The sequence below is a fragment of the Dipodomys spectabilis genome, unplaced genomic scaffold, assembly GCF_019054845.1.
Source record: "Dipodomys spectabilis isolate Male_0828 unplaced genomic scaffold, ASM1905484v1 ptg000438l, whole genome shotgun sequence".
Lineage (NCBI taxonomy): Eukaryota > Metazoa > Chordata > Mammalia > Rodentia > Heteromyidae > Dipodomys > Dipodomys spectabilis.
The window spans coordinates 583694-655782 of NW_024871115.1; the positions used below are offsets into that span (position 1 = coordinate 583694).

At 43.8% G+C, this 72089-nt stretch overlaps 1 protein-coding gene and 1 long non-coding RNA gene across 3 annotated transcripts in view; both read right to left on the bottom strand.

The window, feature by feature from the left end:
- Positions 1–21067: 21067 nt before the first annotated feature.
- Positions 21068–43652, bottom strand: LOC122097909. 2 transcript variants are annotated; one of them, XR_006145610.1, is made up of 4 exons: positions 43533–43652; positions 41766–41944; positions 37454–37693; positions 21068–21176 (listed from the first exon to the last, which is right to left on the bottom strand). It is a non-coding gene; the product is annotated as an uncharacterized LOC122097909 (long non-coding RNA). The 2 variants fall into 2 exon arrangements; XR_006145611.1 differs by lacking the exon at positions 43533–43652 and having other exon boundaries at positions 41766–42012.
- A 23433-nt stretch (positions 43653–67085) lies between these two features.
- Il9r (interleukin 9 receptor) overlaps positions 67086–72089 on the bottom strand; it is a 12954-nt gene continuing 7950 nt past the window's right edge. The window contains exons 8-9 of the mRNA XM_042668478.1: positions 70527–70611; positions 67086–68087 (exon numbers count right to left, since the gene is read on the bottom strand). Coding sequence (XP_042524412.1) covers positions 67572–68087; positions 70527–70611 — 601 coding nt within the window. The 3' untranslated portion in view covers positions 67086–67571. The remainder of the gene's footprint in view (positions 68088–70526; positions 70612–72089) is intronic.

Consider the following 72089-nt stretch of genomic DNA (forward strand, 5'->3'; position numbering starts at 1 on the left):
GTGGAAAGAGAACCCCTATCCTAAAATTAACCACTGATATGATGACAGCCTAGCAAGAACAATACCCCAAGTTGAAATCCCCACAATTTCCCACAACCAGAATAAGTATATACATTAACATCCAAAAACATAGTGCAATATGTTGTTTGCTTTAATATTATCTTTATCTGATTATTATATGATGTGACAGAATAGTTTCTTCATTAAATTTATGATATATTTAAAAAGACCTAGAAAATTCTTTCTCGCTTATGTTCAAATGAATGGCAAATTGCCTCATTTTTACATATTTGACTACCACTAAAAATTCATCCAATGATTATTATAGTAATATATTCTGGTTTATTACTTTACTATGTAACAGTTTTTAAACTTTTTGCTTCTATGAAGTTTAAGTATTTAAATGTCTCATTGAAATATATTCCTTGGATACTTGGGGCAGATTTTTATAAAGATTTTAAAAAATGGCTTCTAAGAACGCTTAATTGGTATACTATTTTATTTATCTTTAATTTCAATTTAATTTTATTGTAATGGTAATGTACAGAAGGGTTACAGTTACTTAAGTAAGTTAATGAGTACATTTCTTATGGAACATTGTAATCTGCGACATTGATTTTTTTTTTTTTGTATACTCAAAAACAGCTTTTGCAGTTGCTATTGATCAGTGGGTCCTTTTGCTTTCTTTATTCATGCATTTTTATTATAAAATTGATATACAGAGGGTTTACAGTTACTTCAGTTAACTACAGAGTAAACTTCATTTTATATTTGAAATTTCAAAATTTGAACCTAATTACTTATTTTCTTTTCTTTCGTTAAGGCAATTGTTTTTTGAGAGTTATAGGAGTAGTTAATTTAATTTTGCATGATTTCTACACATGTAATTTATTCAGACCCATAATTTTGCTTTAATATGTGAATATTTAAAATTATTTTCTTAATTTTTATATGGTTGGTGAATTTAAATAAATTTATTTTCTTAAATTTCTAAACATATTTTTCCAGGTAACAAATAACTACTGTATTTTCAAGAAGCACACACTTTATTAAGAAAGGATTCATTACCTGGTCACTTTATTGTAAATATTTGAACTTGAATTAAAAAAAAAAGTTTGAACTGGGCATGGCGATTTGTGGCTTCCATTTTCTAGCTATGGTAGGAACTGCAAATAGGGTTTGTAATTTGGGAGAGCCTGAGAAACTATGAGACCTTATTATAAAAATATCCAGGGTGAAATAATTAGAGATATAGAGCACCTAGTTATCATATTCTAAATCTTGAGTTTAAACACCAGTAACATCAATATTTTGTCAAAATAAAAGGATAAATGTTTCAAAATGTTTATTTAAAACTTGTTTGCAAAGGTTCTCCTGTCTTCTATTTCTTAATTTTCAATTTACTTAATTTATAGAAATCGAAGTATATGGTGACTATTTTATTTCTATGAAACTTTTAAATAGTACGAGCCATATTATTTTAGATATTAACCTATTTTTACTATTTGTGATAATTTCCTCTGTTTAATATGATAATATCAAGATTCCAAATGTGTGTATGTGGGGGGGGGGTGTCTGTGTGTGTTTATGTGGTTTGTGTGTGTATGTGCTTTGTGTGTACTTTGCAATGCTTGGGAGATCACACCATTGTTTCACTTATGCTAGGCCAAGGTTTTACCACTGAACTGTACTGTCTAGCTATAATTTAAGTAGTGTTTTAAATTATAACTTTTAAATTTTCATTCCTAGTATGTTTTTTTAAATTATATATGATAAAATGTGATCCATATTCTATCCACATCAGCAATTTTCATTATTATTTTATTGTTATTTAGAATATTTCCACTGCCTTTCTACTTTCAAACTCTTGTGTTTGTTATTGATAAAGGTTTTACATTCCTTTTTTTCTCTCTTCATTCTTTTTGCCTTTATAGTTTAGATTCTTTCCCTTATTTCTTGGGAAATTAATTATCATATTCCTATTACAATTTCTTTACATTGTAAGTGGTCTATACAATGTTTTATTTTTTCCCACCTTCTCTGACTCAGTCCACACTGTTAGGTGGATTAAAAAGAAACTTGATTCAGGACAGTTTGATTATTTTCTTCCTTTTCTTCTCTTAAGTCTTTAGGTTTGTTGAAACACAATAACAATGACATACTGCTCCTATGTGGTCCATCATTCTATCCCCTCCAACTCTCGTCTGTGGTACAGCTCAAGTCGTTATTATTAAGCTTTATTATGCTACAATGTTATCTAAATCTTAATTCATTCCTAAATTAATTTTAGTTGCTTCAAACATTCTCTAAAGACATTTTTCTATATAAAATATCTGGGCCTTGTGTTTTCACAAGGTGCAGAATATGGGTGACTATCAAACATCTAGATATCTCTGTATAATATTGGTCCTCCTGCTCAATAAACTTGTGTGTAAATTCAGGGAATACAGGTCAGTCAGAACAATCTTGTAAAAATTTTGAAAAAACACACTATCAAGGATGTATGCTGGACCAATTCCTGTAACTTAATTTTATATCTATTTTAATGTCTGTTCTAAAATTTACAGCATTTCTATTTGAAGAAATGTTAAATTTGTGTAAATTAGGCTTGGAAAACCTATGATTGTACCATTCACTTCCAAAGCACTAAAATGTATACAATAAAAGGAGATAATATATTGCATGTGAATTTCATGTCAGAAAAAAACTATCGTTTAATATACTTCACACAAATTGCAGAATACCTAAAAGGATGTTTTTCGGTGTTGGGTAAAAACTTTTCGTAAACTATAGCTTTTAAAACAAAGATGTGATTTCTGTTTATTTTTAAGTTTTTTATGTTTTCTTTTTTAGTTTATGCAGAGATAACTCAATCAAAAAGTGATAACTGGAATAACTAGGAATTATGCATCACTTATAAGTAATTGATAACATTTTCTGGAAGAAACTTTTAGCAAATGAGAGGAGACCCAAATCTATGCATCTGCATTTTATGAAAGCCATATGTTACTTGCTCAATCCAATTGCTTTTCTCTACTTTGCTAAGAAAAAAAGTATTCTCAAGATAAGAGCCAAAAGCAGTGAATATATACAAAATAAACAATCATCTTGATTTATTTGTGAAAATAACAAATGAAATAAAACAATTCCACTTAAGGGACTCCAATATTAGTATCTATGAAGATGTTCCTGAATGCCAACATCCATTGAAATTTTGGAATTTTAATTTCTACCAACATATGAACACTTGAACAACAAAACAAATGTAGTCTTAAAGCAAACAGGCCTTGGAATAATTTTCTTAATTGTTTTGAAATTACAAAAGAATTGATACCATTAAGAAAATGATCCTTTCCTATGGAAATCATTTAAAAATGTTTATCACTTATTATAATTCAAATACCAAACAAGAGTATTTTTATATAATCATTACAAATATAATTTAATTGCTATTGTAAAATAGAATAAAACACCAGTCTCAATATATTATCATTATTCTTAATTTGTAATTATTACCTAAATATCTTAAAATATCTAAATAGTCATGTCTTTAACATAGTCGTAAATATTCTATACATTTTACTTAAACATTTTCCAGGGGCATGTATTCATGTCTCTAAAAAAATGTTTGCATAGGGCCTGGGAAGGTGGCTCAGTGGTAGAGCGCTTGCCTTGCATGCATGAGGCCCTGGATTCGATTTCTCAGCACCACATAAGCAAAAAGAAAAAAGCCGGAAGTGGCACTGTGGCCCAAGTGGTAGAGTGCTAGCCTTGAGCTGAAGAGCTGAGGGACAGTGCCCAGGCCCAGAGTTCAGGCCCCATGATCAGACCAAAAAAATAGTTCACAGCAGTTAAAAGATGCTTTTGTGAAATTAATGTGATATATTTTGTTGTTGTAGTTTGCAAAGTCTGGGTATTGTCCCTAAGCATTTTTATCCTCAAAGTCAACACTCTATATCTTGAGGCACAGTGCCACTTCTGGCTTTTTTCTTTTTGCTTATGTGGTGCTGAGAAATCGAACCCAGGACCTCAGGCTAGTAAGGCAAGTGCTCTACCACTGAGCCACCTTCCCAGCCCCTAACAAGTACTTTTCTCTCTGGGCTATTTTTGAACACAATTCTAAGATCTCATTACCCAGAATAGCTGGAATAATAGGCGTGAGTCACTGGCACTTTGTTTGATGTATTTTGTAAATTTTAATTATGTTTTAAGATTTTTGTTTCACTATAATGTACAATGTTCTACACATATATTTTGATATATGTATATATTTCTGATGACAAATAATCTCTAAAAATGTATATCTTTCTATACATAATATATATATATATATTATATAATATATAAAATATATACATATTTCTGAAGACAGACTTCTTTATAACTTTTATGCTACTATTTTTGACTTTATCTTTCCAAAGATATAGTCTACTTTTCCAAAATTTTCCTAGCAATAAATCACTAATATTTCAATAGAATGTAGTTTATTACTTTCAAGGAAATTTAAAATATACACATGATATTGTAGTAACATTTATATTATATTACATGAAATAATTCTGTTCAAACTTAAAAATTTGTGTGAAGTGGAGGGGAGAGCGGAAGTTATATCATACTGGTTAGGAATTTGCAATACTTCAAAATTCTATTCCATAATTTGTCTTATGCACATAGTCAAACTACTACTTATGGTTTCGTTTTTTGTTTCTTTATTTGCTCAAAATTTTAATATGGATTCAACCACAGTGGTAACATTAAAATTATTAACCAAAAACATAGATTCATAGATTCATAATGAAAAATCATAGATACATATCAGACTTTCAAAAGTTAGCACTTATGATGCTAATAATAATTTTGGTGAAGATGATGATGACCACAGTGTACCCTGATAATGACAATGTTGTGATTGAAAAGGAAAACACTTTACTGAGAAAATTTTGATAATTCATCTTATCTAATGGGCAGAGGCAGAGTGGTAAGAAGAAATCTAAAGTGCTTCCACAATATACACATATATATATATGTATATATATATATATTTATATATATTTATATATCTCACTAATATAGCTGGCAGCTATATTAGTGATATTTTTAGCCATAAGGACCACAGGTGGAAATAATTGATTTAGGGGAAAAAACTCTCTGATATTTCTAAAATTTATATTAAACAGATACAAAATAGGTCTGTTTAGACATCATCAAAATGTCTACAGCCAGGAATATGAAAAACAATAATAAAATTGGGGGTATTATTGAAGGCAAGAGAAAAAGGAAATTCGGACACAGTGTGAGCAATGTGAGCAACAGTGTGGACAAGATTGGAAGAAAGCAATAAATAAGGAAACAAAAAAGTAATAAAAGATTTTCAGAAGTAAAGGAAGGAAAGAATTTGCAGGAAGATATTCAAGGAAATATGCCACCTGGATTTGAAAAGTAAGAGGACATAGACAAGTTCAATAAGAACAGTGTTTTGGTGATGTCATATTGATAAAAGTTTTGAAATATGAATGTGAAGCCATAAAATTCTGGATCCATGAGTTCAACATATCCTGTTGATTTTAAATGTTGGGAACAAACACTTTCATCCTGACCTTAGAAGAATTGTACAGGGGGCATGATAGGATGGGAAGCAGAAACAAAGGAGTAGGCTACAATTCTTGATAAGAAATGTACTCATTATCTTGCCCGTGTAATTGTAAGCCCTCTGTACAGTATTTTCACAATAAAAAAGAAATGTACTCATTATCTTGCTCATGTAATTGTAACCCCTCTGTACAGTATTTTCACAATAAAAAAGAATGAAAAAGAAAAAAAAAGAAGCATCCCTCATGTCAATTATGGTGCCTTTTTGGTAGCTTATAGAATGTGAAAGACACTGTTTAGGCCTGTTCTTTTCCAACGAATACACCCAACACTACCAAAAAAGAACAACAACAAAAAAGAATTATACAGATACAATTGTTCTGAACTTTACTTAGAGGTATTCTGTATAAATTTTTAATTGTGAAAATGCTGTACAGAGGGGTTACAATTGCATGGGAAAGATAAGGAGTACATTTCTTATCAAGCAATGTTGCCTCCTCCTTTGTTTCCCCTTGCCATCCCTTCTCAAATCCCCCCCCTAAAGTTTGTAAAGTTCGTTTTTGAATATTTTGGGGGGGAGGTCTGGTCATGGGGCCTGAACTCTGGGCCTGGGCGCTGTCCTTCACCTCTTCAGCTCAAGGCTAGTGCTCTACCACTTGGGCCATAACACCACTTCTGGCTTTTTTTCTTTTTGCATATGTGGTGCTGGGGAATTGAACCCAGGGCCTCATGCATGCAAGGTAAGGACTCTACCACTGAGCCACCTTCCCAGCCCCATTGTTTTTGAATATTTTTGAAGGTTTAGCCAGGAGTTTATACATTGAACTATAACTCAGACAAACCTAACTTGTCCTACAGTTCCAATTCTTGGCCCATGTATCCACATCAGTTTGGGATATTATTGAATATCTTTAGATATGTTTGGATATCTTATCAGCCTATTCATAATAAATGTCGGACAAGTAACACTAAGTATTAGGTTGAACATACAGCTTTACTGATGTGATTGAAGATTCTCTGAATTGATTCTTCTTTAGAATAGAAAATTCCTCAATAGCCATTGAAACATCATAACTGCCATATAGCCTATTTTAAACTATAGTTCTTATTAGGGATTTTTCTATGTTGAAATAACCCTATCAATCAACCTACCACAAATTCAGGTGCTCTTATAAACTTCAAGCTTTTATTGAATGGAAGAGTTCAGATATTACCCTCACCACTAGGATTAAATGCCTTAAAAGATAAGACATTTTGCTTTAGTGCCTTTCTTTCATTTTCTCATACCCATTTTCAAATAGGGAAGGATGATGATATAACAATAATACAATGGTAACTTGTATTAACACAACATCTAGGATCTAGTGTAAATTCGGATGCTTACTAATTAGCTCCAGATTTTGTGGATATTTATATTTCTCCTGGGAAAACTAATGAGCTCCAAGAAAATGTCCCTAAGGAGCCTTTCAATTCTAATATCACTGTTCGTCTCAAAATGCTTTAAATTCTATATCCTCTAATGTGGGCGTAGCGTTATACTGTGCAACTTTTCTCCTCAGAGAGTGAGTACTGCCCTATTGCTTAACATGGACAAAGTACCTTCATACATAGACTGGGCGTGTGCAAACAAGTAGTGGTAATTAAACAATGTTCTTAGCAGTTTGTAAAGATGAAATGGAAATAGAGCAACTATGAACTCAAAAGGAATGTGGTTTTTTCATGTTTTTTATTGTAAAAATGGTGTACAGAGGGGTTAGAGTTGCATAAGTAAGTTAATGAGTACATAAATTATCAAACATTGTTACCTGCCCTTTTGTTTTTCCCTTGCCATCCCTTTTCTCCCCGCCACCCTAAATCCCTCCTCCACTCCCCAAGTTGTAAAGTTCTTGTGTCTTGTACATCTCATCGTTACGGTGGGTCACACTGTATCCTTGTTTTCAGCATTTTGTTATTTTTTTTCCGCTCCTCACATTAGAAAAATGTATATGCAAGATTCAAGTCACCAACATCAACTATAGAAAAAACAGGGGTTATACCATGGAGGAAGAAAATAGAAGAGAAAAAACAAAAAAATCACATAGTACATGTTAGGTACATTAAAAACAATAGTAAGAAAGAAAAAAACAAGTTGTGTCTTATGTTGGGGTCCATTTCACTTAACATCATCTTATATGGCCATATGTACATGGATAATGTTTTATAAGCCATGTAAATTCCATATTTTCTCATTATTAAGTTGTCTCTGAAACATGTGGTACCTCATGTTCAAAGATGTACTTGTGCTATTTCAATGAAGACACAAAATGTTCATTTTACATGGAGCAGCACCATAGATTATTACTGGAAGTAAATGGAAGGAACTGTGACTGGAAGTGGAAACTGATTTCGAGAAAGGAATAGAACATACTGACATGACAAAGTTCAAGTTAATTTGAGCTCTCATTTTTACTGTAAAAGAAAAGAATCCAAGGCTTGAAGGAAACTCTGTCACTGACTTTATCGAGTGTGTTCTTTTTTTTGTTTTTTGTTTTTTTTTTTTATTGTGAATATACTGTACGCGGGGGGAAGCTGGGAATGGATGTGAAGGGTAAACAAAGGAGTGTGTTCTTTACTAATATAAAACTTGTTTGTAAACTTCTAGTTGAGAGTATAACAAAAGGAAAAAATATGCCATTTGGAGGCCAGCATAGAAAAAAAGGAAAGAACGTTGTTTTAAAAGTGTTCTACTGCAAAGAAACAAAGACATGGAGGTTTAAAAGTGTTGTATGCAAAAATATTTCACTCCTGACATGATTCTCTTGTTGAAGGAGACAGATATCCATTCCTTTAATCTGGTTCTGAGTTCTCCATACCAATAAGGATTCCAAAAAGCAGGATCCAGTGAGTATGTTCAGCAAAAGGAGCCTCTTTTCAAACCAATGTTTTAAGGATGGTCCCAAATAAATATGTGAGTATTTTTTTGTTTGCTTGTTTGTTTGTTTTGTTTGTGCTGGTTCTGAGGCTTGAACTGAAAGGCTGGACTCTGTCCCTGTACAGTTGCCTTTCCTGCCCACCTGCCCCCAAAGCTAGTACTCTATTCTTTGAGCCAAATCTCCACTTCTGGCTTTTTTGGTGTTTAATTAGAGATAAGAGATTGACAAACTCTCCTGCTTGGGTTGGCTTTGAGATAGTAATAAATCCAAGTAACATCAACCATATGGACTTCTCTTTTGAACCAAGAAATATTAGATGAAGTTTATTATAAAACTAATATTTGGCAGTTTTTAAAACAAGAGAATATGTCCAGCAAAGAAGCCATAACTTAACTCAGCAAAAGTAGGTGCACTGAATTATTTTGGAATTATTTTCTCTGCTTGGGAATATTACTATTGACTTCGTCGTTCCTTTGGGGGAAACTTAAAGTCATATTTGCACTTTTTCTAAAGCCCCATTTCTGGGATTCTGGTGGTAATTGAAGATAAGATTCTCATGGATTTTCCTGACCAGCATGGCTTTGAACCACAATCCTCCGGTCTCAACCTCTTGAGTAGCTAGGATTACAGGTGTGAGACACCACAGCCGACTCATACGTGCAGTTTTGTGCACATAATGACACTATGTAGACCAAAAATGGAAATTTGAATCAAATGATATGACAATGCAGCTTTTCAGAAAAATTGAGGTAGCAATAAATATGTCCTCCTTTTCCATGTTCTTACATTAATGACTCATGAGCATTGGCACTCTTACATTAGCATCCTCTGCTGTCTGCGTATGTGGACTTAGTATCAGAAATTTTTCATAGAGAAATAGAGAAAGTCTGAGATTTTTACAAAGCAAAGGAGATCAGGTATAAAAGAGCAGCATAGAAGGATATACAACTTATCACACAGAGATTAAGAACTAGCCTAAGTGATTAGAATGCTAAAGGCAATGAGGAATAAGCCTAGTTGATATCTACTTCTTCAATAACCAAAATGGTGCCCTAGAACAGTTTATGGTATAACTTTGTTATTATTATCATTTATTCCTTCCATCTGGAGTTATTCCTTCTCTTCTGTCAAAACTATTAATTAACCTCTGTCTTCTTGGTGCCATGACTTGCCAAAAAGGTTTCCAAATCTCACTTATACTACCCTTCTCATTGTGATTAGCAGTGACCACTCAAAATCCTGGAATATTTGAATTTCCAGGATTAATCTTCAGCTGATATCTAAACACATTCCTGGTATTAATTGCCATGACCTATTAACAAAACGTTTTATTTTTGCTCAACACAGTATTCTAATATAGATAAAGTACATGAATTAGGACTATTGTTAGGTATCAGTAGGAAGGAGCAATTATATATTCCATGTATGGTTTCTTTATTTTGCATTTACTAGCTAAATGACTCTTTTGCCAGTCCTGGGGATTGAACTCAGGACCAGGGAACTGTTCCTGAACTACTTCTTATTTTTTTTTTTTTTTGATCAAGGCTAGCATTCTACCACTTGAGGCAAAGTACCAGTTCCACTGTTTCTTTTTCTGTTTATGTGGTACTGAGGAATTGAACCTACGGTTTCATGCTTGCTAAGCAATAACTGTTCCATGAAGCCACATTCCCAAAGCCCTAAATGACTTTCTTTTTTATATTAATAAGTTTTTTGTGAAAATAGAGTACAGTGGGGTTACAATTACATGAGCAATGTAATGAGTACATTTCTAATCAAGCATTGTCTCCTCCAGGTTTCTCCTTACCATCCTTGCCCACCAATTCGCCCCCCCCCCCACCAAAGTTGTAAAGTTAGTTTTTCGACATAATGACTTGTTATATTGGGACTTTCTTAAGATGGCATTAATTTTTCACTTGATTAACATGTATTATAATTTAGGGCAGGAGGAAGAAAAGGAAATGGAAAACAATAGTAAGTCCAGTAAGGCTGACATTCCTATCACATCACTAAGGAAGTAGTGTTAAGACCTGCAGGACTCATAGAGCTTTCGCATGTGACATTATTATGTAAAATTTATAACCCATCATCTCCAACATCCATAACATTCTGCTTCCACTTTCCACATAAAAAACCAAATATCTAAGCCTTCTTATTGATTAGGAATGTTACCTAGGAAGGAAGAAGGAGGATGTGGTAGGTGATGGTGGAAAAATCTGTATATTGGCTCCCTGTCCACATTTTTTGTATTTTTGAAAAGTGCTACTGATGAACTCCCACTTACATCTATTTCACTTGCTGTCTGTACAAGATGCAGATAAATGAGGACATTTATTCTGGTGGATAGACACATATGTTTACAATATCCACTTCCGGACAAAAAGATACTAGGTAAGAAAGTATAAATTATTGTCTATAAAATGGTTTCTTTTCTTGGAGAACAAAAGGTAGTATTGAAATGATTACTCCAGCTTTCTTTGAGATTTTATGCTGTCTCAGTATCAAAAGGTTCTCTAATTCCTGTAACAGCCAAGCAAAAAAGGCCTGATATGAAGATCTCAGTATTTTATTTATTTTTATTTTTTATTGTGAAAATACTTTACAGAGGGGTTACAATTACATGGGCAAGATCAGTATTTTTAGAAACAAAGGTACATAGTAGCTTCCTTCCTGCAGAGACATGTGATGGCAAGTATTATAGTTCTCTTTTTTCCTCTTTATCTCAAGTGTTGCATATCTTGGTATATTACTCTATGTCCTGCATCAGCTTCCTGTAGGTGAGATTTACCTCTACTCTGCAATGTCAAGATAGGTCATGTGACTTACTTCAGCTTACAAAAGTGAACCAGAGGTGGTGAAAGGGTATTTCTAGGGGAAGATTTCTATCTCATTGTCTGTGTCTTGTTTTCCCTTAGCTATAAAAATAGCATATTTCCAGAGGAAGTCTTCTTTCAACTTATATACTGGAAGAATATAGCATGTGAAATTGAGGCAAAACTCAAATGCAGCCTCGTACATATAACACAGGCAGAACTAAAATAATATTAAACATGATATTAAGATGTTAGTTTCTTACCATTCTTGTATACCTTTATGATAGTTGACTATAGCACACCAGAATTTAACAAATCCTAAACAAGAACTAAACAAATAAGTAACATTTCCTATTGGAAGCTATTACAATTTTTTATAAATAAGCATTCTCCATGTGATCACTTGTGGGAATTTCTATTTCTATAGATGTGTTTAATCACTCTAGAGCACTGTTTCTAATATTCACAATCATTATCCAGACCTTGTGCTAGAGATGATTAAGAAAAAAAATCTAGATTTCTCCTTCTCTTTTGCTCTTCTCCTTTTTCTAACATGAATTCTCATCCTCTCTCCAAACTTTCCTATTAATAAAGGAAGATTGACACATTGTGGATATCAAGAAAAATGGTTCAAATCAAGAATTTTATTTTTTCAGAAATAGATGAAGTAAATCTAAGTGGCTCAAGGAAGAATAAAAACATGATATTTTTCCCTTTATGGCTTTCACCATAGAGTCTGAACATGACTCTAAATATCTAATAAACCATTTGCCTTGGCTAAATTTTTAAAAATATAGTTTTTTAAGTAAATGATAATTTAAAAATTAAATAATTTTAAAATAAATAGTAATTTGTTATTTGCTTTTGTGAGGCATGAAATAAGACTGTATTAACATTGTGTGAGTTGACAGGCTAAATTATATCAGAATCTAAACATAATAAAAAATAGACGATTTTAAGATAAATAGCTTGTAGATTCATTTTTAACGTGACATACCCACAGAGGCATCTTTTGTCTTCTTTTCCTCTCCATGCTGATTCAACTTCAATAAGCAGTTCATGTAATTTAAATGTCTGTGATTCTTTCAGAAATAGATTAGACCCAAAAAAGTTACACAAAGAGAACCAGTACTGGATGGTGCATTCTTCAAAAATAGTAGTCAAATAAATATTAACTATAATTCCAAAATAATAACAATCAAATGCTCTTGGAAAGAAAAGATTGTAAGCAGAATGCATAAAAAGTGATAGTACCAGAACTGCTCTCTGGCATTTAGGATTTCTGGTACATGACAATTTTTAATCAGGCATAATTGCTTTTAGGGACTAATGTTTTTTAGTTATATTTCATTGAAAAAATATGTTGTTCAAAGGCTAACAGGTTATAGTAAAAACAATGGTACACACTCACTGTACATAGCAAAATACCTTCCCAAAATATGTCTTCACCAAATACCTAATCCTCAAACATAAATTTACATTATAGATAGATAGATAGATATAGATATAGATATATGTAAAGTAATCACCTTTCATCACCCAAGGAACACATATTTGAATAATTATCGGATGGGGAAATATACTCAAATTGGTACTTAAAAGTCTCAGGTGTAGTTCGAAAGGACATGATTAGGTAAAAACCATCAGAAAGATGTAAAAATGCTATCTTAGAAGATAAAGGAAAAAAAACAACAACCAAGATTCTGAATTTCTGGAAAGCAGAACAGAAAGTAAATGAATTTTCCAGTAAAATAATTTGAAAAATATTTTAGCTCTATAGGTGGCTGGATTTTAATCTAGTGAGACTTATTTTAGATTTCTGTCCTTTACAACTATAAAATGACAAATATGCTTTATTCAAGTCAATTAACTTGTAGAAATATTTTATAGCAGATTTGTATTAGTAAAGTAATTCAACTACAGCCTTTTCCTGATGCAGCTACAGAGACACCACATTTCCTAGTTTTTGAGAATAAGAAAATGGTGCCACATATATGATATACACATGTATGATGCACATACTACTAAGGGCCTTATATAAAGCAAGTCTTGAAATTCTAAATAATATTTAAATAAGAAGCTCCCTATCTTTATTTTCACATTTGGGGACCACTAAGTACCAAAGTTAAGTAGAAGGCTAGGGTAAGAATATGGGAATGAAATCTGTCTCCTAATATGATAGAGAAAATTTCTGTAATTTTGAGTTACAGTTTCTAAAGTAATAAAAAATAAGGTAAAACAGAAACAGAAACTCAATTTTCTATCCTTCCTAACTTTCCAACAGGAATTAGAGAATCCAGTAAAGATACAGCCATCCCAGGATGGTATAGGATATTATAATATCACTAGATGGTGAAAAAGAAGATAACAAAAATGTGTCCCCTGGAACAATGGGAAACAAAATCTACACCTACAGATTGTGATATAGCTAGAAAATAGTTTCCACTATGCTGTCTTTGATATTTTAGGTTTGTTTGCACAGCAACTTTCCTCTCTTAGGAAATGACCCTTTTTTAATTGCAGCTTATAACCCAGAAACAATCACTGCTTCTAAAAGTAAGCAAGCATGATACTAAGAGTAACCAAGGATACTTCCATCGCTATAGATGATAAATAAGAATGATCTTTTGGAATAGTCAAACAATCTTGAACTTTTTCATACCTTTCCTCTTCTCCAAATCGAGAAGTCCTAGTCAAGATATGATAAGCATTAATAAAGGATTTTTATATTTTTTATTGTTAACACCAAAGCAAATACACTTTATTTTTTGCAAGCTTGACTTTGAAAGAGTCAGACACTCACAATTATTTTATACACAAAAGTTTACTGCTTTGGCTTAGGTTTTTTCCTGCTTTTGGGTGTTGCTCTCAGTTATTTTGGCAACTACATAGAAAAACAAGATAAATCCATTATGCTTATGTTGAATTGTTCAAAGTCAAGCTGCCTTCAAACAAAGTTTTCTGTTCCCTTCATCACTGCTAATTAAATTTTAATTATTGCTCTTTAAATGCAACAAAAACATGATATTTTAACTTGTATTATCATTGAAACCGGTGAAAACAGGAGTGTCTGTGATTGCTTTTTTAATTGTTTCCAAGTATTTTCCTTGGCTATTTTTATTATTGCCTTTGTTCCGGTCTTCTAATCAGGAATAGAGGATTAGTCAAAAAGGTCTTCCTAAGATATAAGATGTTAGGCAGAAAAAACAGATGTATAATTAAAGATTTTCATCTCTTAAGAGACTGAAAATCTCTGAAGATATTTTGCTATTACTGGCATTGTTAAGATGACTTGAATATTTTGGTTCTTAAACTAAGTGAAATACATGTCAAATGTTACAGTTGTTCCAAACAAAGATTATGGCTTAAACTTTTCTGCTCCAATGAGATGAAACCTCTGATAAGGTTGGAGGGCATATAGATTTTAGGGGAGAAGGGTTAATGTTAGAAAGCCAAGGGAGATTCCTAAAACAGCAGTGCCTATCACATATCAGTTATTATACTTAAGGTATATAAGTATATATACATACAAATATGAATTGAGTGAGAAATGTGTGATTTACAAAATTGATTCAATGACAACTAAATCCAGAAAACACTTCTCTATATTTATATAAACTAGTGTATCTAGTGAGGATTTCAAAACTTTTAGAATATATATTTTAAAATTTATGTAAAAATATTTATTTATTTGTAACTGTTCATTTTTAATTTTTGTCGGTCCTGGGGCTTGAAATCTGGGCCTGGACACTGTCCCTCAGCTAACTCAAGACTAGTGCTCTACCACTTGAGCCACTGCCAGTTTTCTGGTGGCTCATTGGAGATAAGAGTCTTACAGACTTTCCTGCCTAGGCTGGCTTTGAACCACGATTCTCAGCTCTCAGACTCCTACTCCTTAGTAGCTAGGGTTACAAGCATGAGCCACTGGTTCCTAGCTACATAATTATTTTTTACCTATTTATGAAGTATTGAGTGGTAATCCCATTCATTTATACGTTGTGGAATGATCAAGCTATATCGTACCCATTAAATTCTGAGTGTAACATTTCTTTTTAGTGAGAATGCTCAAAAACTTATCTTCTGGCTGTGATGAAATATCTATTCTTAACTATAATAACTTTGCATCTTGTGGTATATAATTAATAGATTTACTTTTAGTCATAGAAATCTGCTAATTAACGTTATATAAAACATGATTTGTAAAGTGAAATTCATGGTTCCATTACTTGTTTTAAGAAAACAATTATGCTTTTGTTTTCAATTATATTTCTGTGGGAATATATAATATTCATTGATTTAACTGTTAAAATTGATATCAATACATTATATCAAGTTTATTCAAACTTGTATTTGAAAATTGCACACTTAACACAAATATAATTCTACTTTCCTCTACCACGTAAATAAAATAACAGTAAAGCAAAGTTTGGTGTTAGCCATTCATGTGTACAATCCTACAACTCGGGAGGCTGAGAATTGAATAATTTAGTTCAATGTCAGTTTAAATAGACAAAAATGGGAAAACTTATCTCCAATTATCCAGCAAGAAGCAGAAGGTGAGAATGTGGCTCAAGGATAGAGTGTCATCAGCCATGAGAAAAAAATACAAGGGAGACCATTAAACATTGAGTTCAAGCCCTAAAAATAATACACACTCAAGGCAACAACAAAAAAGTATTATGAACATCAATAATGAAGATAAAATAGTAGAAAAGATCATGAAAAACAGAAACATCTGGAAGACAGAAATCATTTGAGAGAATTTTAATTCATGAGAGGGAAAAGCCGCAGTCTCATTTGTACAGTCTCATTGTATTCATTTTTGTTGAAACCTGGGTATTGGGTAAAGTAAAAGAGTAGATGGGATTACATGACATAGGATAAATTGCCTGTGACTATGCACCATCCCACTCTCCTAAAATCTTAAATCGTGCTTGTTAATTTAAATAAAACATCATGTTAGAGAGTGTTTGCTCCATACAGACTGGGGTCTTTATTTTGAGGCTTCAGACCAGTGTTTTGTTTATAACCATTCCTGCTTTACCTCCCTTCCCTGGTGCAGCTATACCTCACTTAGCTGTTACCAAGCCAAGGCTTGGAATAGATCCACCTGCCTTAATCCCTCCCTTACTCCAGCTACAACTTATTTCACATACTCTCTGTCTTAGCATGTTGTTTTCTGACTAATTCCCACCAGAAAACTCTAATATTGATGTAAACCCAGTATAAATAACTTAGTTAGAAAAGGGAGAAAGGGTTTAGCATTGGCTGAGGCTCTGATCTGTAAGTTTGTTCCTTAATAAATCTGTGCTACACTATCTTTTTTTTTTTTCATGGCTTTTGAGCCTGACAAATGATTGATTTGGTTTGATGTAATCCCATTTATCCAGAATTACTTTGGAAGTTTTGACCTGTGCCAAGGAGACCTCATGTTTCCCCTAACTCTTCCTGTAACTTTCTCAAGGTATCTGGATTTACATTGAGGGTTTCAATCCATTTGGAGTCGATTTTGGTGCTGGAGGATATATAAGGATCTACTTCAGTTTTCTACAGCCAATTCTACCAGGACAGTTTTTTGAAGAGGCTGTTTATCTTCCATACTGTGTTTCTGGCTTCCTTAACAAAAAGTATGTGCCTATAGGAGTGGATTCATTTCTGGATCTTCAATTCTGTTGTATTGATGGAATTCTGTGCTTCCATTGGAAAGAATGGCATTACCCCATTCCTGAAGAAATGGAAAGACTGGGAAAAAATGATATTAAGTAAAATAAGCCAGAACCAATTAAATATATGCTGCAGGGTTTTCCTCATTTCTAATAACTAGATATGTCCATAAATCAACTAGATAATCTAATAGATAATAGACAAATAATTGCACTTGGATGCGATTAACAGCACTCTACGCATTCACATGGCAAGAACAAGACAAGTTATTCTTAGGAGAGGATCACAATGGCTCAATAGCTATGTGCATATGGCCATATAAATGTTGCTAATTGCAATGAACTCTAAGAATTAATCATACATGTGAAATATATATATCTATATACAATTTTTAAAAATGTCATATAAATAGCCGACTTCTCTGTAAAATCAAAAGTAAAATTCTGAATTTAGAAGATAATATTGGAGAAAGTTTTCAACACATAAACTAAAATACAAAGGGGAAAAGGTGGGAGAGAAAAGCTAAGAGGAAAAGTAGAAAAGCTAACTATTGAAGATTTCATGAACAATTCCCAAAACTACACAAGAGAGCTGGGGTTACAGCTCAGTTGTAGAACTAGACTAATATATACAAAGCCATGGGTTCAATCTCCAAGAAGGCCTAATAATAAGTTACTAGATAGTAGTAATACAATAATTACTTGAAATAAATGCTTTCATATTAAAGAGGCCTGACTCCTAAAACAGTAAACAAAATATTCTCAATTCTTTTTTTTTTGGCTTCTTTTTTATTGTGAAAATACTGTACAGAGGGGTTAGAATTACATGGGCAAGCTAATGAGTACATTTCTTATCAAGCATTGTCTCTCAATTCTTGTATCCAATGACATGAAACTACAAGAATGAAGAGGAAATAGTTTCCTTTTTACCCTTTCCTTTCCTTTTCTTTATTGTTCTTTTCTTTTTTCCTTTGACACTACTGGTTTTGAAGTTGCTAAGGTTCTAACCACTTTAGATTATTTTTCAGGCCATGCCTCCATTTAGCAATGATCTCTTACCTATGGATTCCACAAACGTGAGATATCAGGAGAATTACACTATATCTAGCTTTCTTTGTTTTTGTAGTTTCTCACGATTTTTTTTTGTCAGAACTGGCCCTTATATCAGTCTTGTAAATCTCTGCCTTGTAACTAGCAAGTATATTTCATCTCAAGCTTGGACCCAGAATAGTTTTCAATGTAGACATTCAATATTCACTTCTGTTTTCTAGATATCATTAAATTCTACTTAGATTAGTATGGATCTTTATGATGTTATAAGAACAGATATAAATCCCTTGAATTCTTTTTCCAATTTATTTAACTATTTCTAGTATACATCACAAATAGAACATTAATATTTCACAAGTACTTTATGCAGAATTCATTTAATTTATTTTGTACACATATTAAGTCCAATATAATTTTATCAACTCTACTTGAATATACAATATTTACAGATATGTTTCTTTACCAAAAATAAGTCTGTCTCATGCTTCCCTTTTATAATTAAACCCACTACTTCTCTTTGTCCCATACCAGACCTGTTTCATCCTGGCAACCAACATTTTTTTTTCTCCAACTTCTACAACATGCAATAAATAAGGTTTTTGGATTGCCTTCAAATCTATGGTAGATTATTCCCAGTTATTGTATGTCTTAATATTGTATTGTGTTCACCCCAATTGACTTTTGGTTCTGTCATTAGAAAATGTAGCACAATTCATTTCCCATTCACCTGAATAAAGCCTGAGTTGATTTCCATTTCTTTGACTAGAGGAAATAATGCTGCTATAATCCTCTGTGTTTTGGCCTTTGGGTGAATGTTACATTTTATGACTATGAGTTAAAGCCTGAAGAGCACAATTCCTGTGCTATAGTGTGGGTGGTTGCATATTTCACATTCTAGGAACCTGTCAAAATGTTTTCAGAAGTGGCTTTCCCATTTGACATTCCTGCCAGCAACCAGTTTCTCTGTTTCTTGATAGGATTTAGTGTGGTCATTATTGTATTATGTGAAGTAATTCTCATACATGTTTTATGATGTCATTTTAGTTTAATGTGCATTTAGTTGATGATTGATGATGCTTTACTTGTGCTTACTTTTCACAGGATGTATTTTGCTGGTTTCTAGTTGATGTTCTTTTTAACTTTAGGTTTTGAGAATTCTATGTAGAATCTAGATTTGAGGCATTCTTCACGTATAGGATTTGCAAATATTTTATCCTTGCCTATGGGTACCCTTCATCATCATCATAATTATCATCATCATCATCATCATCATCATCATCATCATCATATTAGTATTACTACTATTACTTTTGTACATATATCTATGGCTTGAACTAAGTGTCCCTGAGATTTGTTGCAATTTGTTAATAATTTACCATTCAGTCATGCCTCACTTCTGGCTTCTTTGCTGATTAATCAGAGATAAGATTCTCAGGGACTTTATTTTGTGGGCTGCCTTCAAATAGCAATACTCCAATCACAGCCTCCCAAGTAGCGAGGATGAGATACATGGCCTACCTGCTCCCAAATTCTATTCACTACTTGTATATGAGCTTTCACAGACTAAATTGTTTTATGCTTCTATTGAGTTCAACTATAGCATTTTCCTTTCCTATAATTTTAATGCCAAATTTAAGAATGCTTCATCTCCAAACTTCTCAAGACATCTTCCTTTGCTTTACATTTACATCACTCTTTTTGTTTTATATGCCACGTTTTAATCCTGCTTGAAGTTAACATTTGAATAAACTGTTATGTTTAAGTCAATGTTCACTTTTTAATTCTCTCAAATACTGTCTAACCTATCACCACTTATTAAAGAGAATGTCATTCCACAAATGTTTGTTTTTACCCCTTATTAAATATTCCTTGATAATATTTATGTGGATCTAATCTGGTGCCCTACAGACCCATTAAGATGTATAATCTTTTCTCTACAAATATAACAATTTTACACTAACAGCTTTACTATTGGACAGAGAAATATATTTCAGCTTATTTTTCTTTCTCAATGACTCAAAGAGTGCTAGTCAGATGTTTTTAGAAATTGTCATAAACATAAATAAAACTGTGAACCTGGGCACTGTTGGCTCATGTTTATCAGCCTAGCTGCATAGGAGGCTGACATCTGAGGGTTGCGGTTCAAAGCCAGCTGGAACGGGAATGTCCATAAGACTCTTATATCCAATTAACCACCAGAAAACCAGAAGTGGCACAGTTGCTCAATGAGTAGAGCATTCACTTTGAACTGAAGAGCAGAGGGACAGCACCCAGGACCAGATTTCAAGCCACATAAATGACCAAAAAGAAAAGGGGAGGAGACAATTTGTATCTTTACTCAGTTGTATCCTGCAATCCACAAAAAGTATATGTCTCCATTTATTTAGATGTTTGCTTTTATATTCAACGTTGTATAACTTTCAATAACCGTGGGTAAACAGCACTTTCATACATTTTGATGATGTGTGAAGATAGCACAAAGAAATTCACAGAAAACAGTTGAAAAAATAAAGGGCAATGGGAATGGAGAAAGACAGAACTGGGTTAATCAGGCCCTTCATTAATATGTGAGAATGTAAAATATTTCAATAAGATTTCTTGGTTAATTAATATACACCAATTAAGAAATATCTTCCAAAGGCTTTGGTATTCAAGTATGATATAAAGGACAAATACAGATTCTGTGGTGAAATGAAAGAAAGATAGATGAGAAAATACATACTTATAATGATTGTGTAAATTAAAAAATTCGGTCAACATTCTGAGGCCTATTGGCTCATTGGACTAGAAGGCTGCTGGTATCTAAGATAATACTAAAATGTTAATCTTGGGCCTATCTTTAAGACTGTTTAATACTATTGCTTTTTGAGCCAATATTCTTTCTTGTTTTTGGTGGTGGTATTTGTGCTGGTCGTGGGCCTTGAACTGGGCCTGGTTGCTGTCTCTCAGCTTTTCAGCTCAAGGCTAGAGCTGTACCACGTGAGCCATAGTGCCACTTCCGATTTTCTGGTGATTTATTGGAGATAAGAGTCTGATGGAGTTTTCCTACACAGGCTGGCTTTGAACCACGATCCTCAGATCTCAGCCTCCTGAGTAGCTAGGATATCAGGGGTGAGCTACCGGCGTGTGGCTCTTCTGTACAACATCAACTGTAAAATAAAATAAAGTAAAATCAATAAAGGACATGTTTGGCAAATAAAGTAAAATGATAACTTATACACAAATGAAAATAATAATATACGTATATGTCTGTGTACATGTATGTACACATCTCTATATTCTTATATATGCATACATATATAAGTGTTTGTATATATACACATATAAGTATGAATATGTACACATAGTTTGTATACATATACATTTATTTAAATAGACTTGAATCCACAATATATTAAGAGCATATTAATGCCAATGAAAACTTTAACCATCCTGAATAAGTTATCCAAAAATCCAAATACATATCTCTATAATAATATAACAATAACCAAGGAACATATGGTTAAAGGAAATAGAAACAATAAGATAGTTCTGCACAACCATTATGTAGAAATTGGAATCGTTATACATTGGTGTTTGGCACTTAAAAAGATATAGTCAGTTTGTTAAACATACTGGCAATCTTTGAGATATTACATATAGAGTTGCCTCTATGATCCAGCATTTTGAATCATAATTTTTTATACAAAGTAGACTTCAACATATGTCCAATGAGACACATGTACAAGGATATACATAGAAAAACCTTTACAATAACATATAATAAAATATTGAAATGCCCATTGAGGATGTTATTCCATTATACACATACATTATACACAAGACAATATGCTCTATCCATGATAAAAATTTACATTGATTTACTTTGGAAACAGTTATAGTACCTGGGAGAAATGGATAAAATAGACTATCTTCTGATTATAAGAGGTTTTTAAAATTAGCACATCTGTAGAATTAGAATATGAAATAATATCTGCTCAAGGGGAGGGTAGGTTGAAATGACAGGAAATGACTACTAATAAATATTGGAGTATTTTGAGAGGGTAGTAATGATAAAATATTCTAGAACTGAAGGTGATATTCTTACTCCAACTCTTTAACATTCTAAGAATCATTGTACTTTATTGAAGAATTGCAAATTGCATTTGCATTAAATTTTAGAATAGAAGTGGGTGAATGTGAGTGATTATTTAGATTTTAAAATCAAAAAATTTTATAATGCATTACTTTAGTATATCGATGAATAAGACAATCAAGAAAATATGATCCGTGATGTATCCTCTGAATGACTATAAATGACATTGCAAGTCAGCGAATATTATACAAAATTATGTAAATTGAGGGATATGATAGGATTGAGAAGGATGAGGGATAATGATCATCAAGAGCCATTGTATTGGGCTGGGAATGTGGTTTAGTGGTAGACTGCTTACCTTGCATGTGTGAAGCTCTGAGTTTGATTCCTGAGTACTACATTAACAAGAGAAGCTGCAATTGGTACTATGACACAAGTCGTAGAGTACTAGCATGAGGAAAAGAAGCTCCAGGACATTGTCAAGGCCCTGAGTTCAAGCCCCAGGACTAGTCGAAAAACCAAAATCCTGGGCACTAGACGGGCACTAGCGCCTCAGGCCTGTAATTCTAGATAATCAGGAGGCTGAGGATTGAGTTTGGAAGGCAGCCCAGGCAAGAAAATCTGTGAGATTATCTCCAATTAAATCTAAGAAAAATCTGAAAGTGCTGCTGTGCCTCAAATGATAGAGTTGTAGTGTTCATCCAAGGGTGCTCAGGGACAGCACCCACCCAGAGTTCAAACCTCAGGAGAGAAAAAAGAAAAAAAAAAACTCACTAAACACTATTCATAAACTGCTTTGTCAAACAGCCTCTCTCATACAACTACTTAAAGTTAATTGAAAATATGATAAAATACAAGTCATTTTGGGAACCAGACATAGATAGTATACACGGGACAAAATAAATTTTATATCATGCAGTTTGAGTTGAACTTTGTTCTATAATCTTCTTACATAATTTATGAAATTGACAATACTGCCAATTATAGGTAAATTTGCTTCAGGAACTGAATGTATTCTGCTGTTTTTTCATAGATAACCATAGGGGTGATTTTTGTCTCTTATTGAAGTGTATCTGATATTTTAAAGTAGATTTGTCCTAATATAAGATTAATTTAATCAATCATTTCATTAGGGCGATGTTTGTCAGATTTCTTTCTAGTAAATCTTATCCCTTATAATAAATGAGAACATGCTGTGACAGTCTCCTATTAATACGACAAATACTTTATAATATTAACTTAAAAGGGGGAAAGATTAATCATGGCTTCTGATTTTACACATTACAGTTTCTGCTTCTTATCCTCATTGCGTGGGTTGGTGGTGGCACAGTACCCCATGTCAAGAACATGTGATGGAGTATGTGTATTCATGGAAGCCAGGAAGTAAAGAAGAGGAGGAATAGGAGTGGGGAAAGGGAGAAAGAGGAGGAGGGGAAGAGGGAGAGGGAGAAGGAAAAGAAAAAGGAGACCGAGACAAAGAAGAAAAAGAAGGAAGAGGAGGAAATGGCTTTGATATTAACATCCTCTTTGATCACAAGCTCTCAGTGACCAAATCTCTACAACTATGCCAACATGAGTGGGTTCACCTCTTTATGGCACGTAGTGAAAGTTAATCATTAATCCCAATCATTTATGATTTCATATTTAATTTCTAGAGTGGTGGGCAGATATTTCTATACAACTGTGTTAACTTCTGTTCCTAAATATTTATTGAATTAATCAGAGAATCTATTTGGAATCAAGGTGGTTTGAATATAACATTGCTGGAGAGATGAATGAAATATTTTGAGTGCAAATACATTTTATTTAGCAGATAAGAAAGCTTCAAGACATTTCATTTTGTGACCTTCAAAAATGACTATTTCATGTAATTCACAATGATTTGATTTTTTCATAATTTTATGACATTTCCATTCAAGTTTTTGTCATCTATAGTGGTTCTTCCTTTCTAGTTGAAGGAAAAATAAATGCTATCATGATCATTTATTTCTTAATTATTCTATAGAGTAGGTATAATATGAATTTCCTAGCATCCAAAAATAAATTATATTCAAGTCTATAGGAATAATTGCATAAGTCATGGAATATCTTGCTTTATGTCATATTGAGATTCATTCAATTTCTAAAAGTCACTGTTGATATAAAATACATGAAATTCAGTGTTTCTCTAAAATGTCTTGCTAATCAAACCTCAGAAATACATGACGAGTAACTAAGATTTTTTTTTTTTTGCGTGTCTCCATTTCCCATACTTTTTTTTTTTTTTATTGTAAAGCTACTATACAGAGGGTTACAGTTACATGAGTGAGGTTATGAGTACACTTCCTCTTGAACATTGTTACCCCCTCCATTGTTTTCCCCCTACCATCCCCTCCCTCCCTCCCTTCCCCGAGGTTCTTTTTTTTTTTTGATTGTGATTAAATGATTACATAATTTCAAAGTCACAAGTTAATTCTAACTTCCCTGGAGCAAGTTGTCTACCACAGTCTGTAATATATAACAGTGTTCACATGTTATATACCATATTTGTGATCAGCAGCATGGGGATATTTAGTAGTGGTTCAACCAGATGAGCGGGAGTTCTTTGTTTCTTAAGTCCTGTTAGTTTTGTCGTATCACCTAACCTTTTGGATTTAGCATCCACTTATCAGGGAGACCATGTACCGTTTGTCTCTTCGTTCTTGGCTTACCTCGCTCAACATGATTCCTTCTAGCTCCATCCATTTCCCTGCAAATGCCATTATTTTGTCATTTCTAATGGCTGCATAATATTCCATTGTGTATAGATACCACAATTTTTGGATCCATTCATCTGTTGTGGGGCACCTAGGTTGTTTCCATATCCTAGCTATTGCGAACAGTGCTGCAATAAACATGGAGGTGCACGTGTCCTTGTATATTGGTTCCTGTTGTTCAGGGTAGATGCCTAGAAGTGGTATGACTGGGTCGTAAGGGAGGTCAATCTTTAGCTTTCTAAGGACCCTCCAGACTGCTTTCCAAAGTGGTTGTATAAGTGTACATTCCCACCAGCAGTGTAATAGGGTTCCTCTTTCTCCACATCCCCTCCAGCATTTGTCGTTGGCTGATTTGTGGATGTGGGACATTCTGACTGGGGTAAGGTGGTATCTCAGGGTTGTCTTTATTTGCATTTCCTTCACCACCAGGGATGATGAACATTTCCTCATGTGTTTCTTTGCCATTTTTATTTCTTCATTTGAGAAGTCCCTCTTTAGTTCCCTTGCCCATTTAGTAATTGGTTTGTTAGGTTTGGGAGGGATTCGTTTCTTGAGTTCCCTGTATATACTGAATGTTAACCCCTTGTCTGATATATTGCTGGTAAATATTTTTTCCCAATTAGTTGGTTGTCTTTCTAGCTTGGTTGTGATAGATTTAGCTGTGTAGAAGCTTTTTGTTTTAACGTAGTCCCATTTGTCGAGTCTCTCTCCAATTTGTTGTGACCCCGGGATTCTGTTCAGGAAGTTCCTTCCTGTGCCTATTAGTTCAAGTGTCTCTCCTACTCTGTCCTGCGGTAGTTTCAGAGATTCAGGTTTAATGTTAAGGTCTTTAATCCATTTTGAGTTGATGTTGGTGCATGGTGATAGGCTGGGGTCCTTTTAGTTTTCTGCATTTGGCCACCCAGTTTTCCCAGCACCTGTGGTTGAAGAGGCTGTTTCTTCCATTGTATGTCTTTGGCTCCTTTGTCGAATATCAGCTGGCTGTAGGCCTGTGGATTTATTTTTGGATCTTCTATTCTGTTCCATTGGTCTTTGGGTCTGTTTTTGTGCCAGTACCATGCTGTCTTTGTTATTATAGCTCTGTAGTAGAGTTTGAAGTTTTGCATGGATATCCCTCCCATGTTGTCTTTATTCCCTAGAATTGTTTTGGATATTCTTGGTCTTTTGCTGTTCCATATGAATTTTTGGACTTTTCTGTATTTCAGTGATGTACGTCATTGGGCTTTTAATAGGAATTGCATTGAATTTGTATATTAATTTTGGCAGTATTACCATCTTCACTATATCAAGTTGGCCTATCCAAGAGCATGGGAGGTCTTTCCATTTCCTAGTGTTTTCTGCAATTTCCTTCTTTAAATTTTTATAGTTTTCATTAAATAGTTCTTTTACATCTTTGGTTAGGTTAATTCCTAAATATTTTATTTTGGGGGAGGTTATTGTGAATGGGGTTGCTCCCTTTATTTCCCTCTCTTCTTGTACATTGTCAAGTGTACAGGAAGGCAACTGATTTTTTTGGGTTTATTTTGTATCCTGCTACTTTGCCAAAGCGATTTATGATTTCTAAGAGTTTGGGGATGGAGTTTTTGGGATTGTGAAAGTATAGTATCATGTCGTCTGCAAAAAGAGATAGTTTAACTTCATATTTCCCTATGCGTATCCCTTTAATGTCTTTTTCTTGCTTTATTGCCCTGGCTAAGGGATCCAGGACTATATTGAAGAGGAGTGGAGACAGTGGGCATTCTTGCCTTGTTCCTGATTTTAGGAGAATTGGTTGTAGCTTTTCCCCATTAAGTATAATATTGGCTATTGGTCTGTCATAAATGGCTTTTATTGTTTTAAGAAATGTTCCTTCGATTCCTATTTTCTCCATAGCTTTTAGCATGAATGAATGCTGAATTTTATCAAAGGCCTTTTCTGCATCTGTGGCGATAATCATTTGATTCTTGACCTTGGCTCTATTGATGTGTTGGATTACATTTATTGACTTACATATGTTAAACCATCCCTGCATCTCTGGGATGAAGCCTACCTGATCATAGTGTATGATTTTTTTTATGTGTTTCTGGATTCCGTTAGCTCTTGTTAAGGATCTCTGCATCTGTGTTCATCAAGGAAATTGGCCTGTAATTCTCCTTTTTGGTTGGGTCTTTGCCTGGTTTGGGGATGAGTGTGATGCTGGCTTCGTAGAATGAGTTTGGGATAGCTCCCTCCTTCTCTGTTTCTCTGAAGAGCTTGAGGAGTATGGGTATTAGTTCTTTTTTAAAGGTCTTATAGAATTCTGCTGTGAATCCATCTGGTCCTGGGCTTTTTTTTTTGTTGGAAGACTTTTGATAACTTCCTGTATCTCGTTGTAGGATATTGGCTTATTATTTCTCTAAAAATGCATCCATTTCTGCCCGTTTTTCTTCCTTTTGAGAGTATAACTTTTGAAAGTAGTCAATTAGGATTGTTTGGATATCTTGGGTACATGTTGTGATTTTTCCCGTGGCATCCCTAATCCTGTTAATGTGGGTTTCCTCTCTTCTTTTTTTAATTAATCTTGCCAACGGTCCATCAATTTTGTTTATTTTTTCAAAGAACCAGCTTTTTGTTTGGTTAATTTGGGCTATAATTTTCTGATTTTCTAATTGGTTAATCTCTGCTCTTAATTTGGTTATCTGGCTTTGTCTAGTAACTTTAGGTTCCATTTTTTCTTGTTTTTCTAGCTGTTTTATACAACACAAATCTTAACCACTACCACATACTCTAAACCTCACATGTACCCTAATGAGTACATCGTATGTAACAAACAATACCATTACACGTAGCTTAACCCTAACCTGTGCCCTCACACAAGCCCTAACCCTAACAAATAACCTAACAAATAGCCTCACTATTAACACAAATCCTACTACACACCCTAACATGTACAGCGACAAGTACCTAAACACACACTCTAAACCTTACAAGCACTCTAACATGTCCCTTAACATACTCCAATGCATACCCTAACACATGCCCTAACCTTAACTCAAATCCTAAACCTAACATATTCTATACACATACTCTAACATGTACTCTAAATCCTAAGTTGTTAGGTAAAAAGTATGCTAACACATACTCCAAACCATATGGGTACCCTTACATGCATCTTAACCTAAATCCCAACCCCACCCATACCCTGATACTTACCAGACTTACCTGCATCCTTGGAGGTAGATGGCCTTCTTTCATCAAACCTGCTTAAGCTGGGTCCAATTTCCACAGAGATACATAGCACACAATACCCACCCATATCCTCACATGTGCATGCATGGCAGGTATGTAAACAGAGAGAAAGCAAAGCTGACTGCTCATTCCAGCCTCCAGTCTCCCCCAAGGGCCCACACCACAGAGCAGGATAGGGCAAGAACTCTGAGCAAACCAACCCCACAACTGCTGAGGCCATGGGAGTGGCCTAACATACACTCTAAACCATACCGGTTTGGAATCCTGAACACTGACATTTGCCTCAAACATGCCTTAATTCTAACCCAAATCATAACCCTAAGAGATACCCTAACATGTGTGCTAACCCTTACACGTACCTTAATCCTAACATGTACTAGAACCCTGAACACATACCTGAACATATACTGTAAACCACACAAGTATCCCTACGTATACCCTAACATGTACCCCAAATGCACTCTAACATGTGCCCTAACACATACTCTAACCCTAACTTGAACACTAATCTCTAACACATACAGGAACAATTACCCTAACTCTCAACCTTACAGCCACCCTTACATATACCCAAACATCTACTTCTTTTGTGTATTAACACATACCCTAACCTGTGCCCTTATTATATACCCTAACACATACCTTAACCCTAACACACCCTAAGACTAACACAAACCAGCAGTGTACCATAAACCTTATTCTTATCATAACATACACCATAATATATACTCTAAACACTAACATGTATTGTAACGATTACTCTTACATGGACCCTGCCATGTACCACAAGCATACACTAATGTATGCCCCAACCATAACATAAACCTTAGCAGATACCCTAACATATACTCTAACCATAGCACACATTCTAATCACTATCACATACTCTAAATCTTACACCCATAACAAGTACCCTACACTTATACCAACACACATCCTAATATGTTGCCTAACCCAAACCATAAATGTAACCCTAACATGTCCCTTAAATCTAACACATGCCCTAACAAGTACTCTAACATGTACTTCAAGTCACACATGTATTATATGTACAATAACATGTGTACTACAAATGCCCTAAAATGATTCCTAACATGTACTCAAAACACTAACTCATATCCTAACAAGTACCCAAGCACATACTGTAAACCATACAAGTACCCTTACAAACACTGTAACATGTACCCCCCCAAAGTAATATAAATCCTAATGTGTCTTAACTTTAACACATATCTTAACCCTATCAGATTCTCCAATAGTATTTTCACTCTAACACACTAAACATGCTCCACACACTAACACACATAGTAACAAGTACCTTAACACATACTCTATAACCCACACAGGTAACCCTTACTTGTACCCTGAATGTACACTAACATACTCTAACCAAAACAAAAACCCTGACCTTAACAGATACAATAACATGTACCCTAACCACTTACATACTGTCAAAAGTACCCTAATACATACTCTAAAATGTACAAGTACCCATACATATACCCTTACATGTTCCTCACATATGCAGTAACCCCAAGTTGTACCTTAATCCTAACATGTACTTAACATGCACCGTAATATACATCCTTATATACACCTAACATGTACTCTATCACATAGCCTAATGTGTGCCCAAACCATAACATTTACCTTAACAATTCCCCTATGAAGTATGCTTACCCGTACCATAACTTGTGCCCTAACACATACCTAACAGGTGCCCTAACCCTAATACATACTATTAACACTAACAAATTCCCTGTCAAGTGCCCTAACTGTTACACGTACCCTAACATATGCCCTAACACATACCATCACCCAAACAAAACCTGTTTAAGGTGGACCAAAGTTTCCAGAGAAACATAGCATGCAATCCCCAACCATATCCTCACATGGAAGGTGCGTCAACAGAGTGAAAGCACAGATGGCCATTCATTCGAATCTCCTGTCTCACCCAAAGTTAGGCCTAACATGACCCACGCCTTCAAGCACAACAGGGCAAGGACTCTGAGTAAAACCCCATGACTGCTGAAGGCCATTGGACTGACTGGACACACACTGTAAATCTACAGGTCTGGAATCATGAACACCAACAAGTACTTCAAACATGCCCTAACTCTAACCCAATGGATACCCTAACACATGTGACAATCTAACACATACCTTAACAGTAACATATGCCCTAACATGTACTCAAACCCTAACAACTACCTGAACATGTACTGTAAACCACACAAGTATCCTTACATGCACACTAACATGTACCCCTAAATGGACTCCAACACGAACAGACAGCTTAAACCTAAAACATACCCTAATGTGTACTTTAACATAGAACCCTAACATCTATCCTAGCAAATACCCTAATCACTAAGACATAAAGTAACAATTACCCTACCAATGCTCTAAACCATACAGGTACCCTTACGTGCACCTTAATATGTACAACCAATGTACCTTAATACATACCCTAACACACACCCTCATCCAAAGCCTAACATACATACCCTACCCCACAAACCTTACCACATACTCTAACACGTAACCTAACAAGTACCATAACCCTAATACATACCCTAAACATGTATTCTAAACATTAACAATTATCCCAACTGGTACCCCAACATGAACTTTAACTCTGCAAAGATCCTTACATGTTTCCTAACTTGTGCCCTAATAGAAGTCACTAACATGTACTCTTTTCATACATATACCTTAATATACCCTAACAGGTGTGCTAACCTTAACCAAAACAATAACTCTAACCCACACCCTACCATGTGCCTTAACTCTACCATACAGTCTAACCTGAACCCAAATGCATACTCAAAGTATTAACAGCCTAACAAGAACACTAACAGGTACTCTTAAACATACATGTACCCTAATATGAACCCTAGCATGTACTCTAAACATTAATGCACCCTAGCAAGTACCCTAACAAGTACTCTAAACCATGCAGGTACTCTTACATGTACCCCAAATCCTCATACCCTAATACATCCTACCCTAATGCATATCCTAACATGTTCTAAACACTACAATATACCATAGCAAGTACCCTCATATATACTCTGAACAGGCACATTACCCTAACATATACCTAGCCAAAGCCTAACCATATACCCCCAAACCATAATGTGTGTCCTAATCTGTACCCTAACACTATCATGTGCTCCAAACTTTACATGCACCCTAACAAGTACCCAAACATATACATTAACATATACTCTAACCCTAAGGCAAACTCTAACAAATATCCTAAGACATAGCCTAACCACAACACATATCTTGACCACGACCACGTACTGTACCTCACATGCACCCTAACAAGTACCTCATATTTACAGAACCATACCAAACACACGGCTTAATCCTAAACTGTACCCTCATATGTGCCCTAACCCCAACACGTAACTTAACCCTAACACATAGCCTCACTCTTCACATATTGAACAAGTACTTTAACGTGTCCCCTAATGTACCCCAATGCATATCCGAACACGTGCCTTAACATTAACTCAGATCCTAGCATATTTTCTAACACTAACATATACCCTAACCCTAACACGTATCCTAAACACATATCCTAATATATACTCTAAATCCTAACATATAAGGTAAAAATTATGCTAACACATCCTCTAAACCGTACAGGTACTCTTACATGTACCCTAACACATACCATAACACATTCATGTCCTAACCCTAACATGTACTCTAACCACTAACATGGATGATAACAAGTACTCTAACATAGTCAGTACCCTAACATGAACCCTAAATATACCCATAACATCAAAAACCCTACAATGAAATATAACCTCAATCATACCAACCTTAAAAACAGTAGCCCTAACAACCCTAAACATTAACATCACCCCTGACCACTGACAATCCTATTCCTTTACCCTATTTCTCAACAACCCAAGTGCTTAACCCTATTCCTCCTCTAGCTCTGGGAGATGGGTTAGGGCTGCTGAATATATTAAGTATACCATTATTGTATGCATTTGAGTTGGCAAATGGCTTCGGGTTAGGCCTAAGATTGGTGAGTGGCTTAGTGTATATGTTAAGGGTACAGGTACCCTAAGCAAAACTTGAACCTACCATTAATATAAACAAACAACCCTATACTTGAACCCAAACCCAAACCTGACCAATCCTAACAACAGTAGCCCTAGTAACACTAGCCCCTATTGTCACCACCCCAGACTCCTGGCAACCCAAGTTTCTTAACCTAATCTCAACCCCACCCACACCCTGATATTTAACAGACTTACCTGCATGCTTGGAGGTAGATGGCCTTCTTTCATCAAACCTGCTTAAGCTGGGTCCAATTTTCACAAAGAGATACATAGCACTCAACCCCCACCCATACCCTCATATGTGTATGCATGGCAGGTGTGTGAACAGAGTGAAAGCACAGCTGACTGCTCATTCCAGTCTCCAGTCTCCCCCAAAGTTGGGCATAGCAGGGCTCACACCATTGAGCAGGGTAGGGCAAAGACTCTGAGCAAACCAACCCCACAACGGCTGAGGCCATGGGAGTGGCCTAACATACACTCTAAACCATACAGGTTTGGAATCCTGAACACTAACATGTGCCTCAAACATGCCCTAACTCAAATCATAGCCCTAAGAAATACCCTAACATATGTGCTAACCCTTACATGTACCTGAACCCTAACATGTACCCAAACCCTAACACATACCTGAACACGTGCAGCAAACCACACATGTACCCTAAGATGTACCCCCCAATATACTCTAACATGTTCCCTAACCCATAACTTCACCCTAACATGTATCCTAACACATACTCTAACCCTAACATGTACCCTAATTACTAACGTACAGTAACAATTACCCTAACGCAGTCTAAACCATACACGCACCCTTACATACACCCAAACAACAATGTGTCTTAACAATACCCTAACATGTGGTCTTAATATATACCATAATCCTACCAAACATACCGAAAACCTAAACCATGACATACCTAAACCCTAACACATACCCGACCTCTAACACAAACCTGCTACCTACTAAAATTTTACCCTTACTCTAACACATATTATAACATATACTCAAGATACTAGCATGTATGGTAACAATTATTCTTACATGAATTTTGAACAAAACAGGTACTCTTACATGTACCCTAGCATGTACCCCAAACACTCTAATGTATACCCTAAGATAGAAATTAAAAGATACTCTGACATGTAACCTAAACATAACATGTACCTTAACCACTGTCACGTACTGTAAACCTTACATATACCCTAAGAAGTACCCTAAACTTATGCCAACACACATCCTAACATGTTGCCTAACCCAAACCATAACTGTAACCCCAACACATACTCAAACATGTACTCACACACTCTAAACATGTGCACATATCTTACAACGTAACCTCATGTGTACTTCAAGGCATGTGTACTTCAAGTCATGTGTACTCTAACACGTGCACAACACATACCGTTTCCTAACATACACTCCAAATGATAACTCATATCCTAACAAGCACCCTAACACTTATTCAAAACCATGCAAGTACTCTTAAACTCACTCAAACGTGTACCCCAAAGTAACCTAATATACACCCTAATGTGTGCCCTAACTTTACCAAGTATGTTAACCCTAACAGATTTCACACTAGTACTCTAACACATTAAACATACTCTAGACACTAACATAAATGGTAACAAGTACCCTAACATGTACTCTATAAAGCATACAGGTAAGCTTACATGTACCCTGAAATCACCTAATATACTCTAACCCTGACCCTAACATGTATTCTATCAAGTACCTTGACATGTACTGTAAAATATACAAGTATCCATACATGTACCCTAACATGACTCAAACATAAGCTAGCATGTACCCTAACATGTACCCTAACATACCCTAATAAGTACTGTAAACCACACAAGTATCTTTTTATGCACCCTATCATGTATCCCCAATGGTCCATAACACAGCCTAACATGTGCCCTAAGCCTAAAAGATGCCCTAACACATACCATAGTATCTGCCATAAGATACACTCTAACAAGTGCTCTAACATGTACTGTAACCCTAACAAATCCCCTATCAAGTACCCTAATTCTAAAACATACCCTAACATGGACCCAAACACATAGCCTAATGTGTGCCATTACTTTACCACGTATATTAAACCTAAAAGATTTCCAAATAGCACTGTAATGCACTAAACATGCTCTGGACCCTAACCCATATGGTAACAAGTACTGAAACATGTACTCTATAAACCGCAAGTATACCCTGAATGTACCCTAACAAAATATAATCCATACTCTACTAATAAATATGGTAACAAGGACCCTAACATGTACTCTAACCCAGTTACCCTTACATATACCCTCACACCTTCACACAAAAACTAACCCAAACCTTAATACCCTTACACATACTATAATCCTAACATGTATATTAACATGTGCCCCAACCACTAACACACACAGTAACAAGTACCCTAACACATCAGGTACTCTTACAAGCACCTTAACATGTACCCCAAATGTACCCTAACACTAACCCTAAGCAATACCCTAACACACATCGTAAACCTAACACAATATTGACATGTGCCCTGAAACATCATAGCCTGCATAGTTCCCTAACATGTGCTCTTAAGCCTAGGTACCCTTACGAGCACCCTAACATGTACTAGAAATGTAACCCAACACATACCCTAACACGTGCCCAAAAAATAACCAAAACCATCACCTTAACCAATATCCTAACATATGTCCTAACCCATGTCCTAACCCAAACACATACTCTAACACGTATTCTAATAAATACCCTAACCACTAATACATGGTCTAAACCATACAGGTAACCTTCATGTACCACAAATGTATAACCTGACACACAACCTAGTGCTGGCTCTAGTCCTAACATGTACCTTAACCCTAACATGTACCCCAAAATGTTCCCTAACATATGCTCCATCATACACCCTAACTCTGACTCATACTCATACCCTAACATATACCCTAACCTGAATCCACACACAAACATGTACCCTAACACCTTATGTACCTTAAAGTGTGCCTCAACCCTAAAATGTATGGTAAACATGAACATGTATCCTAACAAGTACCCTAACACGTACTCCAAGTGATCCTTACATCACTCTAACATGTACCCAACATGCATCCTAACATGTACTCTTACACATACCTAACATGTACCTAACAAGTACCCTAACACATACTCCAAGTGATCCTTACATGCACCCTAACATGTACCCTTACACATACCTAACCCTAACACATAGCATAACCCTAACAATCCCAAACACTTACCATAACTGTATCATGTACCCTAATGTATACCCTAACCACTAATATGTACAGAATCAAGCACCCTAACATGTACCCCAAACCTACCCTAAATGCATGCCCTAACATGTACCCTAATGTACCTTAAACCCAAACACTATTTTAACATGTTCCCTAACATGTACCCCACCATACACCCTAACTCTGAACCCATACTCACATCTTAACATGTGCCTTAGCCCACACTCATACCCTAAGACATACCCTAAGCCACTCAGCAATCTTATGCCTCACCCTAAACCAGCTGCTAATCCAAATCCATAACTGTATGACTAACACTTTCTACAACTCCCCAAACCTACATTAACCCTTTACTAACTAATTACCTAATCCTCAATTGTTCCATACCCACTCTGAAGACCGCTCCATAACATATCCATCATCCTAACCCATCCCACAAAGTTCTTCCTTGCCCGTTCCCAAACTAACCCTGAACCTAACTTTAACATGTATTTTAACCCTAACAGATTTCACTATAGCACCCTAATACATTACACATACTCTAGACACTAACACATATGGTTATAAATAGCCTAACACATACTCTATAAACCATACACGTAACCTTACATGTACCCTGAATGTACCCTAGCATACTCTAACCCTGACCTTAACATATACCATAACATGTACTCTAACAAGCACCCTGACACATACTCTAAAAAACTGTAACCATAAAACATATCCAAACATACACTCTAATACAAGCTCTAAACACTTACATATATCCTACAAGTACTCTAAAATGTACTTCGAGTATTACAAGTACCCTAAAGTGTGCACAACACAGGTAACCTTACATCTGCCCCAAACGTATAAGTACCCAAACATGTTCTCTATAAACCTAACCTTAGCCTAACCCATTCCATAATCCAAATGCTAATCCCTTCCATAACTCCTAACTTCACCAGATCCCTAACCCATTCTCTAACCAATCCATTATCATACGGTAACATTGACCCTAACACTAACTTAACTCTTCATACAAACCTGCTCTGTTTGGCTAATCGAAAACCCAACACCTAATCTAACCTATTTCTGATCCATAACAAAAAATTTAATTCTAACTTCCACCCTGAGTAGCCCTAAAACACCCAAACTTAACCCTACCCTTAGCATCAACAACCCTACACCTATAACCAATTCCTCAACAATTCTTCCATAACCTTATGCCTCTCATAGCTTTGGGAAGTTGGTCAAAGCTCCTGAATGTGTTAGGTACACACTTTGTGAATGGATTTGAGTTAGCTCACAGCACAGGACAGACGGCAGGGTTGGGGCCTAGAATCATCAAAGTTGTTCTGACTAGTAACAACTTACCAAGCAGGAAGGAGTAGGCCTCCCTTCCTCACAAATGCCTTCACCCCTTCTCCAGGTACCATAAGCACAGATGAAAGCATGGTAGAGATGAGGATGGAAGCCTAAGTTGGGACTCAGTCTGCCAAAGCATACACTGAGTTGTAGAGCAAGATTCTACATGCGTAATTCAAAGTGTGGGAACTCTCCCCAGCTTCTCCTGACACTCAGTATATTTTCTCCTCAAAGTGCCTACAGGCAGAGGCAGGCAACTACCAACAAAGGATAGGCATCCAGGAGCCCTGTCACAGACAAGGGGGACCTGGTATGTCTGACAAGGAAAAGAAAAAAGCTAGGGTATGCCTTCTGCTTCCCTCAAAAAATCCTTATCAGAATGTGGACATGACTCCAGTCTACAGAAACTGATTGGCTTCTAAGGCATAAAATGGAGAGCTTAGTGTTGAGGTGTTGCCCTAGCCTGTGAAGAGCCCTGAACATAGTATCACCAGAATTCAACAAAGCAAATTGAAATACCTTGGAATGCCTGACAAAATGTCTGTAAGGTGTATGTAATGAAAACATAAACATGTGTCACACATCCTCTCACCCCCTAACCACCATACCTTATGCAGGACATAGCTGAAAGCTCACTAAAGACTTGGTGACATGGATACAGGCCTGGGATGAGCCTAATGTGTTCAAATTTGTTCTGACAGGTATCAACTTACCAAGCAGGAAGGGAGAGGCTTCACCTCCTTCTCCAGGCCCAAGTGTAGACATGAAAGTATAGATGAAAACTTGATGCAGACTTGGAGAAATGCCAGCGGCAAGAGCAAGTGCTGATGGGATCCGATCCGTCCAGACCATCCCACATTGGTCTATACACCATGAACCTATATTCGCGATTCCAAGCTTCCAGGCTCTCCCCATTTTATCCTGAGACTCTGCATGTTTTCTTCTTAAAATGCCTATAGTCAGAGGAAGACAACATGCATCAAAAGCTGGAAATCAAGGAAAACAAAGGCTAGAGAGAAAGAACCAGGGCCAAGAGCTGAGGCACTTGCCTAACTTGTGGGAGGCCCTGGAACACAATACCACTGGAATTCACCGACAGGAAATTGAAACACTTTTGTGTACCTAGTAATGTGTAAAAGAGGGCTAGGAACATGGCTTAGTGGCAGAGTGCTTGCTAGCATGCATGAAGCCCTGGGTTCAAATCCTAAATACCAGATACACAGAAAAATCTGGAAATGGTGCTGTGGCTCAAGTGATAGAGTGCTAGCCCTGAGTGAAAGAGCTCAGGGACATTGCCCAGGCTATAAGTTCAAGCCCCAGGACAGGCAAAAAAAATGTATTAAATACCTATATTATGAAAACAAAAATGTCTTTGTGCTGGTCCTGGGGCTTGAACTAGGGGCCTGGGTGCTCTCCCTGAGTTGTTTTTGTTCAGTGCCAGTGCTGTACCACTTGAGCCACAGCTCCACTTCTAGATGAGCCAGAATAGGAATTGGACATCCTTTAGAGCAGGCCTAGTCAGAGCTGGCCGAAACTGGAGCTGTTGCCAACAAGGGAAAGGCCCGGACATACAGAAAGCCCAAACCAGGAGCTCAGGGAAAGCCCAGACCCAGGGAATGATGAGACCTGGGGAAGGCCGAGACCCAAGGAAGGCCTGGACCCAGGGAAGGCCTGGGGAAAGAACAGGACTCTGGGAAGGGATGGATGCAGGCAAGGCCCAGATTCAAGAAAAAATGGGACTCAGGGAGGCCTGGACCCAGGGAAGCCCTGGACTCGGATATGTGTACTTGCTGCAGATGTGCAGCCAGCTACAGAGGCCTGGTGTGGGACCTGCCTGGTGTGGGGGCTGGTATAGGGCCTGGCGTGGGGCCTGCATGCTGTGGGGCCTGCCTGGAGTGGGGCCTGGTGTGGGACCTGCCTGGTATGGGGCCTGGTATGGGGCCTGCCTGGTGTGGGGCCTGGTATGGGGCCTGCCTGGTATGGGGCATGCTGTAAGGGCTGCCTGGTTTGAAGCCTGGTATGGGGCCTGGTGTGGGACCTGCCTGATGTGGGGCCTGGTATGGGGCCTGGTGTGGGGCCTGCCTAGTGTGGGGCCTGTTGTGGGACCTGATGTAGGGCTTGGTGTGGGGCCTGGTGTGAGACCTGCCTGGTGTGGGGCCTGGTGTGGGACCTGGTGTGGGACCTGCCTGGTGTGGGCCCTGGCATGGGGCCTGGTGTGGGACCTGCCTGGTGTGGGGCATGCCTGGTGTGGGGCATGCCTGGTGTGGAGCCTGGCGTGGGGGCTGCCTGGTGTGGGGCGTGATGTGGGACCTGCCTGGTATGAGGCCTGGTGTGCGGCCTGCCTGGAGTGGGGCCTGGTGTGGGGCCTGGCATGGGATCTGGCATGGGGCCTGGTGTGGGGCCGGCCTAGCATGGGACCTGCCTGGTGTGGGGCCTGCCTGGTGTGGGACCTGCCTGGTGTGGAGCCTGGCATGGGGCCTGCCTGGTGTGGGCCTGGTATAGGACCTGGCATGGGCCTGATGTGAGGCCTGCCTGGTGTGGGGCCTGCCTGGTGTGGGGCCTGCTTGGTGTGGGGCCTGGCGTGGGGTCTGGTGTGGGGCCTGCCTGGTGTGGGGCCTGGTGTGGGGTCTGCCTGGTGTGGGGCATGCCTGAAGTGGGGCCTGGTGTGGGGCTTGGCGTAGGGCCTAGTATGTGACCTAGTGTGGGGCATGGTGTGGGGCCTGCCTGGTGTGGGGTCTGGCTTGGGGCCTGATGTGGGACCTGCCTGGTGTGGGGCCTGCCTGGTGTGGAGCCCGGCATGGGGCCTGATGTGGGACATGCCTGGTGTGGGGCCTGCCTGGTGTGGAGCTCGGCATGGGGCCTGGCGTGGGGCCTGGTATGGGGCCTGCTTGGTGTGGGGACTGGTATGAGGCCTGCCTGGTATGGGGCCTGGTGTGGTCCCTGACGTGAGGCCTGGCGTGAAGCCTGACATGGGGCTTAGTATGTGACTTGGTATGGGGCATGGTGTGGGGCCTGCCTGGTGTGGGGCCTGGCTTGGGGCATGGTGTGGGGCCTGCCTGGTGTGGGGCCTGCCTGGTGTGGAGCCCGGCATGGGGCCTGATGTGGGACCTGCCTGGTGTGGGGCCTGCCTGGTGTGGAGCCCGGCAAGGGGCCTGCCTGGTGTGGGGCTTGGTGTGGGGCTTGCTTGGTGTGGGGCCTGGTGTGAGGCCTGCCTGGTATAGGGCCTGGTGTGGTCCCTGACTTGAGGCCTGGCATGAAGCCTGACGTGGGGCCTAGTGTGTGACCTGGAGTGGGGCATGGTGTGGGGCCTGCCTGGTATAGGTCCTGGTATGGGGCCTGGAGTGGGACCTGCCTGGTGTGGGGCCTGGTGTGGGGCCTGGTATGGGGCCTGGTGTGGGGCCTGCCTGGTGTGGGGCCTGGTGTGGGGCCAGGTATGGGGCCTGGCATGTGGCCTGGCATGAGGCCTGGCGTGGGGGCTGCCTGGTGTGGGGCCTGGTATGGGGCCTGGCATGAGGCCTGGCGTGGGGGCTGCCTGTTGTGAGGCCTGGTGTGGGACCTACCTGGTGTGAAGCCTGCCCGATGTGGGGCCTGGTGTGGGGCGTGGTGTGGGGCTTGCCCAACGTGGGGTACAGTGTAGGATCTGCCTGGTGTGAGTCCTGCCTGGTGTGGGCCCTGATGTGGGGCCTGCCTGGTGCAGGAACTGCTTGGTGCGGGGCCTGCTTGGTGCGGGGCCTGGTGTGGGGCCTGGCGTGGGGCCTGCCTGGTGTGGGGCCTGGTGTGGGGCCCACCGGGTGTAGGGCCTGGTGTGGGCCTTGCCTGGTATGGGTCCTGCCTGGTGTGGGGCCTGGTGTGAGTCCTGCCTGGTATGGGGCCTGATGTGGGGCCTGGTGTGGGGCCTGCCTGGTGCGGGGCCTGCCTGGTGTGGGGCCTGGTGTGGGGCCTGCTTGGTGCAGGGCCTGCCTGGTGTGGGGCCCGGTGTGGGGCCTGCCTGGTGTGGGTCCTGCGTGGCGTGGGGCCTAGTGTGGGGCGTGGTGTGGGGCCTGGCGTGGGGCCTGCCTGATGTGGGGCCTGCCTGGTGTTGGGACTGGCGTGGGGTGGGGCCTACCTGGTGTGGGGCCCGCCTGGTGTGGGGCCCGCCTGGTGTGGGGCCCGCCTGGTGTGGGGCCCGCCTGGTGTGGGGCCCGCCTGGTGTGGGGCCCGCCTGGTGTGGGGCCTGCCTGGTGTGGGACCTGCCTGTTGTGGGGCCTGGTATGGGCCCTGGCGTGAGGCCTAGTGTGTGACCTGGCGTGGGGCATACTATGGGGCCTGGTGTGGGACCTGCCTGGTACGAGGCCTGGTGTAGGGCCTGCCTAGTATGAGGCCTGCCTGGTGTGTGGCCTGCCTGGTGTGGGGCATAGTGTGGGGCCTGCCTGCTGTGGGGCCTGCCTGCTGTGGGGCCTGGTGTGGGGCATGGTGTAGAACCTGCTTGGTCTGGGACATGGTGTGGAACCTGCTTGGTCTGGGGTGTGCCTGGAGTGGGGCCTGGTGTGGGGCCTCCCTGGCGTGGGACCTGCCTGCCGTGGGTCCTGGCTTCATCAAAGTCACCTCAGAATGTGCTCAAATGACACATGGGGAGAGACAAGCCACACTGCTCACACACTTCCACTGACACCGCACCCAGGCCTGGGCCTAGACAGCTCCGGACACCTGGCTCAGGGACTGGCAGCACCGCAGTCACCTCAGGAGGGACACAAATGACACACCGGGAGAGGCAGGGCCCACTGTTCCACACACTTCCACAGACACCCACACCCAGGCTCTGGGCCTAGACACCCACACCCAGGCTCTGGGCCTAGACACCCACACCCAGGCTCTGGGCCTAGACACCCACACCCAGGCTCTGGGCCTAGACAGCTCCGGACGCCTGGCTCAGGGACTGGCCGCAACGAAATCACCTCAGGAAGGACACAAATGACATACCGGGAGAGGCAGGCCGCACTGCTCCACCCTGTCCTCCACCAGCACCACCCCAGGCCCCATCCGCACCTGGCCGGAAACCGCTCGTCCTCTGCTTAGTTCAGCTCATCCTCCGCAGTCGCCTCATGGTCCGCTCAGGGCCCGCGTCCTGCCTTCTCCACAGACAAGCTGACCGCCCAGAGCCCGCGTCCTCCAGGCGCTTCCTCCTGAGAAAAGCCACCGGCACCTGACAGTGCACCCGCCCAGCTCTGCAGGAAGGCCACAGCGCGCCCAGAGGAAGGAGCTGCTGGAGTCTGCCGCCTCAGACAGAACCGACCTAAACCAGTCCAGCCCTCCAGTCCACCCCCGCCCCACTCACTTCCTCTCTCCTGCCCCGCCCCTCATGCGCTCTGCCCCCGCAAGCCCCGCCCATACCTGCTCACTCCCAATCTAGTTCCACCCTTCCCAGGCTCTGTCCCCGAAGCCCCACCCCTGGGCCACTCACTTCCTCTCTCTAGTCCCGCCCCTCCCCGTTCTCCAGCACAAGCTCGGCCCCGGGCTGGGTTCACCTCGGGCGGCTCCCTTCCAGGCTGGGCTGTGGGCACTGGCCACGAAGCTCAGTGGCGGCCTCGGGGCGTGCTGCAAGGCCCTATGGGCCTGGAAGCAGGGAATAACCGCAGGAACCAGCCTCTGTGCCAGCACAGCCTGGGGCTCTAGGGGAGGGTAGGGGTCACCAGCATGGAGTCAGGCCCTGTCTGCATGTCGGGAACCCCGCAGTAGCCCTGTAGTAGCTCCCCGGGCCCGCCCTGTCCTGCAAAGCGCCGCTGGCTACACCCCACTCCCCACAGGCCCCTCCCTGGTCCAGCAGAGCCCCGCAGGCCCTGCCCCTGCAAAGCGCCACTGGCTCCACCCCACTCCCCGCAGGCCCCTCCCTGGTCTGGCAGAGCTCTGCAGGCCCCGCCCTGCTCCTGCAAAGTGCAGCTGGATCCATCCTGCTCCCCACTGGCCCCGCCCTGCTCCTGCAAAGCGCCGCTGGCTCCGCCCTGCTCCCCACAGGCCCCGCCCCGCTCCTACACAGCCAGAAGACCCCGCCCCACTCCACAGGCCCCGCCCTGGTTCTGCACAGCCGGAAGACCCTGCCCCACTCCACAGGCCCCGCCCTGGTTCCCGCATAGGCCCCGCCCACCCTGCACCTAGAGGTGACCCAGCAGCAGGCAGCCGACCAATGGTGGTGGGCCAGCGCTGCAGGGTGCGCTGGTGATAATCATGGGACTCCGCAGCCGCAGGGCCCAGGGCCAATCTGGGGGGGGGGGGGGGGGGAGGAGTGGCAGAGGGGGAGGAGGAGGTTAGGCAAGCGCCCGTGGGCGGGGCCAGCGGGATGGGCTGTGGGGCGGGGCCAGGATTTCCCGCCAAGGCCCTCTCGGTGGGGCGTGAGGCCTAGTGTGTGACCTGGCATGGGGCATGCTGTGGGGCCTGGTGTGGGGCCTTGGTGTGGGACCTGCCTGCTATGAGGCCTAGTGTGGCCTGCCTGGTGTGGGGCCTGCCCGGTGTGGGGCCTGCCCGGTGTGGGGCCTGTGAGGCCTGCCTGGTGTAGGGCCTGCCTGCCGTGGTGCCTGGCTTCATCGAAGTCACCTCAGAATGTGCTCAAATGACACACCGGGAGAGGCCGGCCGCACTGCTTCACACCCTTCCACAGACACCCGCACCCAGGCCTGGGCCTAGACAGCTCCGGACGCCTGGCTCAGGCCCTAAACGCACCAAAGTCACCTCAGGAGAACACAAATGATACACCGGGAGAGACAGGACGCACTGCTCCACCCTGTGCCCCACCAGCACCACCCCAGGCCCTGTCAGCACCTGGCCGGAGGCCGCTCGTCCTCGCTCAGCTCCACTCGTCCTCCGCAGTCGCCTCACGGTCCGCTCAGCTCCGCTCGTCCTCCGCAGGCGCCTCAGGGTCCGCTCAGCTCCGCTCGTCCTCCGCAGGCGCCTCACGGTCCGCTCAGCTCCGCTCATCCTCCGCAGGCGCGTCCCGGTCCGCTCCGCTCCGCTAGTCCTCCGCAGTCGCCTCACGGTCCGCTCAGCTCCGCTCGTCCTCCGCAGGCGCCTCACGGTCCGCTCAGCTCCGCTCGTCCTCCGCAGGCGCCTCCCGGTCCGCTCAGCTCCGCTCGTCCTCCGCAGTCACCTCATGGTCCGCTCAGCTCCGCTCGTCCTCCGCAGTCGCCTCAGGGTCCGCTCAGGTCCGCTCGTCCTCCGCAGTCGCCTCACGGTCCGCTCAGCTCCGCTCGTCCTCCGCAGTCACCTCATGGTCCGCTCAGCTCCGCTCGTCCTCCGCAGTCACCTCATGGTCCGCTCAGCTCCGCTCGTCCTCCGCAGTCGCCTCACAGTCTGCTCAGCTCCGCTCGTCCTCCGCAGGCGCCTCAGGGTCCGCTCAGCTCTGCTCGTCCTCCGCAGGCGCCTCACGGTCCGCTCAGGCCCCGCGTCCCGCCTTCTCCACAGACAAGGTGACCGCGCAGAGCCCGCATCCTCCAGGCGCTTCCTCCGGAGAAAAGCTGCTGGCGCCTGACAGGACCGGGTCGGAAGCCCAGCCCGCCACAAGACCACAGTGCGCCCACCCAGCTCGGCAGGCCCGAAGGCCACCGCGGAAGCTCAGAGGAAGGAGCTGAGGAGCGGCCCGCGAGTCTGCCGCCTCAGACAGAACCCGCCAAAACTGGTCCAGCCCTCCGGCCCGCCCCCGCCCCGCTCACTTCCTCTCCTGCCCCGCCCCTCACGCGCTCTGCCCCACAAGCCCCGCCCATATCCTGCTCACTCCCAATCTAGTTCTGCCCTTCCCATGTTCTGTCCCCCGAAGCCCCGCCCCTGGACCACTCACTTCCTCTCTATAGCCCCGCCCCTCCCCCCCTCACGCACAGGCCCCGCCCTGCTCCCCACAGGCCCCACCCTGCTCCTGCAAAGCGCCGCTGGCTCCGCCCCGCTCCCCACAGGCCCCGCCCTAGCCCGGCAGAGCCCCGCAGGCCCCGCCCTGCTCCTGCAAAGCGCCGCTGGCTCCGCCCCGCTCCCCACAGGCCCCGCCCTAGCCCGGCAGAGCCCCGCAGGCCCCGCCCTGCTCCTGCAAAAGCGCCGCTGGTTCTGCCCCCTCCCCACAGGCCCCGCCTGGTCTGGCAGAGCCCCGCAGGCCCCGCCCTGCTCCCGGCCCCGCCCTGGTCTCCGCAGAGGCCCCGCCCACCCTGCGCCGAGAGGCGACCCAGCAGCAAGCAGCCGACCAATGGTGGCGGGCCAGCGCTGCAGGATGCGCTGGTGGTGGTCATGGGAGTCGGCAGCCGCAGGGTCCTGCGGCCAATCTCGGAGGAGGAGTGGCAGAGGGGGAGGAGGAGGGGTTAAAGCGAGCGCCCGTGGGCGGGGCCAGCAGGGTGGGCTGCGAGGCGGGGCCGGGATTTCCCGCCAAGGTGGTGGTGCTTGTGAGGCTTGGAGGCGCAGGGTGTGGTGGGCGGGGCCGGGATTTCCCGCCAAGCCCCTCCAGGTGGCCCCTGTGCTTGTGAGGCTTGGAGTCGCAGGGTGTGGCACGCGGGCAGGGCCTGGATTTCCTGTGGGGCGGGGCCGGGGAGGGGAGGGGCCTGAGGGGGCGGGGCTGTGGGGAGGGGCTCGCGGGGAGGGGCGGGGCTAGGAGTTCCGGGCGCGGTGGCCCAGGGCAGTGCAGCGGCAGTGGCGGGAAGTCAGAGGCGCCAGGGCCCACGGGCGGAGCGCTGGACGGGCTGGCACCACCTGGGTTCGAGACCCGTAAGGAAAAAAGAAAAGAAAAGCACAAATAAGTCCCAAACCCGCATGATCCGACCCCGTACTAGAACACAGCACACCTGTGGGGGGGGGGGAGGAGTCCACGTCTGTGCAGGGGTGAGGGGAGGGGTACTGGGGTCAGGAGGAGGGCTCAGGTGGAGGAGGGATCAGGTGGAGGGAGGTCAGGTGGAGGGAGGTCAGGTGGAGGGAGGTCAGGTGGAGGGAGGTCAGGTGGAGGAGGGATCAGGTGGAGGAGGGATCAGGTGGAGGGAGGTCAGGTGGAGGGAGGTCAGGTGGAGGAGGGATCAGGTGGAGGGAGGTCAGGTGGAGGGAGGTCAGGTGGAGGAGGGATCAGGTGGAGGGAGGTCAGGTGGAGGGAGGTCAGGTGGAGGAGGGATCAGGTGGAGGAGGGATCAGGTGGAGGGAGGTCAGGTGGAGGGAGGTCAGGTGGAGGGAGGTCAGGTGGAGGGAGGTCAGGTGGAGGGAGGTCAGGTGGAGGAGGGATCAGGTGGAGGAGGGATCAGGTGGAGGGAGGTCAGGTGGAGGGAGGTCAGGTGGAGGAGGGATCAGGTGGAGGGAGGTCAGGTGGAGGGAGGTCAGGTGGAGGAGGGATCAGGTGGAGGGAGGTCAGGTGGAGGGAGGTCAGGTGGAGGAGGGATCAGGTGGAGGAGGGATCAGGTGGAGGGAGGTCAGGTGGAGGGAGGTCAGGTGGAGGGAGGTCAGGTGGAGGAGGGATCAGGTGGAGGAGGGATCAGGTGGAGGGAGGTCAGGTGGAGGAGGGATCAGGTGGAGGGAGGTCAGGTGGAGGGAGGTCAGGTGGAGGGAGGTCAGGTGGAGGAGGGATCAGGTAGAGGGATCAGGTGGAGGGAGGTCAGGTGGAGGAGGGCTCAGGTGGAGGAGGGATCAGGTAGAGGAGGGATCAGATGGAGGAGGGCTCAGGTGAAGGAGTCAGATGGAGGAGGAGTCAGATGGAGGAGGGTTCAGGTGGAGGGGGTCAGGTGGAGGGAGGTTAGGTGGAGGAGAGATCAGGTGGAGGAGGGCTCAGGTGGAGGGGTCAGGAGGAGGAGGGTTCAGGTGGAGGGAGGTCAGGTGGAGGAGGGTTCAGGTGGAGGGATCAGGTGGAGGGAGGTCAGGTGGAGGAGGGCTCAGGTGGAGGAGGGATCAGGTAGAGGAGGGATCAGATGGAGGAGGGCTCAGGTGGAGGAGTCAGATGGAGGAGGAGTCAGATGGAGGAGGGTTCAGGTGGAGGGAGGTTAGGTGGAGGAGAGATCAGGTGGAGGAGGGCTCAGGTGGAGGGGTCAGGAGGAGGGGTCAGGAGATAGGGGTCAGGTGGACAGTGGATGGTAGAAGGGGGCAGGATCCCCTCCTCTGAGCCCAGGGGCATTTAGGGACAGGGATGAGTGGCCGTGGGGTGGTCAGACCTTGAGGACAAGGGACCGGGCAGGGGCTGAGATCAAAGGCGGCAGCAGAGATGTCTCCTAGACTTAGGGGACAGGGTCTCCTGGGGTTCAGGTCTCCTAGACCTGAGGGTCAAGGTCTCCTGGGGTCAGCGTCTCCTAGAGGACAGGGTCTCCTGGGGGACAGAGTCTCCTAGGCCTGGGGTCAGGGTCTCCTGGAGGTCAAGGTCTTTCTGGGGTTTCATTAATGTTCCTGGGTCATCTTCAGTGGCCTGAGGTCTGGAGTCAGTGTCTTCCCAAAGAGCAGCAGAGGCTGAGAGTGGGTACAGCAGGTGGCTGGCATGTGGCATGTGCTGGGGACCTAACCCTGTGCCTCAGGCTGCCCAGGATTCCTCCCAGGTGACTGCTGCTGGGTATGTGGCGGGGAGGTGCTAAGTGTCCCCATGGAGGGTCTGACTGCTGAGTATCCCCACAGTGAGCCTGCATGCTGAGTGTCCCTGTGGTGGCTGAATGTCACCATGGCGGGCCTGAGTGCTGAGTGTCCCTGTGGTGGCTGAGTGCTGAGTGTCCCTGTGGTGGCTGAGTGTCCCCACGGCAGGCCTGAGTGCTGAGGCACCCTTACTACACCCAAACACCAACATCTTTCGTAATGCATACCCTACATGTACCCTTAATATATACCACAACACATACCTAAACCATAACACATACCCTAACTGTAACACAAACCCTGCCACATACTATAAATTTTACCTTACCCTAATACATACCATAACATACACTCTAAACACTAACATGTATCATAGCAGTAACTGTTATGTGAACTTTGAACCATACAGTTACTCTTACATATACCCTAGCATGTACCCCAAACACTCTAATGTATACCCTAACCAAAGATAAAAATTAAAAGATACCCTAACGTTTACCCTAGACATAACATTACCCTAACCCTATCATATACTGTAGACCTTACATATACCCTAACAATTACCCTAAACTTATGCCAACACACATCCTAACATGTTGCCTAACCGAAATCATAACCATAACCCTGAGACATGCCCAAACATGTTCCCTAAATCTAACACATTAATGTGTCTCCTAACAAGTACTCTATCGTGTACTATAAGTCATACATGTACCAGTATATTTACCCTAACATGTGCCAAACATACCATGTATCCTCCTAGTATGTACTCAAAACACTTATTCATATCCTAACAAGTACTCTAGCACATACTCAAAACCATACAGGAACCCTTACATGCACCATAACATGTACCCAAGAGTAAACTATACACCCTAATATGTGTCCTAGCTTTAACATGTATCTTAACCATAACAGATTTCCCAATAGTATTTTCACTCTAACACACTAAACATGCTTTAGACACTAACACATATGGTAACAAGAACCCTAACATATACTCTATAACTCATACAGGTAACCCTTACATGTACCCTGAATGTACCCTAACATACTCTAACCAAAACCTTAATCCTGACCTTAACATATACCCTAACATGTACCCTAGCCACTAACACATGCTCTAACAAGCATCCTAACCCATACTCTAATAAATACATGTGCCCATACATGTACTCTAACATGTACCTCCAACATACCCTAACATGTTCCTTAACCCTAAGATATACCCTAATATACACCCTAATATGCCCTAACAAATATTTTAATCTACACAGGTACCCCAATGGGTACCGCCAATGTACCATAGCACATATCCTAACATGTGCCCTAACCCTAACAGTAACCATAACCCTACCCCAATTGAGTACCCTAACACTAACACATTCTGTAACATACCCTAATGTGTGCTCTAACCCTAACCCAGACCATAACACCAACAAATCAATTATCCTAACTCTAACATATACCCTAACATGTACCCCAACACATACCCTGACACATATCCTAACACATACCCCAATACATATCAGATATATTAACAAAATGTACTGTAAACCATAGTTACCCTTACATGTACCCTAACTCATACCTTAACACAAAAACTAACCCAAACCTTAATACCCTTACACATGCCCTAAGGCAAACACCAACATGTATACTAACGTGTACCTTAACCACTAATACATACAATAACAAGTACTCTTACACATACAGATACCCTCACATGCACCCTAATATGTACCCAAATGAACCTTAACACTAACTGAAACTCCAACCCTAAGTAATACCCTAATACATGCCCTAACCGTAACGCATACCCTACCCATGTACCCTAATCCTAACACATCATCTAAACCCATATCCTAATTAGTTCCCTAGAACATACTCAAAACCATGCAGGTACCCTTACAAGCACTCTAACCCCAAATGTAATCTAACATATTCCCTAACACATGTGTTAACTTTAACAAAACCATAAACCTTATACCCTGAAACATGTCCTAAACCTAACACATACCCCATCACATATCCTAACATGAACCATTAACATTAGCACATATCTTGATATGTAGCCTAACTATGAACACATACTCTAAATGATACATGTGCCTAACATGTACTCCAAATGTATGGCACAACAGTAGCCTATAACTTGCCGTGATCCTAACATGTATCCTGACATGTTCTCTAACATATATACATATCCTATCTCTGGCCAATACTAACCCCCTAATTTGTAACCTAACCATAACCCATACCTTGACATGTACCATAACTAACACATATCTTATCATGTACCTTAAAATGTGCTCTAACCTCAAAATATTATTTCAACATTAACATGTATCCTAACAAGCACCCTAACAGTACTCAAACCACCCTTACACGCACCCTAACATGTACCCCAAATGCACCCTAACAAATACTCTAACATGCCTTAGCCCTAACAGGTACCTTAACCCTGTCATTTCCTACGCTAACATGCACTCTAAATCATAGCAATACCATTACATGCCCTGTAACATGTATCCCAAACCTACCCCAATGCATGCCCTAACATGTATGCCAAAACCTAACACCCTAACATGCACCTTAAACCCAAACACTATCTGAACGTGTTCCCTAACATGTACCCCACCATACATCCTAACTCTGACCCATACTCACATCCTAGCATGTGCCCTAACCCAACTCATACCCTAATATGTACCCCAAGCTACTCACCAATCTTATGTCTTATTCTAAGCCATCTACTAACCCCAACCCATACATAACTGCACACCTAACACTTTCTGCAATCCTAACCCTAACAAGTTCACTAATCCTCACCGGTTCCATAATCAACTTTGAAGACTGCTCCATATCCATACCATATCCATAACCCCAACCCATCCCACAGAGTTCTTCCTCACACATTCCGTAACCCTAAACCTTTCCTGGACCCTTACTCTAACATTTCCTCAAGTGCATCCCCAACATCACCTTTGTTTACCATATTCCCTACACCTTTTCCTAACCTTAAGCCTGATCTATTCCATAATCCAAATGCTAGCCCTAACCTCACCAGATCAATAACTTTAACCTATAATCCTAACACTGACAATGACCCTGACTCTGACCCTAACCCACAACCCTAACCCATACCCTAGCACATGCTCCAACATGTACCCTATCAGTTATCCTAACACATACCTTTACTCTAAAACCCTAAACTGTAACACATACCCTAATAAGTACCCTAACAAATATAGTAAACAGTGTCACATTCTATCAAGTACCCTAACAAGTACTGTAAACCATACAGGTATATTTACGTACACCCTATGATCTACCTCGAATTCACCTTAACACATACCCTAACATTTGCCCTTAACCCAAACTATAACCCTAATATGCACTATAGCATATACCTTAACCCTAAAAATACCCGAACTCTAACACAAACCCTGACATATACCATAAACTTCATCCTAACTCAAACACATGCCATAACATATACTCTAAACACTAAAATGTGTGGTAACAACTACTCTTACATGCACTCTAATACATGCAGGTACTCTTATAGGTAAACTAGCATGTACCCCAAACATACCATAATACATACCTTAACCCTAAGCCAAACCATAACAAATACTCTAACATGTACCCTACTGGTTAACACAGACCCTAACCATTATCATATACTATAAAGCTTACATATACCCTAACAAGTACCCTAAACTTATCCCAACATACTTCCTAACATGCTGCCTAACCCAAACCATAACTGTAACCTTAACACATACCCAAACACGTACTCTAACACACACTCTAAACTTTACATGTATCCTAACAAGTACTCTAACATGTACTTCAAGTCATACATGTACCCAAACATGTGACAAAACATACCCTGTTTGCTAACATGTACTCTAAACACTAACTCATACCCTAACAAGGACCTTAACACTTATTCAAAACCATGCAAATACCCTTAAATACACTCAAACCTGTACCCGAAAGTAACCCAATGTACACCCTAATATGTGCACTGACTTTAACATGTCTTTTAACCCTAACAGATTTCCCAATAGTACTCTAACACATTAAACATACTCTAGACACACATACTCTAACAAATACTCTAACACATACTCTATAAAGCATACAGGTAACCTTACACGTACCCTGAATGTACCTAACATACTCTAACTCTGACCTTTACATATACCCCAAATACCTTGACACGTACTCTAAAAAATAAATGTACCCTAACATGTACCTTAACCCTAACATGTACCCTAACATGCACCTTAACATCCCCTAACAAGTACTGTAAACCACACAAGTATCCTTACATGCACCCTAACATGTACCCTCAATGTTCCCTAACATATAGCCTAACATGTGCTATAGTCTTAACATGAACCTTCACCCTAACGAATCCCCTGTGAAGTATGCTAACTCTAATACATACCATAATATGTGCCCTAACACACACTCTAACATGTACCGTAACCCTAACAAATCCCCTATCAAGTACCCTAACTCTAACACATACCCTAACATGGACTCAAACACATACTCTAATATGTGCCATTACTTTAACATGTATGTTAAACCTAACAGATTCCCAATATACTGTAATACACTAAACATGCTCTGGACACGAACCCATATGGTAACAAGTACGCATTCGCATATTCTATAAACTGTACATGTACCCTGAATGTACCCTAACAAACTACAACTTAACATGTACCCTAAACGTAGCACATACCCTAGTAAATACTCTAAATTCTAATAGATTGTCCAAACCTGTATGTTACCTGTATGGTAGCCTTATGTGTACCCCAAATGTGTAACCTGACACAGGCCCTAGTCCTGACACATACATGTACCCTAAAATGTTCCCTAACATATACCCCATCACACACCCTAACTCTGGCCCATACTCACACCCTAACATCTACCCTGACCTAAATCCATAGGCCAGCATGTACCCTAACTCTAACACCCTATGTACCTCAACCCTAAAATTTATGGTAAACATTAACTGTACCCTAACAAGTACCCTAACGTGTACTCTAAGTGAGCTTTACATGCACCCTAACATGTACCCAAAATGCTCCTGTGCTCTGCTCTTCCACAAGCCCTGCCCCTGGACTGCGCACTTCCCTGCTCTAGGCAGACAGAAGGACACTGGGTGCAATGAGGGCTGCTTCCCACCAGAGGGCGCTCTAGGTATGCGCACTGTCCTCCTCACCACCAGGGGGTGCAGTGACTACTGCTTCCCACTAGAGGGGGCTCTAGGTGTGTCCACTATCCTCCTCAGGACCCGGGGCCTCCCACAAGCTCTGCCCCTGGCCCGCTCACTTCTCCTTTGCCACACCCTTCCTGTACTCTGCCTCCCCACAAGCCCCGCCCCTGGCCCGCTCACTTCTCCTTTGCCACACCCCTCCTGTGCTCTGCCTCCCCACAAGCCCTGCCCCTGGACTCGTTCTTGCCCCACCCCTATCACTCTCTGCCCCTCCACAAGCCCCGCCGCCTGGACCGCTCACTTCCATGCTCTGCTCCTCCCACAAAACTAGAGGGTGCAGTGAGCACTGATTCCCACAAGAGGGTGCTCTAGGCTTGCATACTGTCCTCCTCCTCTCAAGACCTGGGGTACATTAAGGGCTGATTCCCACCAGAGGGTGCACTAGGCAGGTGAGCTCCTTGCTGCTCTCCTCAGGACCCAGAGTGCAGTGAGAGTTGATTCTCCCAAAAGGTGTCTAGGCAGGCTCATCGTTATCTTCTCCTCAAGACTGGGGGTGAGGGGGGTGGGGGTGCAGTGAGGCTGCTTCCTACCAGAGGGCGCTCTGGGTGTGTGCACTGTCCTTCTCAGGACAGGTCAGGTGGAGGAGAGATCAGGTGGAGGAGGGCTCAGGTGGAGGAGTCAGATGGAAGAAGGGGTCAGGTAGAGGGAGGTCAGGTGGAGGAGGGCTCAGGTGGAGGAGTCAGATGGAGTAGGGGTCAGGTCGAGGGGGGTCAGGTCGAGAGATCAGGAGTTGGGGGGTCAGGTGGACAGGGGATGGTAGAAGGGGGCAGGATCCCCTCCTCTGAGCCCAGGGGCGTTTAGGGACAGGGACAAGTGGCCGTAGGGTGGTCAGACCTTGAGGACAAGGGACCGGGCACGGGCTGAGATCAAAGGTGGCAGCAGAGATGCCTCCTATACCTAAGGGACAGGGTCTCCTGGGGTTCAAGTCACCTAGACCTGAGGGTCAAGGTCTCCTGGGGGTCAGGATCTCCTGGAGGACAGAGTCTCCTAGACCTAGGGTCAGGGTCTCCTGGAGGTCAGGGTCTTTCTGGGGTTTCATTAATGCTCCTAGGTCTTCTTCTTCAGTGGCCTGAGGTCTGGAGTCAGTGTCGGCACAAAGGGCAGCAGAGGCTGAGGGTGGGTACGGCAGGTGGCTGGCATGTGGCATGTGCTGGGGACCCAACCCTGTGCCTCAGGCTGCCCAGGATTCCTCCCAGGTGACAAGAGTGGAAACAGCCGCTGGGCATGTGGAGGGGGTAGTGAGTGTCCCCACGGAGGGCCTGAGTGCTGAGTGTCCCCACAGTGGGCCAGAGTGCTGTCCCCATAGTGGCTGAGTGTCCCCACAGTGGGCCTGAGTGCTGAGGCACCCTTACATACACCCGAACACCAAGGTCTTTAAGAATGTATACCCTAACATGTACCCTTAATACATACCATAACACATACCTAAACCCTAACACATACCATAACTGTAACACGTAAACCCTACCACGTACTATAAATTTTAGCCTTTATCATAGCAGTTACTCTTATGTGAACTTTGAACCATACAGTTACTCCTACATATACCCTAGCATGTACCCAAAACGCTCTAATGTATACCCTAACCAAAGATAAAAATTGAAAGATATTCTAACATGTACCCTAGACATTACATGTACCCTAACCACTCACATACTGTAAACCTTACATGTACCCTAAACTTATGCCAACACACCTCCTAACATGTTGCCTAATCCAAATCATACCATAAGCCTGACACATGCCCAAACATGTTCCCTAAATCTAACACATTAATGTGTCTCCTAACAAGTACCCTATCATGTACTATAAGTCATACATGTACCAGTATATGTACCCTAACATGTGCTCAAACATACCATGTATCCTAGTATGTACTCAAACATTTACTCAAAACATTTACTTGTATCCTAGCACGTACTCAAAACCATACAAGAACCCTTACATGCACCTAACGTGTACCACAAAGTAAACTAATATACACCCTAATATGTGTCCTAGATTAACATGTATCTTAACCGTAACAGATTTCCCAATAGTATTTTCACTCAAACACACTAAACGTGCTCTAGACACTAACCCATATAGTAACAAGAACCCTAACATATACTCTATAACCCATACATGCACCCTGAATGTACCCTAACATACTCTAACCAAAACCCTAATCCTGACCTTAACATATACCCTAACATGTACCCTAACCACTAACACATGCTCTAACAAGCATCCTAACCCATACTGTAATAGATGTGTCCATCCATACACGTACTCTAACATGTACCTTCAACTTACCCTAACGTGTTCCTTAACCCTAAGATATACCCTAATATACACCCTAAAATACTGTAACAAATATTCTAATCTACACAGGTACCCTTACATGTGCCCTAACGGGTACCCCCAATGTACCATAACACATATCCTAACATGTGCCCTAACCAGTAACCATAACCCTACCCCAATCGAGTACCCTAACTCTTACACATGCCCTTACACATGCCCTTACACATGCCCTAACGCGAATGGGAACATGTATACTAACGTGTACCCTAACCACTAACACATACAGATACCCCCACATGTTAAGGTTAACATGTACCCCAAATGAAACCTAACACTAACTCTAACTCCAAACCTAAGTAATTCTCTACTACTGCTCTAACTGTAACACATACCCTAACATGTACCCTAATCCTAACACATCATCTAAACCTATATCCTAATTAGTTCCCTAGAACATACTCAAAACCATGCAGGTACCCTTACAAGCACTTTATCCCCAAATGTAACCTAACATATTCCCTAACACACGTCTTAACATTAACCAAAACCATAACCCTAATACCCTAAAACATGTCCTAACCCTAACACATACCCCATCACATATCCTAACATGAACCCTTAACATGAGCACCCATATTGTTATGTAACCTAAACGATATATGTGCCTAACATGTACCCAAATGTGTGACATAACAGTAACCTAGAACTTGCCATGACCACTAACACACACAGTAACAAGTACCCTAACACATACAGATACTCTTACAAGCACCTTAACATGTACCCCAAATGTACCCTAACACTAACCCAAACCCAAACCCTAAGCAATACCCTAAGACATGTCCTAAACCTAACACATACCTTGATATATACCCCAGCACACAATCTAAACATTAACCCATAGTCTGAATAACTCCCTAGCCTAGGTCACTTACAAGCACCCAAACATGAACCACAAATGTAACCCAACACATACTCTAATGCATGCCCTAAAAATAACCAAAACCATAACCCTAACCTATACCCTAACGTATGTCCTAACCCATACACTAATAACACATCCTAATAAATTCCCTACCCACTAATACGTTGTCTAAACCTTACATGTACCCTAAATGTATAACCTGACACATGCCCTAGCACTGGCCTTAGTCCTAACATGCACCTTAACCCTAAAATGTTCTCTAATATATACCCCATTATACACCCTAACTCTGGCCCATACTTGCATCCTAACATGTACCCTGACCAAAATCCATACACCAACTAACCCTAAAATTTATGGTAAATATTACCTTGTATTCTAACAAGTACCCTAACACATACTCCAAGTGATCCTTACATGTACCCTAACATGTACCCAAAGTATACCCTTACACATACTCTAATATGTGCCTAACCCTAACATGTACCTTAACCCTAACAATCCTAAACACATACCATAATTGTACCATGTATCCTAATGTTTACCCTAACCACTAATACATACAAAATCAAGTAGTCTGAGTACTCTAAACCATAGAGGTTTATGTGCACCCTAACATGTACCCAAAACCTACCCCAAATACATGTACCCTACTCTGCATTAAATCCAAACACTATCTTAACATGTTACCTAACGTACCCCTGACCCATACTCACAACCCAACATGTGCCCGAACCCAAACTCATACCCTAACACATACCCTAAGCCACTCGGCAATCTTATGCCTCACCCTAAACCATCTGCTGGCCCAAATCCATACGTAACTGCATAACTAATACTTCCTACAATCCTAACGCACTCCCCAAACCTATATTAGCCCTTTACTAACAAGTTACCTAAGCCTCACTTGTTCCTTACCCACTTTGACGACCGCTCCATAACATAACCACAATCCTAACACATACCACAAAGATCTTCCCAAACTCTCAACCTAACTTTTATATGAATTTTAACAGTAACCATTTTCCTAATAGTACTTTATCACATTAAACAAACTCTATACACTAACACATATGGTAACAAATACCCTAAAACATACTCTACATACAGGTATGTACCCTAACATACTCTAACCCTGACCTTAACATATACCCTACCATGTACTCTAATAAGTACTATGACATGTACTCTACAAAACTGTAACCCTAACACATACCCAAATGTATACTCTAATACAAACATTTACATGTATCCTAACAAGTACTCTAACATATATTAAAGTATTACATGTTCCCTAAAGTATACACAAAACAGGTAACCTTACATGTACCCCAAATGTATAACAAGTACTCAAACATGTACTCTATAAAACCTAACCTTAGCCTGACCCATTCCATAATCCAAATGCTAATCCTTTCCATAACTCCTAACTTCACCAGATCCTTAATCCATTCACAAACCATAATCCATTATCTTTCCATAACACTTAATCCAAACTCTAACTTAGCTCTTCATACAAACCTGCTCTGTATGGCTAATGAAAAACCCAGCACCTGATCTAACCTATTTCTGAACCAGAACTAAAAACTTAATTCTAACTCACACCCTGAGTAGCCCTAAAAGCACCCAAACTTAACCCTGCCCTTAACATCAATGACCCTACACCTATACACAATTCCTCAACAACTCTTCCTTAAGCTTATTCTTCCCATAGCTGTAGGGAATTGGTCAGAGTTACTGGATGTGTTAGATACATACTTAATGTATGGATTTGAGTTAGCTCAGAGCTGATGATAGAGGGCAGGGTTAGGGCCAAGAGTCATCAAAGTTGTTGTGACAAGTATCAACTTACAAAGCAGGAAGAAGTAGGCCTCCCTTCATCACAAATGCCTTAACCCCCTTCTCCAGATACCAAAAGCACAGGTGAAAGCATGGTAGAGATGAGGATGGAGGCCTAAATAGGGCCTCAGTCTGCCAAAGCATACACTGAGTTGTAGACCGAGATTCTACATGCATAATTCAAAGTGTCTGGACTCTCAACATTGTCTCCTGACACTCAGTACATTTTGTCCTCAAAGTGTCTAAAGGCAGAGGCAGGCAACTGGCAACAAAGGCCAGGCATCCAGGAGCCTTGTCACAGACAAGTGGGACCTGGTATATCTGACAGGCTAGGTTATGCCTTCTGCTTCCCTCCAGAGATCCTTATTAGAATGCTGCCATAATTCCAGTCTATAGGAACTGACTGGCTTCTGAGGCATAAAATGGAGGGCTTAGTGTTGAAGTGTTGCCCTACCTGTGGTGAGTCCTGAACATAATACACTGGAATTCACCAAAGCAAACTGAAATACCTTGGGAATGCCTGATGTCTGTAAGATGTACATAATAAAAACATAAACATGTGTCACACATCCTCTCACGCTGTAACCTCCATACCCTATACAGGACATAGCCAAAAACTCAGTGGAAACTCAGAGCTAAGAATGCAGGCCTGGGATGGGCCTAGTGTGGCTAAAGCTGTTCTGACAGGTACCAAGGTACCAAGCAGGAATGCACAGGCTGCCCTTCCTCACACATGTTCATTTCCTTCTCCAGGCTCTGGGATGGACATGACTGAAAGCAGGAACGGAAACTTACTATAGATGTACAGATGAAAGTGAAGATCTAAGTAGGGTGTGAGTCTGTGAAAGCAAGTTCAGGGATGGGGTGTCAGTCAAGCCACTTCTACACTGGGCCATACACACAGATTCTACACTCACAATTCCAAGTGTAGGGACTATACACATTTTCTTCTGGTACTCTGCACATTTTGCTCCCAAAGTACTTAGAGAAAATCAGCACACAACAAAGGGCAGGCATGTTGGAACTGCTCCGCAGGTATGGAATCCTGTATAGCTGACAGGCAAAGGACAAAATAGTCACAATGAAGCTCCTTTCTAGAAAACTGACATAATACTAGTGTAAAGGAACTGATTGGGGTAACAGACATAAAGGGGTGAGGCTCAGTGTTGAGGTACTTGCCTAGATTGTGGGAAACCCTGAAACACAATAGACTTTTACATGACCAAAAAATAACTTAAATACAAACATAACTGCTGGGCACAAGTGGCTCTTACCTATAATCCTAGCTACCCAGGAGGCCAAGATCAGAGGATCATGGTTCAAAGCCAGCCCAGGCAGGAAAGTGTGTGACATTCTTTATCTTATCTCCAATGAACCACCAGATACTAGAAGTGGCACTGTAGAGTGTTACTACTGAGTGAAAGACCTCAGAGACAACACCCAGGCCCTCAGTTTAAGCCCCAGGACTGACAAATTACCAACTTTTTCCAAACATCCCTCAGCCTCCAACCCCACAGGCACTGAAAAGCACATGACCAAAAGCAGAGCTGAAAGTGCAGTGAAGACTCCAAGGCTGGGGTAGGGGCCTAGGGTCACTGAAGTTGTTCTGATAGGCACAAACTTACCAAGCAGAAAGGGATAGGCTGCCCTTCCTCACATGCCTTCACCCCTTCTCCGGGCCCCAGGACTGACATGAAAGTATAGATGAAAACTTGATGCAGACTTAGAGAAAGACCAGCTGCCTGGACAAGGTGTGAGTTCATGAGAGCAAGCTCTGATGAGGTCCATCCCACATGGGTCCATACACCATGAACCTATACTCAGAATTCTAGGCTCCCCACATTTTATCCTGATACTGTGTGTTTTCTTCTCAAAGTACCCACAGTGAGAGGAAAACAACATGCATCAAAGTCAGGATAAAAAGGGCCAGGGCTAAGAGCTGAAGTGCTTGCCTAGCTTGTGGGAAGCCATAGAACACAAGTGACCAAAAAGAAATAGAATCCCTTTGTATGCCTAATAAAATGTGTATCAAACCTGTATGATGAAAACAAAACTATTTTTGTGCTTGTCCTGGGGCTTGAACTCAGGGCCTATTATTAGAGATAAAGAGCCTCAAGGATGTTTCTACCTGGGCTGGGTTCAAACTGCAATCCTCAGATCTTCACCTCTGAGTAGCTAGGAAAACAGGCAGGAACCACTGAGACCTGGCAAACACACTTTCCACAGACCCCTCACACCTTCATCCTCTATGTTCTCCAAAGCAAGATTTGTTGAGACCCACCCAGCCCATGCTACATTAGGCCGTACACGCAGACCCGGCACTCACCACTCCAAGCTTCTGAACTCGTCCCATTCTCCCACTGCAGCACCTGAGGTCAAGGGAAGTCTCAGGAGAACAAAAGAATCAGCGTCCTGCAGGCCCTCCGCTGCTGAGCGGGATCTGGAGTACGGCTAAGAAGAAAAAGAAAAAGCCATCTCGACCACACTGTCTGCTCCCACCTTCTGCTACCAGACCCAGCTCCTAAGGAGATGGATCTCAGGCCAGGCCTGAGGCAGTGATGGTTTACTCCTAATAACCCTGCCAGTGAGAGCTTCCTCCAGACACAGAGAAAGATCACAAAGGAGTTTTACTAATGGGTCTGCAACTGCCGCGTCCTGAGCTCTGTCAACTAGGAGCAGCTGCAACCTACAAGGGGTAGGCTTTTGTTTTCTCCTTCCCACAGGTGTCAGCTCTCTGCAGGCCCCTCGGCTCCCCGGGCTCTCTGCCTCTCGGCCGGCCCCTCAGCCCCGCCGGCCCGAGGAGACCCTCCGCCGGCCCGAGGAGACCCTCCGCCGGCCCGAGGAGACCCTCCGCCGGCCCGAGGAGACCCTCCGCCCAGACCCGCCGGCCTGAGGAGACCCTCCGCCGGCCTGAGGAGACCCTCCGCCGGCCCCTCCGCCGAGCCCCGCCGGCCCGAGGAGACCCTCCGCCGGCCTGAGGAGACCCTCCGCCGGCCCTGAGGAGACCCTCCGCCGGCCTGAGGAGACCCTCCGCCGGCCCCTCTGCCGGCCCCTCAGCTGGTCCCTCAGCCCAGCCTCAGGAACCCCTCCGCCAGGCCCATCCGCATAGCCGGACCACATACCACACTTCTCTCCTGCTCGGCCCCACAAGCCCCGCCCTGCGCCGCTCACTTCCTCTCCCTAACCCCGCCCCTCTCCTGCGCGGCTCCACAGACCCCGCCCTGCGCCGCTCACTTCCTCTCCCTAACCCCGCCCCTCTCCTGCGCGGCTCCACAGACCCCGCCCTGCGCCGCTCACTTCCTCTCCCTAACCCCGCCCCTCTCCTGCTCGGCTCCACAGACCCCGCCCTGCGCCGCTCACTTCCTCTCCCTAACCCCGCCCCTCTCCTGCACAGCTCCACAAACCCCGCCCTGCACTGCTCACTTCCTCTCCCTAACCCCGCCCCATCCTCCTGTCCTCAGGAACAGAGGGTGCAGTGACCACTGATTCCCACCAGATGGTGCTCTAGATGTGCGCACCATCCTCCTCTCCTCAGAACCAGAGTGCAGTGACCACTGATTACCACAGGATGGTGCTCTAGGTGTGCATACCATGTTCCTCTTCTCAGGACCCAGGGTGCAGTGACCCCTAATTCCCACCAGATGGCACTCTAGGTGTGTGTATTGTCCTCTCCTCAGGACCTGGGGTGCAGTGACCACTGAGTCCCATCAGATGGTGCTCTAGGTGTGTGTACCATGCTCCTCTTTTCAGTACCAGATATTCAGTGACCACTGATTCCCACCAGATGGTGCTGTACATGTGCACACCATCCTCCTCTCCTCAGTACCCAGGGTGCAGTGACCACTGATTCCCATCAGATGGTGCTCTAGGTGTCTGTATCATGCTCCTCAGGACCAGAGGGTGCAGTGACCACTGATCCCACCGGATAGTGCTCTAGGTGTGTGCACCATGCTCCTCTTTTCAGGACCAGATTCAATGACCACTGATTCCCACAAGATGGTGCTGTACATGTGCATACCATCCTCTTCTCCATAGGACCAGGGGTGCAGTGACCACTGATGCCCATCAGATGGTACTCTAGGTGTGTATATCATGCTCCTCAGGACCAGAGTGCAGTGACCACTGATTCCCACCAGATGGTGCTCTAGGTATGCGCACCATGTTTCTCATCTCAGCACCAGGGGTGCAGTGACCACTGATTCCCACCAGATGGTGCTGTACGTGCGCACACCATCCATCCTCTCCTCAGGACCCAGGGTGCAGTGACCACTGATCCCCACCAGATGGTGATCTAGATATGTGTACCATACTTATCAGGACCAGGGAGGGTTCAGTGACCAATGATTCCCACCAGATGGTGCTCTAGGTGTGCACACAGTTCTGTGGACCCTTGACCTCCCACAGGCTCCATCCTTGGACCATTCACTTCTGCTCCCTTGCCACACTCCTCCTGTGCTTTGCCCTTCCACAAGCTCCACCCCTGGAGCCGCTCACTTCCATGCTCTTGCGGTCCCTTCTGGTGCTCTGTAACCCTACAAGCCCTGCCACCCAAGTGCTCTCTTTTCTGCTCTTGCCCCATCCCTCTCAAGCTTTGCCCCCCACACAAAATCCCGCACCTGGGCCGTTAACTTACTCACTGTTGCCCCACCCCTCTCATGCATGCTCTGCTCCACAAAAACCCCACCCCTGCACCACTCACTTCCTGCTCCTGCCTCACCCCTGCAGTGCTCCGCTCCTCCTCCTAGCCTGTAGCTGCAACTACTTCCTTCTGAAAACTTGAAGCCCTGAGGAAGTGTCCCAACGCCTCAGCTCCGAGACAGACTGGCCTCTGTGTGGTCCTGCTCCAAACTTCAGTGCCCCGAGCCCCAGAGCAGTCTCGTCCCAGCTCTCACTGAATTCTCAGCGTCAGCTCAGGCCAGCCATCAGGGCCAGCCATGATCTGCTGGGTGCCAGAAAGGAGATGAGGCCCCAGAGGAGCCACGGGGTCAATAGGGAGGTAGAGGCTGCCAGCAGAGGCAGGAACATTGTAATGGGTTGTGTTCCCAAAATTCATGTATGGACACTCTCATCACCCGGTACCTGTGAATGTGACCTTACATGGAAATGGACTCTTGGCAGATCAACTCCAGTTCCTGTTGTTACTGTGTCCCTAAAAGGGGAAAACTGGGTCCCAGAAATGCACCCAGGGATGATCTTCTGTAGAGATGTCACTCTGCTCTCACAGGTATAGAAGCTGAGAGAAGACCTAGAACTCACTGCCTTGTACCTCCTGAGGGAATGTGTCCCAGAAGACAGGGATTCCATGCTGCTGGACTTCAGAGCTGTGAACACAGATCTCTAAACCACCCAGTCTGCAGTGGTGTGTCAGAGCAGCACTAGCGAAATAGCACATAAATGTGCTGCTCTTTCCATGATATATATATATATTTGGAGTCAGTCGTTGACCCTGAACTCTGGGCCTGAGAGCTGAGCTCTTCAGCTCAAGGCTAGCACTTTACCTCGTGAGCCACAGCGCCACTTCCAGCTTTTTCTGCTTATGTAGTGCTGAGGAATTGAGCCCAGGGCCTCATGCATGCAAGGCAAGTACTCTACCACTGAGCCACTTTCCTAGCCCTCTACACTCTTCTCCTCCTCTTGCCTGGAGATGCCCCTGGGGTATCTAGGGTTGCCACGGACCGGCTCTGTCAGGACGACGGAGGACACCTAGTGGAGGAACTGGAATAGGTGGGGAGATGGCAAACAGACACTCACACACAAGAGGAGTGGATGCTGAGTGCGATTTAATGCAGAGGATAACAAGCTTTTATAGCAAAAGTCTCCATGAGAAAGGGCAAAAGGTTACACAATCTTGCTGCAAGGCTTCGTTCCTGGGTGGTCACCAGCTGGTCGCCTGATCTTGTTTTTTGGATGACGAACTATGACGATAGGCACTTGTTTTCGGCTTTACCTCTATTTTTAAGAAATACAATTGGTTTCTATGTTTATCACCTATTAACCATTAACCAGAGCATATGGGCAAGGTGCTGAACAGAAAGGCATGAACTCTAGTACTTCATAGTTACTTTTGTTTAGTTTTATACTTTATACGTTTTAAATCTTTTCTAAGCAATTGTGCTTCTTTGCCATTCTTTAGAGGGTCCCCCATTTGTGGCCAAAAATCATGATATTCGGTATACTTAGTTAAATCTGGCCATATATCAAATTTAAGCTCATAGTGTCTTTTCTGTAACCCTTTCACATAATTGTTTACTCTTCTCCATAGAGGCCTTAACTGTCTCATAAGATCTTTCTTGTTCCTTCTTTAATAGTAAGCACTAAGGAGGCCTAGAGCTAGCAAGTCTCTCAGTAAATGAAAGAGAGTAATAGGAAGTTCTTTCTCCTAAGTAGTTTCCCTAACCGTTGCCATCCTTATCATACACACCTGTAAAAGGCTATGGATCTGGGGGAAGTCTCTGGGGTCCTCTAGAAAATGGAGGATCCCACCATTTTCCTCTGATAAGCCATTGCCACCTTCCATTTACCAACCTTTTAGGAATCTTATTTAGCTTTTGGTCTAAATATCCTTCTACATCTTTTTTATCTACAGGATATCTATATGAGTCTATTGTATATGCTTTAGGATTAAAGGGAAGTCTCCAATAGCCATCCACTCTTTCTGCTCTAGCCGTGACTACAGCTTCTTGTAAATCTCTTACAAACAATTCCTTCTGCTGAAGTGACATCATGAAACCCCCAATACTTTTATATTTACTTATAACTTGTCTAATAGCCTCCATAAGAGGGGCTTTCAGGGTAGCACTTAACTCTGGTGAGTTAGTCATATTCTCAGGACACTCATCAGATGTTGGAGTCATCAACACTTTCAAGAAAGAGCCTTGAATAAGGGAACGTTGAGCATGAGTAAGTACAACAAGCAGCAGGAACAGTAAAAGATTAATAGGCGCTCCTATACAATGAAGAAAAGAAAAACAGCAACATATCTTTCCCAGCGGCTTGCCAGCCTTTTCCAGGAATTAGGCCTCTTTGAAGCCCCATTCTCAGATCTGAAAGCAGGTGTTCCATGCTAAGCAGACTCCACCGGAGTAGGCGTGGCATAGGGTGGTGCTTGTTTGCTTCCCTCTGTAGCTGCCAACACTCAAACAGCCATATTACCCAGCAGTCCTGGGTACTGCAGCCCTGGAATCCATTCCTGGATTGGTTTATCATTTCAGGCCAGGAGGCTTCTGTGCAGAGGGCCCTCCTCAGCTCCGAACCCCAGATAGCAATGAGCTACACCTCAAGGCCACACAAAAAGCCACCCTCCGGAGCTTGACCCTCTTGTGGATGAGACCTCTGAGCTCTGGCAGAGAGTAGGCAGCCAGGGTATCTGTCGTGGCTACATGTGACCCCAAGGTGCTTGGTTCTTACAGGGACTGTTACCTGATAAGAACAGGATAGGGTCCTGCCAGGTAGTGACTTACTTAAGGAAGGGCAATGGAGGACCTGCACACAATCAGAAGCCCCTGGCAGTATTTACAGGTTGTACAAAGCCATCAGAGTCATGAATGGTTCTCAACCAGGGAGGTTTGCTCCACAGTTGATACTGGCAATTTAGATAGACATGGCTGCTCTTCAGGCATGGTCAGGCACTGCTGACACCTAGTGGTCAGAGTTGGGAATGCAGGGAAACACCCTGCCCTGGCCAGCACAATCCAGGACAGCACATAAAGAACTCATAAATTGTGTTAATTTTATAACCACCAATGTGTGCTAAACTGTATTAAATCTACCTATTGTGGTTGTGGCATTTCTACTAGTTATCTTAATCTTCCAGTCTCATGTCCTTCCTCTCTGCTACTCTCAATCTACTTTAATACTCTTGAACACATTTTACTGCCTCCCCACAAGCATACAAATTTCTATAACTCGATATCTGAAAAGTCATATGATCTGAAATTATTCTTCACCTACTAATTAGTATGGAATGACTGTTCATCCTTATTCAATATCATGAAAATTGCCTATTTTCACGTTTTATCTTCTCTTTACCTCATTCTAACCCTATCAGCCTGACTTTTTACCACACTTAATGATTATAATAGTTCACCTAATCTATCCCAACAACCCTTAACCTTAAAATACTTTTCAAGCTGGTGCTGGTGGCTCACATCTGTAATCCTAGCTACTCAGGAGGCTGAGATCTGAGGATTGTGGTTCAAAGCCAGCCCAGGCAGGAAAATCCATGAGACTCATCTCCAATAAACCACCAGAAAACCGGAAGTGGCATTGTAGCTCAAGCCTTGAGATGAAGAGCTGAGAGACAGCACTCAGGCCCAGAGTTCAAGCCCCATGAAAGAAAAAAAGTTTTTATATATATACTTTTCAATACTAATTCTATTTCAGGTCCTAGTTGTTATTATAATACATCCATGGTATTCATTTCATTTTCTGTTTTATTTGAAGCAACCCTAAATCCGACTCTGACAATCAGTTCCCCAGAATGGAGTCAGACAGAACCACTTCACCTGTGCACGTTCTCAGCTTCAGGATGTAGCCCATAGGACATGGTCTCTGCACATCTTCTGCACCCCGGGTCTTGAGGAGAGGAGGGCCGTGCACACGTGCCTAGCATGTCCTCCGGTGGGAAGCAGCACCCACTGCACCCCAGGCCCCCAGGAGGACAGAACCCATGCCTAGAGCAATGCCTGGGGGGAATCAGGGCAAACAGCACCCGGGGGTCCTGAGGACAGTGCACACACCTAGACCGCCCTCTGGTGGGAATCAGTGCTCATTGCACTATGGAACCTGAGGAGAGGCAGATGATATGCATGCCTAGAGCACCCCCTGGTGGGAATCAGTGCTCACTGCACCCAGGGACCTGGGGATTGGAGCATGGTGTGCAGGTGCCTAGCAACCCCCTGGTGGGAATCAGTACTCACTGCACCCCAGGTCCTGAGGGAAGACGGTGCGTGCACATAGAGCACCCTCTGGTGGGTGTCAACACTCACTACACCTCTGAGGAGGGCAAGGTGTCAGAGCTACCCTAGGGAAATAACACATAAATGTTCTGCTCTTTCCACACGCTCTCCAGACCACAGTGCCTCCCCCAAGGTCGCCCAACAAGGTTTTGTGGAAAGCAGGGCCCTTCACAGGCCATAGCCATGGCCAGGTGGTCACTTGCGTCTGGCATCCCTGTCCTCAGCTCTCCACCTCCTGGGACCAGTGGGGAAATCAGAACAAGAAACAGAGGTAGGGGCTGGGAAGGTGGCTCAGTGGTAGAGTGCTTGCCTTGCATGCATGAGGCCCTGGGTTCGATTCCTCAGCACCACATAAGCAAAAAGAAAAAAGCTGGAAGTGGCGCTGTGGCTCAAATGGTAGAGCGCTAGCCTTGAGCTGAAGAGCTGAGGGACAGCGCCCAGGCCCAGAGTTTACACCCCACGACCAACAAAAAAAAGAAAGAAAGAAAGAAAGAAACAGAGGTATGACGTCTGGAGCTGGTGAGCCTCTACGCTGCTGATGCTGGATCGCAGGATCCCAGCGCTTGGATCATCTGCACTTAGAACAGCCAAGATGTCCCTTGTAAACTCAGTGGGGAAAGTGACTCAGGAAGGTTCATGAAGAGGCTGTTCCAGCTGGTCATGGTGTCTCGCCTGTGTCCACCGAGCCCAGGCTGGCCCTTTACAGGGGGAGGATGGAACAAGCTGTATATCTACACCCTTCTTCTCAGAGAGGCCTGGGGCAAAACCACAAGGGGGAAAAGGACAAAAGAGGCTGGGTGTCAGGATGCTGAGGGCAGGGACCCTCCCCACAGGGCTGAGGACTGACGAGGGGCCCTGCTCCATCCACATGAGGGCCTCGGACCAGTGTGGAGCGACCCTTCTCAGGAGGCCCAGGCCCAGCAACAGTCAGCAACAGGTGCTTTCATCCACTTTTCTCAATGTGCACATGAAGCAACTGGATAAAGTCAGAGTTCTGGAATTTTCAGGACAGCCTGCTGCTGGCCCAGAATGGGAGAGAGCCAAATGCCCTGTGGGTCCTCAAACAGTGCACACCTCTGACTGTGGCCAGCTTCCTTACAGGCAGCCCTTTGCTGGGTTTCTGGGGTCTGCTGGACATAGGAAAGGCCACGGGCCAAGTCTGGGATGGACTCAGCATTTTGCATGTTTCTGGGGAACACAGAGGCATGGCACCCACCACAGCAGCCCAAGGCACAGTAGTCGCTGCTCCCCTCTGACTCTGGGGGAGCCAGCCTGGTGGGAGGCAGGCAGAGCCAGTCCTCCTGGGGGAGGTAGCCCGACGGCTGTCCCCCCTCTGCCTGCAACACACCCCCTGGGCTGCCTTCCTCCTCATTGAGGCCTGAGAGGGTCCAAGCGTGTCCTGGGCCACAGGTTAGCAGTGTGATGGCCTCCCAGGTTCCTGGAGAGCTGTTAGCACAGTCCTGGCCTGGCTGCAGACAGACTCTGTCGGCCCCTGCCCAGGTCTGAAACACAACACAGGTCAGAGGTAAGGACGCAGGCAGCATGTTCAGGACTCACTCTGAAACAGCAGCCTGGGCTTCTCTGGGAAGCTCTTCTGATACTCCAGTGTTCAAGTATTGCCAACATCAAGAATACTCCATATCCTCAAAATATGTGATCATGGCCTCAGTCTGGGAGCCTGAGTCCCTTTGGGTCTACCTCTTCTCTCCAGCCCCAGCTCAGTAGTCTGGACCTTGCTCAGTACAAATGGTTACAGGCACCAAAGACAAGGCAGACCCGTGACAGAGGGGACCTTCCAGCAACAGCCATAGACAGTGGAAACCTATTCTGAACCCCACTATACACACAGACAAGGAAACAAAATCTGGATCCTTCTGTGGGGGCACACAACGCCCCACTGCAAACGCCACCAAACGTTCTTCACACACCACCCCCTCCGTCACGCCCTGCTCCTGAGAGGTGATCCACACAGAACCAGACCACCAAGGGTCTGGGGCACCCCGGCAGGCTCTGTGCTCCTGCAGGGAGAGGATGGGGCCTTTAAACAGGACCACACCGTCCAGGGCATCGCAGTCCGACCCTCACCTATCTAGCTTCTTCATAGGCACTTCTGCCACCTGGCGAGCAGGGATGGACTTTGTCCAGAGCTAGGACCCTAAAGAGTTAAAGGGTGTGTGTACACAACAGTCCTCCAAAAGAGGCTTTGCTCAGAGAAGACGTGGATTTGTCAGCTGGAGACACAGCTGCCCACGGGGTAGAGGCCAGCCCTGCAGCACCAGAAGGGAGGGCATGGGAAAGAACAGGGCCAGTGGGCCACAACCCTTGGGAGGAGCTTGAGTTTACTCCAGGAGATTCCCTCCACCAGGACTATGAGCTACAAAAGTCTGCATCAGTGGTCAGGGCGACACTCCAGGGTGCTCTTGCTTGCCTGTAGCCTATGGGAGCCACACCAGCCTGGAGAAACAGAGTCCATACATGGGCATGGTGTCAGCAAGCTACCCTGAAGACCAGTGGGTTCAGGTGCTTCATAGTAGCCACCAGAGAAGGAGCCCAGGTACTGCCAGCACAGGTGCCAAAGACACCGTGGAGGAGGGAGTACACAGAGAGGTAAAATGCGTCTGTACCTTGAACTACCAGCCATTTTCCTCAATGGCAGATAATTCAGGAAAAAGTTTACAGTTTTCCATTGCGATTGGGAGGCAGAGCTCAGCAAGAGGGGAAGTTACTAAGACTCCAGCTTGGGGTTGCAGGCAGGGTTCAGGTGGTTGAGTGCCAGCCAGAGCAAAGCCATCAGATACCAAGTTCAAGTCCCCACCTCAGAGAAAAAGACAAGAACAAAGTAGGCATGATGGTTCCATGTCTATAAACTCTACCTATTCAATAGGCATAGCTAGGAAAACCATGGTCTGAGACTGGCCTGGGAAAAAGCATGAGACTTTATCTGAAAAACAGCTAAAACAAAAGGATAGCTTCAGAGGTAAAGTGCCTGCCTAGCAAGTGTAAGGCTCTGAGTTCAAACCGCAGGACCACCCTTCCACATGAAACAAAAAAAAATGCACATGTGACGCTGAGCACCAGCAGCGGCAAGCATCCATAATCCCGGCTGCTCAGGAGGCTGAGACTAGAAAAGCCAAGCCAGGTGGACCACTTCACAAGATTCCATCTCCAACATAAAGAATAAACACCTGGACCAGAGGCAAAGGAAACAGCATCAGCCAGGCAAACAAACTAGAACAAGCATGAGGCCCTAAGTTCATAACGCTGGTATCAGCCAAAGCAGGGGAAATGCATGTATGAAAGCAGAATAAATAAAACACCTCTTTCAATGTGAAAAAAGGACAAACAAGAAAAAACAACTGAGATGATCCAAATATATTATGTATAGAGAAATACCACACCCTGTTGTGCACATTTTCAATCATTAAGAGTAAAACCATGAAAATTAGAAAGAATGGAACCCAAGATCCAAGAACAAAGAGAAATCACTTATAGCCAGTAGCTCATGCTTATAATCCTAGCTACTCAGGGGCTGGGACCTAAGAATCATGATTTGAGGCTAGACCATGCAGGGAAGCCCATGAAACTCTGATCTCCAATTAGCCACAAAAACACAGGAAGTACAGTTGTGGCCCAAATGGTAGAGCACTAAGCCTTGAGGACATAAAGGCCCAGGCGATTGACCACACCCTGAATTCAAGGCCCAGGACCCACATCTGGACCCACACTCTCACACACAAGTGAAAAATTCAGCTGAGTTTTCACCCACTTGAGACAGCATTTAAAGTCCTTATATCCTCACATAGGTACACATATCACACACATATGCACACATGTATGAATGTGTGTGCACACAGATATTAGCGCTGACAAGGGCCCCCCCACTTCATCCACGCCAGGCCGCCCAGGACCCCCCACAGACCCCTGCAGCGCCCTGCACACACCTGGAAATTCCCATTGTGCACACTGTAGAGGGGCTGGAAGAAGACGGCGGGAGAGGGCACATTCTGGTAGAAGGTTCTCTTCACCCTGAGACCAGAAGAGACAGGTCAGAGCCTAGAGGTACTCAGAAGGGCTCCGCCAATACCACACTGAGAAGCCAGTGGTCAGCACTGGGTGCCAGCCTGCTTTCTCCAGCTGCTGCCCCGCCTCTCCCCTGCCGCATCCAGACCTGCCTTCCCAGGGCTGGGCACTGCGCGGCCTCACCTGTAGCCCCCACTACTCTGGAGGCTGAGGCCAGAGCATGGTTTGAGCCTCAAAGTTCAAAACCAGCCTTGGCAATAGAACAACAACAAGGGAATGAAATACCCTGTGGCTACACCTACTCCAGGGCAGGAAGCCGGTTGGCACGCATGGGTGCCCAGCTAATGCCCCCACAGACGGAGTCATACCAAGGCATCTTTCTTGTTTACAGTGCCCTTCCTGTGGTGCTCTACCCCTGGAGCCACCTCCTCAGCCCTTTATGTTTTAGTTTTGATTCTCTGGTAGAATGCCCTCCTTTTGCCCAGCTGGCCTCAGACAGCCCTCCTCCTACCGCCGTGCACCACATGGCTGGGCTGCAGTGCACAGGTCACTCCTGGCTTGATTTTTACATGGGATCTTGTAACTTTTTTTGCTCTGATGGGCCCCGAACCTCGATCCTCCATTTCTACCTCGCATGCAGCTGGGCTTACAGGCGTGTACCGTCATGTTCCTTACAGACACAGCTTCAATGCTAGGCTAAGACCTGGAAGTGAGCAAATCTGTACTCTGCCCTCGGAAAGAGCAGCAGCCCAGGAACTGCATCTGTGCCAGCCACAGAGGAGCCTGCAGCCCTCACTCTCAAGGCTTCCCGAGCCCCAGAACCTCCCGCCCAGCCCAGGGCTAGCCACAGGGTTGCTGTGCAGGCCAAGTCCACCCTCACCACACAGCCTCCTCCTCCTGCCCACCAGGCCCCCCGCCAGTGCACACTCACCACACAGCCTCCTCCTCCTGCCCACCAGACCCCCGCTAGTGCACACTCAGCACACAGCCTCCTCCTCCTGCCCACCAGACCCCACCAGTGCACACACCACACAGCCTCCTCCTCCTGCCCACCAGACCCCGCCAGTCCACACTCAGCACACAGCCTCCTCCTCCTGCCACCAGACCCCACCAGTCCACACTCAGCACACAGCCTCCTCCTCCTGCCCACCAGGCCCTGCCAGTGCACACTCACCACACAGCCTCCTCCTCCTGCCCACCAGACCCCGCCAGTGCACACTCACCACACAGCCTCCTCCTCCCGCCCACCAGGCCCCACCAGTGCACACTCACCACACAGCCTCCTCCTGCCCACCAGACCCCCCGCCAGTACACACTCACCACACAGCCTCCTCCTCCCACCCACCAGGCCCTGCCAGTGCACACTCAGCACACAGCCTCCTCCTCCTGCCCACCAGACCCCGCCAGTGCACACTCACCACACAGCCTCCTCCTGCCCACCAGACCCCGCCAGTGCACACACCACACAGCCTCCTCCTCCCGCC